We start from the raw sequence: 72,089 nt of genomic DNA on the forward strand, positions 1-72,089 counted from the left end.
GGGAAACATGAGAATATGATATGTGAAAGAAATTTAAATTAAAAATGTTCTAACAAATTATAGGTTATAAGGGGACTACTAGAATCAATGAATTCATCATTAGGTCCTAACTACAAAAAATTGGTTAGCAATTAGAGATGATTGTAGGCTATCTTGAAGCCCCCATCACTGTAATGTTCTTTATTCCGGGGAAGTGGGGTATGGAGGCTACGCAGAAACTGAACCAGAGAAGTGTTATGTCAGTTAGGCTCTTGGTAACTTCACAAGGGAGTGAGTTGTTAATATCAACTAAAGCTCCTTTAGTCCATCAGAGCTGCAACACTGAGAAGAAAGTATCAAAATATGAGGAATCAGACTATTATTTACATCCCACTAGAGAGAAAAATGCTAAGCACTTCATATCAGGAGTCAGATAGGAACAACAGAAGAGAAAAAGAGTATCAGTAACATCATGATTTTGTAAGTGAGACAGACCTCAATATAAGTTCACCTGTACAGTCTCTATACAAAGAAGCATTGCCTAATTATTGATTTGTAGATATTTAATGAGAAAATTTATGTGTTGCTACAGCACAGATAACACATATTCCTCTCCCAATTCCCATAAAAAGTAGCAACATGGGATAAAGGCTGAAAGAAACCTTCCTGAAAAGTTCTGCTTAAACAAAACAAGTACTTTCTTACATGTTTGCACAGTGAACAGAATAGCAAAGGAGATGCTGCTATGGTGGGAAATGAAAGATATGCTGTGGAATTAGATGGGAGTCAGAAGGCACAAGACATTTAGATCATTGTAGAAAATAAGATTATATCTGCTAATAGCAAGTGGGCACCATTAAAATATTTAACTCAGAGGGAAAAACATATGGCATGAGCATATATATGGTAATTCATTGACATGTGGATTATTGCTGAAGATAACTGAGTTTTACCAACTTATTTTACTATAAGAAAGAAAATCATGGGCTGGAGAGATGTTTCTGGGGTTAAGAGAACTTGTTGTTTTTGCAGAGGAGCCAGGGTGGCCACATGACAGCTCATAGCCACCTGCAATTCTAGTTTCTGGCAATCTGATAGCCTCTTCTGACTTCTCTAGGAACTAAGCACATACTTAGTACATACATACAAATGCAGGCAATACACTTATGCATAGATAGATAGATAGATAGATAGATAGATAGATAGATAGATAGATAGATAGATAGAAAGATAGATAGATAGATGGGCAGACAGACAGACAGACAAATAGATAGATAGATAGATAGATAGATAGATAGATAGATAGATAGATAGATAGATAGATAGATAGATAGAACATCTGTAAAAGAAAAAGTAAAAGAAAGTATACTGAGTAATTGCCTTTCAACACCAGAATCCTTCATGGTTGCTTTACTACTGGAATCGTTGACTGAGGTAAAAAACAGTGTCAGAGCAGTCATGAAACTCTCTGGGAGACTAAGCCACATTTCCTGTGCACCAAATTTTCATCTTCTTGTTAGTGATAAAATAAAATAATAAAATGACAGATCTAGGAAACAGATACTGTGTAAACCATCTCTGTATTTTTATGCAATTGAAAAAGCCACAATAACGCAAATGATAATTGACTTGAAACAATAATTTCTTCTTTTTTCAAATATTAGATATTTCCTCCTATTACAGAGAATTTAGATTTTAAAGATTTCAATTGGTCTTTAGTAGAACTCAATACTTAAATACAAACAGCCCTAGCCATATACCATAATAATACCTGATATAATTTTCTAATAAAAATTTATGGGGGTTGGGGATTTAGCTCAGTGGTAGAGCGCTTGCCTAGGAAGCGCAAGGCCCTGGGTTCGATCCCCAGCTCCGAAAAAAAAAAACCAAAAAAAATTTATATACTGTACTGTGAAAACCCTTTAACATTTTCATTCACTCTGAGAATTTTATACACTCATTCAATGCATTTTGATCATATTTCCTTCTTTTACTCCTTCCACAACTAGCTCCACTCCTAATTTCCTCCAAATTTGTGTTCTTTTAAAAAAAATAACCAATGAAAATACTTTTGAACACTCATTTGGTATGTGTGCATACATATTTGTATGTGTGTGAGTGCGTGTACATATTTATTGACGAAGTCAGTTTTCTCCTTCCATCATGAGGTTCTAAAGATCCGATTTAGGCAAGGAAGCTTGGTGGCAAGTAACCTTTTCTACTGAATCATCTTGCCTTCTCTGAGAAACACTGAAAAAGTAGAAATTAATCTTACCTAGAGCTTTAGACTTTGAATACATTTATGTTATAAAAGTACTACATGAAAATTTCTGAACAGTGACAAAATACCAGTTTATTAAGGTTAGTAATGTTATGAACTCAACATTATAAATGGTGTGTTTGACTGGGTATATATTTGCAAGATACAAAGATGAAACCTTTGCCATGCAGTATCACAGGCTTCATCTCCCAAAGCCAAAATCAGGGGCTTTTCCAAATTGAAAGCATATATAGAACTTGCAAATGTCTCAACAGGTAAGACTGATTGTTGCCAAGTCTGATGACCTGAGTTTAATCCCTAGAATCACATAGTGGAAGGAAAAAAACCTGTCCCTAAGACTTGTCCCTGGCTTACACACAAACTCACACACACACACACACACACACACACACACACACACACACACACACACACAGATGGAGACAGACACAGAGAGAAAGAGACAGAGACACAGAGACAGAGAAAGAGTAGAATGAGAGAGAATATTATAGGAAAAGAGACATAAAGTTTTATGTAGGAATCAATATACATATAAATTTAAAATATGCATATAAAATATGAACATATTAGCTACATTAAAGCAAGGTAAAATGTTGAATACAGACTATTTAAAAGTAAAAGAGGAAGTTTGAAGTGTGTTAAGAGAATGCATGGTTATATCAGTCAGCTCAGCATGAGCTCCAAGTCACTTCCCTAATTGATGCAAAAGAAAACTTCCTAAAAATTTCTCTAACTTTCATGTTATTTAAAGTTACATGATAAATAAATCAATGATTCAAATTTTCATATTCTGTTTCATGGTTAATATCCCTGCCCCTTAATCCAGACATACATGAGGACCCACATACATAAAAACACAAACACATACATCAAGTTTTAAAATGTTTTATTTTTATTTTTGATTATGTGTACATGTGATAGTGGATGTGTTGTGCATGTGAATGGAATATTCCTGGTGTCTGTAAAGGACTGTTGAATATCCTAGACCTGGTGGTACCAGGGGTTGTAAGGCATCTTGCATGCTGTGAATTGAACTCCAGACCTCTGCAAGGGACCTTCTGAACCATCTCTCCAGTCCTCTCAAATACAAACTGTATAAAATATTAAGTCAACATAAATTTTGTAAATAATGTAATTTTCTGAAACTGCCTGTGCCAAGTCTAACTTGATCATGTGTAAGGGACAACATGACATGGTTCCTGCCCCTGGAACAGAGTCAGCAGGGTATAGGCCTCCATGAGTCTTGATGGTTGCTGTGGGTGAAAGGCTTGTTTGTATAATAGTGTACATATTTTCATGTCCTTCCTTTCTACAAGGTTAATAACTGCATGATAATCAGAGATAGCATGAGGCCAGAAGATGAGGTCACATCTATGTCTCAGCAAAATGGTAGAATTCTGTGACCTTCAAGACAGGACAAGGCAGGGTCCCACACAGCTATTTTATTGTTTGTGCTTATGCTTGCTGTCTTTTTCTAAGAATCAAGGGGCTGGGGTCATGGGATGCTGATTCATACGATAATCCAAAAGGAACCTAGGGTGAAGACTGAATAGATATGTAAAATATCTAAAGACTGGGCTTTTGATCTGCAAAGGATGAACCATCCAGAGGTTTATAATTGACAAAAGTTGTCTCTTATAGAGAGCTGTCTAGAGATCTCTAGAGAAAGTAGGAAATAGAGCATTCTGGAAAGCTGTCTTGACCAGATCATAGGCCATCAACTTGGACCCATGATTTGACTTCAAGTCATTTGTTTTGCCAGTCCTAGACACCCCTTCTCTCAGAAACCCCTCTCCAAACCAAGGCTGATCTTTGGCATATCTGAGAATGTTCAAGCTACATGAAAGATTTCTAATTGCAAATTCTAGAAAGCTCACTTCATTCTTAAAATAACTGAAGTTATTGAAATGAAAGAAAAATCAAGCATTTATAACATTTATTTATAATTGATGTAAAATTTTCTCCTTTGGCAAGAATCATCAGAGCTTAGTCTACATCTCAAAATTTCCAGCTGATTGCATCCATAACTTCAAAGGTGAAACAGAATAATTTGTTTTGAATTAGTAAGGTGAGTATGTCTTTGAGTTAGTTGACAATTTGGAACACTTAAAGGAGGGAGAAAAGTGAACATTTCCTGTATTGATGGTGGGTGAGGATTTAATATGGATTACTGCTAATTTATGTAGCCACTCTGAAAGTTTATTATTTTCCATAGTTTCCATAGTTCAGAAACTCACCAGAGATCATAGTTAATGAAAGGCAGAACAAGGATCCAAGGCCAAGTGTGTTTAGAAAAGCTGAAGCTCATTCCCTTCTCATCAACAGACTGTCACGATCAAAAGTGGGAAGAAGTCTACAAATCACTACATATCAAAGGAAGAGGACTTCAAGGGGACATCTCCTAGGTAATTGAGATGGTCAGTGTTGTTTTGTGTGACAAAACTCATTAAACATGTGTAGAAACTTCTTCAATCATAGCTATGTGATCACAGTGATCAATTTTCCTTGTTGAAGTACAAGATCTCTCCTACATTTATCTGATTTCTAGTTTGGCACAGATCTCTTGAGATCTTCATTCTTTTACCTTAATTTCTCAACAAGTTTCCTAAGAGCAGCCATAACTTCTTTATTCCTCAAGCTGTAGATCACAGGGTTCAACGTGGGTGCCACAACAGCATAGAACAGAGCAACCATCTTCTCTTTGTCCTCAGATGAGGCAGAATGTGGCCCTATGTAGGTGAAGATTGTGGCCCCAAAGCACATACAAACTACAGTGAGGTGAGAGGCACAAGTTCCAAAGGCTTTGTGACGTCCCTGAGTAGAGCGAATATGCAGAATGGCAATGACTATGCGAGTATAAGAGAATAGAACTAGGCAACAGGGAAGCATGATCACCAGAAATCCTGAGATGGCCACCATGACCTTGTTGAAAGAGATGTCTACACAGGCTAGCCGAAGTACTGCAAGGGTCTCACAAGCAAAGTGATTAATGACATTGTGACACAGAGGAAGACGGAAGGTGATTACTGTCTCCATCAGTGAATTCAAAAAACCAGCTACCAAGCAGGTGACAGCCAGCCCCAGGCACAGTCCTCCATCCATTATGACAGTGTAGTGCAATGGATGGCATACTGCCACATAGCGGTCATAGGACATAGCTCCCAGAAGGAAGAACTCAGAACCACCCAAGGCCAGGGAGACACAGAGCTGGAGCACACAACTGTGGAAAGGAATGAGCTTTTGGGCTGAAACCAAGTGAGCCAACATTTGTGGGGCAATACTGTTCCCATAGCAAAGATCCACTATGGACAGAACACTGAGGAAGAAATACATAGGAGTATGAAGCCTGCTGTCCAGTCTGATAAGGAGAAGAATCAGAGAATTTCCCACAACAGTTATGATGTACATGACCAGGATCAGGGCAAAGAGAAACACTTCAGTGTTCTGATCACTGGAGAGCCCCAAGAGGATAAACTCATTCACCCACGTTTGGTTGACAAATTCCTGGCCCATGAATTTCACGACTGGACAGGTAGTTTTCAAACCATGCTGCAAGCTGACACATCTGAATTTCAAGATCATCCACACTGAAGATCACAGTAAGATGTAACACTGCTTCTGAAATTAAAAAAAAAAAGAAGTGAGATCTTCATGAATTAAATTATTAGAACATCATTCTTCTCCAAAATATCTCACCTTAAATGGCAAGAAAATTAAGTAATTTTAGATTCAAAATCTTATTTAGGGGATTGTGCCACTCTTTGTGCTAAAAAAGGTTTTGTGAACAATAAGTCTCTGATTTCTAGATGATGTCCAGTTTCAGTTAACTTTTTTGTTACTGGATTTCTCCTGCAGAGATCTCATACTAAACTTTATTCAGCATCCACAGTAGAATACATCTATAAAACATGAAATATTTTGAAGGATCTTCATATATAGTCAATCACTAAGCAATTTCAATCTTATTTTGTATAACTTTGGCGTGTGTGTGTGTGTGTGTGTGTGTGTGTGTGTGTGTGTGTAAAAGCCTTTCACAAGTTTATTTGGGGGCTATAATTTCAATTAATTATTAGGTCTTAACTACTATGTTGATAATAATGATAAAGATAGTTTTCCAGTGTCAAATAGAGGGCTTCTATATCACCCACATTATACCACTGGGCCAGGTATCCCACTGCAATTCAAAATGTCAATTTTAAGATTTGGTGTTACATAATAGCAAGAAATAATCACACAAGCCTTCAAGGTGGATTTAATGAAATGTACCATAATGTTATGTTCCTACTGAATAATAATATTTTCCCAGTGATGACAAGTTGCATTTCCACTGGAGATTCATCCTTACAAGTAAAGAGAGAAGAGTACAAGATACAGCATTAACCACAGTCATAGTGATATTGCTTAGCAGGTGTGATGGCTCATGCTTGTAATATAAACACTTTGAAAGCTGAGGCAGAAAGATTTCCATGAATTACATGCCAGCCTGTGCTGTTTGATGAGTTCCTGGCATCCTGGGGTACAGTATGAGTATCCTGTCTAAACATACAACAAGAAAACAAACAAAATACAAAAGGAAGTAGTGTCACTTGTTGGGTGGTTTGATTTAGTAGCTTATTTAGATTCTGTACAGCAAAAGAGAGAACAAGTAAAGTGTGAAATCAATTAGTAGAGCAGAATGGACAAATCCCTTGCAAAGCATCTCCTATAAAGTGCCCATGACCAGAATGTCCTCCAGGAAACATCTACAACTCAAAAACAAAAGGAAACATTAAATAATCCATGCTTGTAATCGAATGATTACTAGACCACCACACTTTTCTCAAGAGAGACAAATGGCCAACAGACTGTGAAAACCAGCACCGTGGCTAATAAAGTGCTACCCAAAATGACAACAAAGCATTACCTCACACCATTAGCAACTTGTGACTCCACAAGGACATTTTTTTTCCGTTTGCTCAGTCACAGAAGGGAGAAAGTAAGCCATTACTCCAGAATGAAGATCATATTCGATGACTTGAAGAGGGTTCTGTAACAGTATACTAGGGTTTACTTTCCCAACAGCCTCTACCACAGTAATTACAAAAGGTAAATACCAACACGGGTGTCTCTGCTGATGGGCTCTCCTATGGGCTTTTGGAATGTTTATTAGATATCACATCATTTATATGTTGTTAGGGTACCTAAGATTAATGCACAGTGTGATGAAAATAGCAATGGTCACTCCTTTATAAATTTGCTTATACTTCCTCTTTCCATTTAAACTTATTTTTATCCTACCACATTTTACACAAGGTAAAAAAAGATAATTTATCTTAGAATCATACTAGCTACAGATTTTCTTCATGTACCTACAAATAAATGCGGGCTGTTGGTGTTTACAATGTTTTGTATGAAGATGATTTGTGATGAAGTCTATTTCTGCCTCTCTAACACTACTGAGAGAGCCATCAATAGCTGAACAAACCATACTACAAAATATAGCTTAATAGAAAACTTATCCATTTTTCCTAGTTCATTACAAAAGGCTCCTTTCTCTTAGGGAACATGTGTTCTGAGGTTACTTTTTAGATTTATTTGATGGTAAAGAGGGTTTTCCAAATAAATAATTATATCTAACCTTTCTGGGGACATTTGTTTATATCCTAAACATTTGAAATGAAAGATTCAAAATGTATTTATTTAGTGGAGGAACGTTTTCCCCCTTTCCCTTTTTGTTATCTTTTTCTCATGAGAGACTGGCTATAGACATCTGCAATTCTACCATTAAATTTTTTCTCACTCTCACTTTAATAGAAATATGTGAGCATATATTGCTAACAACACAGAGTCAAAGTCATACTTATTTTTGGCTTACTGTTTTGCCATAAGGTTGAAACAAAAATTTAAAACACAAATAAAACATAATATATACCAGTATATGATAAATGACTTTAAAAATGTTTGTATTGTGACCTGTACTTTAAAGGAATAGCAATAAATTTTTCTATATTGTGTGTTAGACAAACTCTAATAAACCACCAGTTCTGTCTCCCAAGTCTTCATATGTAACTGGGGCAGCAATGCTCCCATGTTTATGTACACAGCACAGTGTGTGTGGAAACACACACACACATACACACAAACACACACATATGGTTGGATCTGAGGTCCACTCCATGAGAGGGAACTTATGACTGGTACATTAAACCTGGTGGACGACCTATAACTAAGGAAGTCATAGGCCCTAGGAGCCGTAGTAAGTTGATATGGCATCAAAGCACCTTCCAGGATCTGTGTTTCTATGAAAGACAAAGTCTACTCACTGTCTTAATTCGAGAAACCATTTTTTGTAGTGAATGGAGGTGAATTCAGATCCTTAGCCACACAAGATGCTGAGACTAAAATTTCATTGAGGATTCAGCTCTAAAATGACATTTATGCTACCACTTTAAAAGTTTGGAATGTTGCAAAAGACAGCACAGAGAGAAAATAAAAGATGAAAGATAAGAAAAGGGCTACAAGTAAAACATTTTCTTTTTTGGTTCTTTTTTTTTTTTTTTTTTCGGAGCTGGGGACCGAACCCAGGGCCTTTCGCTTCCTAGGCAAGCGCTCTACCACTGAGCTAAATCCCAACCCCAGTAAAACATTTTCTAAGTGAAACATGGGCATAGTAACCAAGAACTCTCAGTAGCTGCACCTAGTGCTACTGGGCTCACAAAGTCAGCCCCATCTTTACTCAGCTATGGAGGCAGAGGAGGCTCAAGAGCCCTACTGCATGCAACGGAATTGCCTGCAACTAACAGCATCTGTGTGCTGAGAACAGCGCCCACTGGTAAGCTCTCAAACTTCAATGAATAATTTCAAACCCGTGGTCACACAGAGAACCCTAATTAAACTGTGTGGGACACAAAATGAACCCAAAGTCATGATCATGGGAATCAGGTCTATCGGGGAAAGAGGGCTGAAGGGTAGGAGGAAGGAAAAAATGGAGAAGAAGCAGTACTCAGAATGTTTTGTACACTTATATGAAATTGTCAAAGGTAAAAATCTATTAAGAAAAACTGTAAAAAGGAATAGTTAGTTGCTCATTTATGTATACTGTTTAGGCTTCCACAGCCTGGAATTAAAATTATTAAAATATAACAACAGCCAAACAAGTGATGTTTCTTTAGCTATCTCAAAAATATTCTTGAAAGAGGAAAAGTTGTGTTTAAAGCTATGTTGTCCCTGCTCAATGGTAAAATAACTGAAGTCTATTTCCCAGTGATTTACTACTGCTATAAGTAATTTTATGTTTGACCAAATTAAAAACATTTTACATTTTGAAAATGAGTATGGAAAGCTAGGAAGACATGTAACTAAAATAGTAGAACTCATTGATAATATACGTACGAGCGGAATCATAAGCCTAACTTTTCTTCAAGAGAATTTTTTCATTTTTTATTGGATTTTTTACATTTACATTTCAAAGGTTATCCTCTGTCCAAGTTTCCTGTCCATAAACTCCCTATCCCATACTCCCACCACCTTCTTCTATGAGGGTGTTTCCCTACCCATCTACCCACCCCTTCTCACCTCCCCACCCTCATATTCCCCTACACTGGGAGGGTTCAGCCGTGGCAGGAGCAAGGGCTTCTCCTCCCATTGGTGCCCAACAATGACATCCTCTACTACATAAGCAGCTGGAGCCAAGGGTCTGTCCATGTGTACTCTTTGGACAGTGGCATTTATGAATGTCATTGTAAAGATAGTGACCAATTTGTTTATTGTTAAATTCTCATTTTATAAACCAGTACTTCTAATTGTTTTAGTTTTGTTATTTAATCTTGCCCACTCGATTTAGTCTTTCATATGAACATTTTCTAGAATCTAACATTATCACATTGAAAATTCTGCTCAAAGTAGTGAGCATGGAGATCCAAGGTCTTCAGCTTTGGACAGAGGTAACTTCAGAGTCAATGTGCACATGGGATTCTTTTCCCCACCATCCTTAGAGAAAACCTACATGGCAGAGCCCATCAGGAGCTGGAAAGATGTCTCAGAGGTCAAAAGCACTCACTGTTCTTATAGGGGGCTGAGTTTGATTCCCACCACCCACATGCTAGCCCTGAATGGCAGATAACTACAGCTCCAACAGAGTATCCCATACCCTCTCTAGCTTCTGAGAGCACTGCACCATGTATGCATATCCTTTCAACCTCGTCCTTTAGGACAGATTTGTAAAAGTCTAAACACAGATCAAAGCAGAAAGACTGAGCAAAACACACAGAGAGCACAAGCCAAAGGACAGAGGGTGTGAGCAGATAATAAGTGACAGTCCTCTGACTCTGTGGGCTTTGCTCCCACCACCCTGTTCTGCACTTGCCTAGTTGTTGCATTGTTATTCTGCTCCAGAGTAATTTTAGGGCAATATTTGGTTGTGTATAAGTCATCAATCCAGTAGAAAGAGTAGTTTCAAATAAAGAGAAAGACACAAAGCCTGCCACGTTGACATTAAAACCATGAACCATGAAGGCTTTATTGTTTGTTCCAGAATACTTAGTGAGCATTGAGAAGAATCCAGTCATAATGGTAGCTAACCAGCACTTCTGTGTAGAAATACATATAGTTCTTATGTGTATGTGGACACGTGTGAATGTTGGTGTGTTTACATGTTTGGGGAAGCCAGAGAGTAGCTTCAATTTTTGGTCCTCCAATGAAGCCCAGCTTGATTTTTCATTTTTTATTGAAACCTGGAGTTCGTCAATTACACTTGGCTGTCTGACCAGTGCACCACCTTGACAGCCGCTTACTCCTGGTTCCCCAGCACCAGGAATACAAGTGTGGAACATGAAACCCAGCTTAAAAATATGTGGGTTTTGGAACTAAAACTCATATCTTTATTCTTCAATGGCAGACCTTTAAGGACCAGTCTCCATAATTTTCATGTTACCATTGCAGTCTTTGTATCTTTCTCCTTACTTAAAACTACTCTTTATATTGGATTGATTACTTATGCAAAACCAGGTATTATTCTAAAATGGCAGATCTGCTTTAACACATATGAAATCAAGATTTTATAAAAAAAAATCTCTCTCCCAGAGTTTGAGCATATGTTATCACAACAACAATCTTATGAAGTGAACTTACAAGTGAAAATACCCTTAAAACTGTAAGAATATTTTAAAACCTGTGCCATCTAAGCCTCCCTTTTTACATACAAGGGTGGACACTGTTCCTAGAGATGTATGGCATTCTGGCCAGCACTAGATGGGACAGCTGTAGGAAACAGTTTCAGAGATGGATGACTTTTGGGAGACTCAAACCCATCACAGTCTGGGATCCTGTAAATCATTAAATCATTTGCAAACTGTGGCTTCCTGACTTCAAGAACTAGAATCCAGCTTCTGAGGACTGAATTGACAGGACAACTATTGTGTCAAGCCACCACACTTTGAGGATTGAATAGAGAGGTATGAGTTTCAGTAATCTAGTTTTGTGAGTTATATTAATAAATGAGTGTTAAAGAAATAAAATTTTCTGACTCACCTTTGGAGAGCTCAGCAGGCCACCCTGTGCCTTTGAAGGATGGCAAAGCTGAAATGTTTGGAGTTTGAAGACAGTGACTTTGGAATAGGTAACTTTCTCAAACTTTACAAAGAAAATCTCTAGGGGCCAATTATGCTTTGCTTATTAGACATCTCTTTCTTTCTCTCCCCACATATCTGGCTACTTCTGCACCAGAACACCCTAAGCATTTTAACTTTGCAAATACAAGTTTGCTCTCCTTGTCCCTGGAGCATGGCAACAAACTTGCCAAAATTTAATTTCTCAAGAGACCAACTTCTGTTCTTGCAGGTTTTCACTTTGGGTGGTTCATAGGTTATCCCAACAGATGAGGACGCAAATGTGAGTAAACTTCTACTTCTCATTCCAGTCCAACCATCTCCACTTTCCTTTGTCCAGCAGGTCCAGTCCAGGGAACTAGATGTTTTCTGTGCATAACCTGATGGTGTGCAAACATCCCATGGATTATCTTTTTCTTAGCCCTATATGCATATTGTTGGTCCATATTTGGGGGTTCTACCACCCCATCTATCAGCTTCCTAAGGAAGCTTGCCTGTTCTTTGAGGAAGGCAGGCCATTTTATAGTTCAAATATTAGAAAGTTTAATTCACTAATTTTTAAATAAAAGTGCAGCAAGCTGTTGCATACTCTAGTGAATATGATAAACCCCATGTACAATAAAACCCACAGAACTAAGAAGTTTTTTGTTTGTCTTCTTCCTTTGAAGAGTGGAGGCTTCTATGTATAAGTACTGTTGATCTCATCCAATGCTCTGCAAACTAGGGCTGTACTAGGCAGTCTGGCATCCGGTTTCTTCTCCTTGAAAGTAAGAACAAGGATATTCACTCTTGGGCAATTTTCAAAAATCATGCTGTAAAGACAAGATGTAATCTGAACAGAGAGAGCATCACACTAGTGCTGGATGTGGAGAAAGAGACACAGCAGAGCCTGTCAGTCAGCCTAGGGTCATGAAAAGAGAAGGAAGGATGGGAACCAAAGAGAAAGAAAAGGGATGTGGGGGTGGGTTACAAAAAGGTCTTTCTACTTCCAAAGTATCATTGACATCTCTCCTAAAGTGCTCTCAGCTTATTTATAATTCTCTTTACTATACGAGTTTATCATCTCATATCTTATTCTTTTTAAATTTATTTTTCTTGGATAATTTATGTACTTACATTTCAAATGTTGTCCCCTTTCCCCCTTCTCCCATACCCCCTCCCTCTCAGATGCTCCCATTGCCACCCACTCACTCCAACCTCAATGCTTGGCATTGCCCTACATTGGGGAAATGAACCTTCACAGGACCAAGGGCTTTTCCTTCTACTGAGGTTGGAAAATGCCATACTCTGCTAGATATGTGGATGGAGTCAACTCTTATTCTTTTACCAACATTTAGTGGTTGCAAAAGGAAATACTTCAGTCACACTGGAGGCCATCAGATGACAAAAGAGGCCCCATGAAATTACAAAGTTTCTATAAAGAAAAGCAAGCCATTAACCACGTAAAGTGAGAGTTTATAAAGTGGAATTAAAAATAATTAATTGCTATATATTGCATGTAAGATTAATAATGAGACTATACAAAGAATAAAAATATTAAGCAAGAACTCAAAAAATATAATCAATAAATGGGCTAATATAATTAAGATAGTCCTCACAAAAATGGGATACCAATAGCCAAGAGTATACAAAAACTAGTCAACCTAACTATCCATGAGAAAAATCAGACCAAAACTATTTTGATACCCTATTTTGATAAATCACCCTAGTTATAGTAACAGTCATTAAAATATATAGCAAATATTGGCTAGGATGTAGACAGAGAAGGAATTGTAACATGCTGATAAAATGAATGTGTAATAAAGCAGATGCTATGAAACTGGAGGTTTCTCAAAAAATTAGCAAGAGATATCCTAATGACATAGATACCTGACTCCTGGGTATTTTCCTAAGAGAATTCAAATCAACATATCACAGAGAATCTTGGACATTAATGTTTATTGCAGTACCATACATGACGACTAAGCTACAGACTTAACCTAGGTGTTCATCAACAGAAATATGGACAAGCAGAGTATGATATGTATGCTGAATGTAATTTTTCACCTATTAAACTTTCAAACCATTTGGAAGAAGTGGATACAACAGGAGAGTACCATATTAGTAAAATAACCTTGAAGGCCAGTATTAAAAAGCAAATATATGTTTTTGATCATGTGTGGTTCCTATACAAATACCCAATATCATGGATGTACATGATGATGTAGATATGAAAGTAAAACTGCCTAAAGGATAAGAGGTACAAAAGGAGAATAAGAATCAGGAAGAGATGAAGAGGAATATAGTCAATATATATATATATATATATTTCATGAATAAAAACTGTTCATGATCCATGTTTAATAGTGGTAATTGAAGCTTCAAAAGAAAAGGCCATACTTGTGTTAGTAATACTATAAGGATGAATGGCTGATTAGAAGCGTGGCAGATGGGAAGGCAGGGTTAACAAGGGAATATGGAATGGGTTAAGTTACACTGAAGTTTTTTTTTTAAAGATTTTTATGAAAAACTACTACTAGAGAAGCTTCCTAAAATATACACGTATACATATAAAAATGAAGTTTAATGGAGTTACTCTATAGAGAGACAATATTCTAACTATACACCTCATACAAGCAAACAAAATGCTCAGTATCAAGAATAGGTAGCCTCATAGGCAAATGGATGGAACTGGAAAATATCATCCTGAGTGAGGTAACCCAATTACAGGAAAACATACATGGTTTGCACTCATTGATAAGTGGATATTAGCCTAAATGCTCGAATTACCCTAGATGCACAGAACACATGAAATTCAAGAGGGATAACCAAAATGCAAATGCTTCACTCCTTCTTTAAAAGGGTAACAAGAATATCCTTGGGAGGGAATAGGGAGGCAAAGTTTAGAACAGAGGCTGAAGGAACGCCCATTCAGAGCCTGCCCCACATGTGGCCCATAAATATACAGCCACCAAACTAGATAAAATGGATGAAGTAAATAAGTACAGGCTGACAGGAACTGGATGTAGATCTCTCCTGAGAGACACAGCCAGAATATGGCAAATACATAGGCGAATGCCAGCAGCAAACCATGGAACTGAGAACGGGACCCCAGTTGCAGGAACCAGGGAAAGGACTGGAAGAGCTTGAAGGGGCTTGAGACCCCATATGAAAAACAATGACAAACAAGCAGAGCTTCCAGGGACTAAGCCACTACCCAAAGACTATACACGGACTGACCCTGGACTCTAACCTCATGGGTAGCAATGAATAGCCGAGTAAGATCACCAGTGGAAGGGAAGCCCTTGTTCATGCCAGGACAGAACCCCCAGTGAACATGTTTGTTGGCAGGAGGGCGGAAGTGGGGGCATGAGGGGAAGGGGAATACCCATATAGAAGGGGAGTGTGAGGGGTTTAGGGGATGTTGGCCTGGAAACCGGGAAAGGGAATAACATTTGAAATGTAAATAAGAAATACCCAATTTAATAAAGATGATAAAAGGGGTTGGGGATTTAGATCAGTGGAAGAGCCCTTGCCTAAAATGGGCAACGCCCTGGGTTCAGTCCCCACCCCCGGAAAAAAAAAAAAAAAAAAAGAAAGAAAGAAAAGAAAGAAAGAAAAGAAAGGAAGGAAGGAAGGAAGGAAGGAAGGAAGGAAGGAAGGAAGGAAGAAAGAAGAAAGAAAAAAAAGAAAGAAAAGGAAAAGAAAGAAAGAAAAAGAAAGAGAGAAAGAGAAAGAAAGAGAGAATAAAAGATGAAAAGAAAAAGAATAGCTAGCCTCATTGTTTGTTGTTATGTGATGGAGTCACATAGAACCTATGTACCATAGACCATTGCATTTCTCTTGACTATCCTTCAGAATTTGATAGTAAGATTCTGTTGCTAAATATTCACCATAATTGAGTCACAGAACATGAAGAAATCAAGTTAGTATGCTTGTAGAAAACTTTATCTCTATTGGCTACCTGTCAGTGCTGGAATGTGCTATAACTGCTTCTAGGGGAGAAAATTAATTCTTTCTCTCACTTATCTATGAACCCTACCAGTTACAATAATCACAGGCCTGCTAAAACAGACACATTGGCACAACAATAGCATAGACATAGTATGAGTAACCAACCATTTTCCTCATTGTATCTAAAGCCCATTCCGTGAGATGCAACCCATACCTGACACTGTTAAAAAACAAAACAAAAGTATGGTTAGACATGTCATAGACCTAAGGGAAAAGCAACCTGCTAATATTATTCTACCAAACTGACATAGCATTTAAATGGCCTGTAATTAATTATTGCTTAACCCATAGATCAGTGACTCTTTCAGTCTTTATCAGAGAATCTCCTTGCCATTGACAGCAGTTATCACAGAAACCCTTAACTGGACAACATACAAAGGAAGAGACTGAAGCATTCAGCCCTGAATGAAGCATGCTTACCATAAACCTCCTCCAAGGCCCTGGGATCTCCATGGAGGAGAGAGTAGAGAGATTATAAGAATCGGGGGTGGTGGCTAATCTCAATAAAACATTTCATTAAGACACACCAGGGTAGTAGCACATATGAGTTCATAGTGCTGTGATAGCATGTACAATACCTGCACATGCTTCAGCATAGAAGGGGAGAAGTGGACATGAGGTCCTGCCATTAGCTGAGTAGCTGTTAATATTTGACAGTTTCTGGGAGAAGGAAACTACATTTTCTTTGCAATATAACCCCTGATAGATTGACCACACATGAGGGCAGGTACCACTCCCAAGACCAGCAAGGAAGCATACACTGGATTTGAAGGGAGGAGAAAAAAAGAAGAAATCTCAAAGTCGAGTGTGAGGAATGGGAGGATGGCAAGGGTAGCTATAGAAAGAGCAGTGGGAAAGAGGCAAATATACTTAAAAGACATTTCATGAGATTCTTAAAGAATTAATAATTTTTTGTTTAGAAAAGTGACACACAATTGTGGAGATCTAGAATATTGCTCACGCAGTTTCAAATTATTTTGGCTTTTTTTAAACTTCCTTAAGAGAGATTCATTGCACACCTCTGGATCTGTTCTATGATCTTTGTGGCTAATAGGTTTTGGGTTTTGATTTTATTATCAGACCACTGACTTTCATCAATTCAAGAGATAATATCATTGGATAGCACAAACCTGTAAGGCAGACTTTGCCAGTTTGTCGTAACCTATGTACCTGATGTTTGCACAAATGTATTTTAAAGTGCTTTGATTTATGACTTCCTTCTTTGTCCATAACTATACAATTTCATGAAATAGTTTCTACATTGGAACTTGTCATTTAGCCTAACCTAAATTTATATTAAATTAATATTAATATTAATATTAAATAATATGGCGTGTGGTCACTCATATTTTGTTGAAGAATAAATTATCTCCTTCCACATCATTTGAGAGCTGTGTTTTGAATTGGCAATAGTTTTCTTTTCTGGACCCCCAGTACAGGGCAATGTTGGGGATGGGCGGTAATGGAGGGTGGATAGGGGGAAACATCCATACAGGTCATGGGGATGGGGGTTTATGGACAGGAAACCAGGAAAGGGAATAACATTTAAAATGTAAATAAAGAAATATATTCAATAAAAAAAAGAAATGGGCAGTACTCCATTGTGCAAATGTGCCACATTTTTTGTATCCATTCTTCTGTTGAGGAACATCTAGGTTGTTTCTAGAGGACTGAAGGAATCGAAGAGGATTGCAACCCAATAGGAAGAAAAACATCAACTAAACCAAACACCAGAGCTCCCAGGGACTAAACCACCAAAGAGTATACATGGAGGTTCCATGGCTTTAGTTACATATGTAGAAGAGGACTGCCTTATCTGCCATCAAGGGGAAGGGAGGGCCTTGTCCTGTGGAGGCTTGATGCCCCAGTGTAGGGTCACGCTAGAGTGGGGAGGTGGGGGTAGGTGAGTGGGTGGAGAAGCACCCTCATAAAGGGAAAGGGTACAGGGCATGGGTTGGGAGTGGTTTGCACAGGGGAAACCCAGAAGGGAAACACCATTTGAAATGTAAACTAATAAAATGCTTTAAAGAAAAATTTAAAATCAGCTAAATTGGTATACCTTTTTAAAATGTGTACAGGGACAAATAAGATCAACCAGAGAACAATGGTTCTTGCCACTCAAGACTAACAACTGGAGCTTGATCCTGGAACCCACACAAAGCAGATGCAGTAGTTTTGCACCTATAACACGCCCTTCTATACAGAGGTGGAAGACAGACAGAGGATCGCTTGGAATCTCATGGACCAGAAAGCCTGAAATATTGAGAGTGATGGATAGAGAACCTGTTGAAATGAGGCGAATGAAGAAAATCAGCTCCACAAAGTTGTTCTCTAGCCTCCACATGCGTGCCCATATGCATACACACACACACACACACACACACACACACACACACACACACACACACACAAAACACACACACACACATTCTCACATACATACATATACACATCATTTCCTTAAATTTAAATAAACATTTGTGGAAATACGACTTTTATAATATTAATTTTTCTTTTTCCAAAACAAATACTTCTCCATTTTGATTTTATCTTATTTGATGCTTTTCTTGAAATTAGTTTTCTCACTATAGTTTCACACCTGTGTCATTAGAATTGTTTCTTGGTTCATGTTATTGTTGTAAATGAGAATTCTTTATTAGTATTTTCAGTTCATTGCTGGTAGAATATGAAAACACTATTGATTTTATTATTCCAGGACACCATTTTCATTATTAACGTTCTTTGTCGATATCTTAGTTAACTTAAAACATGTAGGCATGGAAGTCATGCTATATGTCATAGACTACTTTCAGAGTATAAAAGTAATGTACCCTTTGTTGACTAATAGTGAAAAATACAATAACCTCATGTTTTTTGGAAATATAAAAGTTCAAAACAAAAGGCTGGAAAATGGTTCAGAATATTAGAGCACTTGCTGCTTTTATAGAAGTCTCAGGTTCAGTTTGCAGCTATCCCATGGCTGCTCAACACTACCCCTATCCAAAGTTACAGGAGATGCAATGCCCTCTTCTGGTCTGTGTGGTCATCGAGCATGCACACGGTACACAGACATATATGTAGGCATTCATACTTACACATAAATAAGTAACTATGTTTTGAGTTTTGAATATTTATATTTTAATAATATGATTCATGAGCACTAAATATACATAACTTCCCTTTCTTCTCACCCTCTACTTTATCCCATGCCCAATCTTTTCAAATTCATGATCTCTTCTTAAAGTACTATTATTGCAAGTATGAACATAGATATATGTTCATATAATGTGCATATAATGTGTGAGAGTGAGTGTATATGATCTGCTGATTCCATTTAGTTTTTATGGTATGTACTGGACAACCTACACATGACTTTGTCTGTTGAGGATCCTGACCCTCCCCCTCTCAGCAGGCATTGACCACATGTAGCTCTTTTTCTGGGGAAGAAGTGGGAAACAACCATTGATGTTGTTGGTCAGGGGGAAGAAAGAGACTCCAAAATTATAAAGGCTATTGCTATTGCATTTGGCTGCCTCCAGAACCTGAAGATAAGTGTCTATTGTTGAAGGCACCACATACTCCAGACACAGGATCTAGATCTGACTCACATGTCTCCTCCCTGAGGACAGGCTCTCCTAATGATAGGATTGGAGGTGCTATTCAAACTTCCAAGGGAGAGGAGCAACTAGCAATAATTTTTTAAGTTTTAAATATGCCCAGTATTGTATATGTATAAAGAACATGTGTATGCTGAAGCAAAGGTTATAGACATAACTAGCATAATCCAGGTTCGAGCAACTTGAAAACTATGTGTGTGCCCCAAACAAATTTCATATAAGAACTTAAGTACATAATGTCATAGTGTTAGTTAATTGAGTGATATCACTAAGAATGAGAGCTGAGACATTAGAAAATCTATGGTTTAGTCTAAATAGTTATAGTATTTGACTAGAAACTGTGTATAAATTATAAAATATAAAGCTAAGTGTAGGAAAACTAACATGCAGAATTATATATGTGTGTGTGTGTGTATGTGTGTGTGTGTCCAGACACAACTACTACAATAGACACATTATAATAATTCTCCAAATGGCAAGAGAGAAATGAAAATAAACATTTTGTTAATTCCTAAAAACTAACAAAGGGTTTGTACAAAAGAAAATGTCTCTAGAACTGAGACGTCTTGACTATTTTATGCACCTGAGACTTATTTTTATTAAGGTGTTGATAATTGTTTACAATGTATTTTAATCATATCCACCCTCCCCTAACTCTTCCCAGATCAAGCACCTCTTTACCTTTTTATCACTGAATTAGCCAACCTAGCTTTGTGCTGTCTTTTTTAATCATACTCATCAAGTCCAATTTGTGCTGCCCATTTATTCTCGGATATGTGGTCTTCCACTGGAGCGTGTTTTACTTACCAGAGGCTGGACTGATTCCCTCTCCCCTAGTCTAGCCCAATTTCTATTAACTCCTTTATTAAGGGAGGGACTTCATGCTAACCTTTTCCCTAAGACTTTAATAAGCAACTTATTTTGCAATACTTCAAAACTGAGCAAGATTTCCCTTCATATATGTTCAGAAAATACAACTAGTGAAAAGGTGTTAAATGATGAATTATGTAACCAGCAGGAAGTCAATATCATTTCTAATGTTCAGGAAACACATGCAGTAAAATCTACCTACCCTTTGGCTCAAGATGCTTACACTCTACTTGATGAATAGAGCCAAAATTTAGACCAACTATGAAGGTTTTCAGTTCTTTCTTATTTTGCTTTTGACTTATCAGTGCATGGTTAAAAATATAACTGGTTGCAAAAAATATAACCCATCTTAACAGAACATTTAAGAAGAAAGTGCATGAGCATGAATTCCTATTTATTTAAAATGTTGGTGGGGTTTTTTGTACTGTTAGCAGAAGAAATTTTTCGCATCTATTTGTTTTCCTTAAGTTTCTCCAAAGTTCTTTTCAAAGCCCCAATCACATCATTGTTTCTCAAGCTGTAGATGAGGGGATTGAGCATTGGCGTCACAACAGCGTAGAAGAGAGCAACCATCTTCTCCTGTCCTGCTGAGGATCTGCCCACAGGCCTCATGTATGTAAAGATGGCTGTTCCAAAGCACATAGAAACCACTGTGAGGTGGGAGGCACAAGTCCCGAAGGCTTTGCGTCGTCCCTGGGAAGAGCGAATACGCAGAATGGCAGCAACAATGTGAGCATAGGAAAATAGCACGAGAATACAAGGAAGCATGATCACCAGAAATCCTGAGATGGCTACCATGACCTTGTTGAGGGAGATGTCCACACAACTCAGCCTCAGCACAGCCAGCATCTCACAGGCAAAGTGATTGATGACCGTACGACAGAAGGGTAATTGAAAGATCATGAGTGTCTGCATTAGTGAATTTGAGAGACCAGCAGTCAGACAGGCTGAAGCCAACCTTAGGCACAGCCCTCCATGCATAATGACCATGTAGTGCAGAGGGTGGCACACTGCCACGTAGCGGTCATAAGCCATGGCACCTAGCAAGAAGAACTCTGTGCTACCCATTGCTAGGGAGATATACAGCTGCAGCACACAACTATGAAATGGGATGGACTTCCTGGCTGCCAGGAAATGGACGAGCATCTGGGGGACAGTGCTGTTGGTGTAACAGATGTCCACAAATGACAGGATGCTGAGGAAGAAGTACATGGGCGTATGGAGCTTGCTGTCCAGCTTGATGAGGATGATGATGAGTAGGTTCCCCAGGACAGTCAGCAAGTACATGGCCAGGAACAGTACAAACAAGGAGACCTGAGTCCCCCAGTCAGTTGACAACCCTAGCAACAAGAATTCACTCACCCATGTCTGGTTTTTCTTGCCCATTAGCTTCCTGAGGACCAAGACCAAGTTATACATTAATAAATAAAATAATGGTCAGCACCAAAACTTGGGAGTCTTCCTTAATTGAAGAATTTACTAAAATTCTTGGATAGCTCAACTAAAAAGTGTGACCATTAAGCTCCACTCTACATTGCAGAGTCAGTAAAGTTTTAAAAGTAAAACCTATGTGACCATGTTTCATCTTAAAAATCTTCCCATGATTGTCTCTGTGACTCAGCATACAGGAAGGAACTGATCCCCAGTGTTACAATCTTCTTCCTAAAGAACAGCAAAGAAGGGGCTAATAGTAAGGTGTATCTGTGAAAACACAAGTCAAGTTCAGAGATGCATTAGCTAGATTCTCTGAGTGTAATAATCAATACTTACCACAGATATCATCTACAACCATGAGACCACAAAAATCTGTCAATGATTCTCCCTGACTGAGTTTGTTTTCTCACTAACAGGCATGGTTCAGAGGCTAACCAGGAAGACATGGGCAAACACTCACTTGAATTAGCTTATTGATATAACTTTGATTGTATCTGCTTCTTAACCTTCCTCTCTTCTTTCTCTCTCTCTCTTCACTCCTTCTTTGTTCTCTTTCTCTTCATCTCACTGATAGTTATGTATAACTATCACACAGTAATTGTTAGTCAGAATTTACCCACAGGTACAAGGTTCCTATGCCAAAGCCCATGAACCTTTTGTCTGCTCCCCAAGTTAAATTTCCCAAACTTACTTATCTTCAGTTCACCACATTCACTGTCATGAGTACAGTTGACACATGGTAAGATTCTTATATTTTGTGGAGCTCTTAGGAACCTTGTATTTACACTTCATTAAACACACAAGTGGTTTCCAAAAATCTCGTGAACTGAGCAAAAAAAACCTTTTTGATTTCTCATTTTACTCAACCTTTTCAGAAGGAAATGTGAAACACATACACACTGGTCTCCTGATAGGTTATCTGCTTGCCTAAGTTAGTCCCACCTCCACTTCCTTATGCCCACGTCTGTACTGATATGCTCTGCCACTACAACGATGATCCAAAGGAAGCCCACTCTTCAGAGGAAGTAGCCTCTAGAGAGAATCACTGTAGAACATTGATGTCTCAAACTTGTGCTGGTGTCCTTCACCACAAGTCCTCAGGCACTGTTATAGTCAATCATATTATCCTCCCTCTGTTCTTGGCTAAGGACTTGTTAGGATGAATGAAACCCCACCTTTCCTTCCTCCCAAGCTACTCCTCTTTTTTCCAAATAAAGCAGAACAGGCATGAACCTGAGCTTCCTTTTGGCAGATCCCAACACATCCCAGGACGGCAGAGTCTAATTTCCTGTGTGAGTGATCAAAGTTGTATGCCTGGTGGTCTCAGACACAGTTGAAAGGACTTGTTGCTCAGTTTGGGTACACAAAATGTGTTTTCTTCCTAGAGTAGGACATTGGAACTTGACCTGTGGCTCTTCAATAACCAGTTTCAGTCCACCTGTCAGAGGCTTTCAGCAAGCAAAGAGAAGCTGTGTGGTGTGGAGGCCCTGGCTTCAGCTATGTAGTACAGAGACCCTAGCTTCAGGCTGCTGGTCCCACCTACACTCACTCATCTCTGAGAAGGAGTCTGGCATTGTCCAGGTGCAGAGGAGGCTGTCGGGGATGTGGGATTTGGAAGAAGGGAACTTTCCTCCTTAGAGATAAAAATCTCTATAGGCCAATTATGCTATGCTTGTCAGGCTTCTGTAACTTTTGTTCCTTATATTACTCTGTCTTAAAAAAGAACAAAAAACAAAAAAACAAAAAACAAGCAATTCAACTTTGCCCCTCTACCTGGGAATTTCTTTAAAGCCATTCCGGTCATTGAATTCTCATCTACATTTGAGACTTTCAAATGGCAATTAGACTTCACTAAACTGGAACATGAGAAGAGAATCTAAAGTACAATTTCCCCTTGGAGGCATCCCTCTGATTTTGTTAAAGGTGCACTTTAAGGACTTTGTTTCTTGCCCATCCTTTAAATAATGAGTTAACATCCTTACAACTGGAATGTTTAACCCAGTATGTCTAGTCATGCAAGACACAATCAGGCAATGTGTCCTGTACCATGACAATTCAGTTCTGTAGGACATACTTCCCAATATTTTCTTCATAACCAAGGGAAACATTCTGAGAAACCTTTAACCCTTTGGAGCCACTATTTAAAGTCTCCTTTTTAAACAGATACTATGGAGTTATTGTCCTTTTATAAACCTAGAAGTCTACTTTTGTGTTCTACAAATACTCCAGAAATTTACTACTCACTACAAAGTCAATGCTGAAATAAAGACAGGCACACAGAAGCACACACAGAAGAGAGAGAGAGAGAGAGAGAGAGAGAGAGAGAGAGAGAGAGAGAGAGAGAGAAATATTTTCTCATGAATCTCCACCATTTTAATCATATAGTGTTAAAGTTACTGCATTGGGTACTAGGGAGGTGGCCCAGTAGCCCAGTGTTTAAAAGCACTGACTTCTCTTTCAGAAAATCTGGGTTTAATTTCCAGCAGACACATGGCAGCTGACAGCTATCTATACAACTTCAGTCCCAGGGTTCCTGATTCTCTCTTATGACCTCCATAGGCATTGTATGCACATGGTACATATGAGTAGGTACAAACAAGCAAATACCCATAATTATAAAAATAATTATTTAAAATAAAACAAAACAAACCTTAAATAAAAAAAGAATTAAAATAAGCGTGGCTGCTGTGTCACTTATGCATCAGTAGGTGGCAGAGAGGAGAGGAATATGTCTATGTTCAATGTTCTAACCTGTGAACATCTAAATAATTAGTATCCTAACATTCCTTGAAAACAGCAAGCCTGAGACAACCATCAATTCTACACCAGGGGGCTTGGACAGAGAGCTAGCCTGGTGCTGAGCAGGCCCTGGTGGCTCCCAGGACTAGGAACAAGCCTGAAACTAGAAGAGCCCAGCCAGGGACTAAAGGCCCCAGGTGAACCCAAGACAGATGACTCGCAAATGAGGCCACTTGGGAGGATGAAGTGAAAACCAAATTCTAGATAAACACCAGACTAGTGCCATGGAGTCTGGACAGGGAGCTAGCCTGAGACAACCGTCAGTCAGGTGCTGTGCAGGCCTGGAAGGGAAGACCACGCCCACTACCTGGCAACATAATGCACAAGCTGGACACGGTACTCCAGAGACCACTTCTGAGATTAACCTGACCCCAGCTCAAAGACTCCAGCTGCTCTAGAAGGAGCAAGAAAATGGTAAAGAAATGAAAGAGAAACAGAAATAGAACAAGGATGTGGGTACAATGATGAGAGGCGGAACTGGAGACTCAGGGGTAATGAGGAACAGCCTGATTTGAGTAGACAGTGATGCCATGTAGGGTCCTGGCCTGTGCTCAGTCAGGGACTACAACTGGTTTCAAGGCTCTGAAGCAGCGGTTTGTTACCACTAAGGTCCAGGAAATCATCACTGGCCAAGGTAATTGTCCAGGGACATGTTGAAGTCTGGGGTCTGTGCAAAACTGGCCCCACCCTCATCTGGGCATTGGATCCCTTATGGGCATAAAAGCAGGAGAGTTGATCCTCCCCTTAGACAGCTGCAGTACTGGAGAGAGTCGCCCACACATTGCTGGAGTTATAGGAGTGTCGGCCCCAAGGATATGGGGGAGGGACCTTGCCCTATCACACATCTCCAGTGCAAGGACATGGACAAAGGATAGGTGCCCTCCTCCTTCTACCCAGTCCCCACTTACCACCTAAAGCAGGCAGAAGACCTGGCCCTGGGATCATGAGAGCAGGAGAGCTATCCCTGCCCCTCTCCAGAAGCTGCTCTCAGGAGAGCAGGTCTTGCACCTCACTTTGGCAGAACAGTAGAGCTGACCGTGGTCATAGGTGAGCTTCTGAGGGTGGGAACACACACCTGGCCCCTACATTTGTCTGCCATCAAGTTACACGGTAAAGGAAAATATGACCCTGAGGTCATCAGAGAAGGAGAGCTGACCCTGCTGCTCACCTCCTGCAACACGAGGAAGAGCAAGCCCTGCACCTCACCTCAGTAGCATAGTAGAACTGGCTCTGGATGTGGAGCTTGTGGGTGAGCCTACAGGCATGAGTGTGGAAAAGCTGACCTTGCCTATTGTCTGCTCTGCAGCAACATCTATGAGGGAGAGACTTTCTCCTCTCCCCTTTGCCCTCACCATTTGCAGTTGGAAGGAAAGTTGGCCCAGATTATAGTCATAATAGCCGGAGAGCTGGCCCTGCCCCTCACCAGCTGCAGCACTCAGGAGAGCAGGCCCTGCACCTCATGTGGGCAGCACAAAGAGCTGACTCTGATGGTACGGGCTCAGAAAACTGACGCTGAGAGTATAAGTGTGGAAGAGTTGTCCCCACAACTTGTCTCCTGTGCATTTACATGGGTGAGAGACAGATGCCACCACCCCACATCTGTTCACCCTTTGCCACCAATGGAGGTAGGCTAGCTGGCCCTAAGGTCATAAAAGCAGGAGAGAAGTCCCTGGCTCTCACCTGCTGCAGTAGTTGAATGCAAGCCCTGCACCTCCCATCAGCACTGTAGAGTAGGGCATGGATGTGGGAGCTGCAGGTGAGCAGCCCTGAGGGCATGAGTGTGAGAGAGGTGTGCCTGCCTATTGTTTGCTGGGCAGTAGCATGGACCAGGGAGAGACACCTTCCTCCCCTCCCTCATCCCTCATCATGCTGTCTAGTGTTGTCATGAGAGCTGGCCATGTCTCTCTCTGGCTGCAACACTCAGCAGAATGGGTCCTTCACCTCACCTGGGCAAAAGGGTAAAGTTGACCCTGGTAGTGGAGGCTTCTGCTGAGCTGGGCTGAAGGCATGAGAACAGGAAATTCTATGGTGTGACCAACTCAAATACCTCTTAAGCCCATGTTTAGGGCTTTGAACTGCCCCACCCCAACATCCACTCCATTGATAATTTGCTAGAGTACATAAAAAGGGCCAGTCTTACAGACCCAAAACTATAATATCTCCATGAATTAGGCCAAGAACAGGATATCTGAGAACAATCCCAGTGAGGTTCCAGTATCAATAGAGTAGCCGAAGCCAGAGGCCTCATACCAGACCAATGAGTCACTGCAATGGACAAAACAAAGAAGTAAAACAATCAAAGAAGTGTGGACTAAAGAGCATACTATGGGACATGCTTTGACACACTACAGCTTCCACAATAAGATTTTCTTTTTACTCTGTTGATGGGAAAGTCACAGAGTGGAGGAAGGATATGAGGGGGAGAGGGACATGAATGGAATTGGGGTGCATGATGTGAAATTCACGAAGAACCTGTAAACTGTTAAAAAAAAAAAAAGAATTAAGGGGTTGGGGGATTTAGCTCAGTGGTAGAGCACTTGCCTAGGAAGCACAAGGCCCTGGGTTCAGTCCCCAGCTCTGGAAAAAAAAAAAAAAAAAAGCAAAACAAAACAAAAAAAAAAGAATTGCTACATTGCCTCTTAAGTGCATGTCTAACCTAGGCTACTTGTGCAATTTTTCCAAAACATAATTTTGCTAATGAAATCCACATTAACTATGAATAAGGATTTCTTTCACCTCGGGCTTTCTCTGGTATTGTCATTGTCAATCCTTTACATTTTAGTTACTCTAATGGAGCCACAGTATGGGGAGATTGTGAAATGTCATGTATTTCTCACACACAAATGACTAAATATTTTCTAGTACTTATTTGCTGTTTAGGGATCCCATTCTCTATGTTTGATATTTCACACATTTTATATTGGTTTCTCTCTCTCTTTTAAATGAATTTATTTACTTATATAGCTCAACAAGTGTTGTTGCTTTGCATAGAAAAACATTTTTTCCTACATTCTGACTTTCTTTGCAAATCCTATGTGTGTCTTTGATCAGTTGGTCATTTAACTTTTGTACAGTTCTGTACATTGCTCTTTCCAAGAAGCAACTGTTTTCTTCATCCTCACTTAGATATCTTTATCTACCTCCAGTCATGAAGTTGACCTTCAATGTGACCCTTTTGGAGTTTGACTGTTTTACAGTTCATAATTAGATCTATATCTATTTTTGAAAGTTTGTTTTATTTTTGTCAGTGTGGATAACAATTTTGCCTAATGCTCATCATTGTAATTGAATGTACAGAGTTTGTTTCTCAATTATTTCCCCTAATGTATTTGGTTATTTATTGCTGTAGGAAAACAATGTTGCCTTTATTACTGTAGCTTAAAATAAATCTTCCTTTCTCACAGCATTAATCCTCCAACCTGCGATTGCATGTTTTCAGATTTTTTATTTTACTTTGAATTTAATTTTAAAATGAGATAAGAAATTAAAAGAAAATTTCCCAAAGATTTAAATTGATCTTCATTGAATTAAAAAATAAATTTAAGTATATTAAGATTTAGATGAAAAATATCCCCCCAAATTCATGTGTGAAAATTTGCTTTGTCTCTAGCTAGTGACAGGACTACTAAGAAATGAATGTGTCAAAGTACACTAACCTGTTAGTAGTAAACCTAGTTGGAGACAAATGGAGACTGAAGACTCCTCCCTCCCTCCCCTCCCTCCTCCTCCCTCCCTCCTCCCTCCCCTCCCTCCCCTCTCCTTTCCCCTCCCTTCCTTCCCTTCTCCTTTTCTCCTCGCCCCTCTCCCTCCCTCCTCTCCTCTCCTCCTTCCTCTTCCTCCTCTCCTCCTCTCCTCTCCTCTCCTCCTCCTCTCCTCTCCTCTCCTCTCCTCTTCTCTCCTCTTCTCTTCTCTTCTCCCTGTCTTCATTTCTCCCTTTATCTAGTTGAGAATGCTCCCCAATTAGACACATTCTTCTCTTTGTTTAATATCTGTCAGTATTTAGTTTTGTATATGGATGCACTGTAGTTTATAAGATTTTTAAAATATATCTCAAACTTTTTAAATTTTGCTTTAAATTATACCTTCCAATATATAGGCTATATTTGATCTTTGTATATTAAATAAGTGCACAGAAAATATTTTTATGATGCCTGCTTTCATTTCCTCCTTATATATTTAGTAAAAGTCATGAAAGAATTTACCTGGTCTTAAGTGGTCTATGAGGAAAAATTCTTACATACTGTTTTAGTTTGTTTCTTATTGCTGTGGTACATCCACAACCAAAAGCAACTTGTGGAAAGGATTTATCTTAGTTTACAACTTTTACTCTATCATCCACAAGAGTCAGAAAATCAGTTCAAGGAGATGTCTATAGACCAAAATGATTGAAGCATTTTCTCAAATGGGATTTTCACTTCCAAGATATTCCTAATATGTCTACACACACACACACACACACACACACACACACACACACACACACATATGCAGGAACACAAACAGGCACACATGCAGGCACACACACATGCATGCACGCATGCACACGCACCACTTAAATGCCCTAACATAAAAGATTCTTTCATTTCTTCCTCTTTCCATTTTAATAAATGTCTTAGGGTTTTATTGTGTGTCTCTCTGAAAAGATACCATGACCACAGAAATTCTTATAAATAATATTTAGTTGGGTCTGGTTTACAGTTTTAGATGTTTAATCATTAACGGCACCATGCAGGCAGACATGATGCTTCAAATCTTCATCTATAGGCAGCAGAGGAGACTGTGTATGACGCTGGGCATAGCTTGAGCATAGGAGACCTCAAAGCCTACCTCCACAATTATGCACTTCCTCTAACAAGGCCACACCTCTTCATAGTGCTACTTCCTATGGCCAAACATCGAAACACATGAATCTATGGGGGGGGCAGACCTATACAAACCACCACAATAAATCATGTTTTTCCTGAAAAAGTTGTCTACTTCTAGGGCCATTGAGATAACTGGGAAGGTAATGTACTTAACTATCAAGCCTTGTAACATAAATTTGAGCCCTGCGACCTATATAGTGGAAGGAGAAAAACAAGTTGTCATCTGATCTCCACACATTTGCTGTATCATGTACATATGTGTCTCAATAGTTAAAAAGGTATATAGGGGGTTGGGGATTTGGCTCAGTGGTAGAGCGCTTGCCTAGCAAACGCAAGGCCCTGGGTTTGGTCCCCAGCTCCGAAAAAAAGAAAAGAAAAAAAAAAAGGTATATAAATGTGTCATCCTTGAGAGAATAATTTTATGTTCGAGGACTACTTCATGTTCCCTATCTCCCATTCATTTATTTCATGTTGAAAATTATAATGCTGTCTCTAGTGCTTTGGAGGTCAGTTGTCTACATAAAACTTCCTATGCCTGGAGCTTTCAAGGAGTATGGAGGGGTTATCTACTGTGTGCTCCTCTTTTAGGTCAGACAGACTGTCAAAGTGACTTCTGTCACAGACTTCTTGTGATCCCACACCACTCCTCTATGCTATGGCCAAGGTAGAAGTGAGAATGGGAGTTGTGGAGAGTCTCTCAGCTTCAGATACTCTTATCACACTTCTGCCTTGCTCTCCACCGTTCCTGCTGCTTACGGTTTATTCTGAGACCAGAATGGTTTCCTATACTTGCATTCTTCAGTGCAGTGGTTCTTAACATTTAGGTTTTCTCAGATTTCTTCTATACACGCAGCAATGAGCACTCATGAGAAAGTTTCTGCTTATCGACAGGTTGTTTGTCAATTTATTCTTAGTATCTGCAATCTTGCCAGTGACTCTTGTGAGCACATGTTTAAGCTTCCCTGAAATATCTATGTCCCTGAGTTTTGATTCTTTACTGTGAGCTGCTGTAGCTTTGGTTGCCATGTCTCTGTCTTATGAACCATAGTAAATTATCAACCATACACCGGTATCAACGCATGAAGAATACCTCACTGCTATTTATCACGGTAGCATTCACAATGGTTATATTTCTGTAACAAAATTTTAGGATTATATCAATTTTAATGTAAACTATAAATGACAGTATGAGGAATATATAGTCATGAATTATTTATAGTTTTTTATATATTTTGATTTTCAGACATATTTGTGAAACAGTAGTTTTGCTGGCACGAGTGTATATGGCATGAAGGCTGGAAGAGTACACAAGATACTCTAGAACTGGAAATATAGACAGTTGTAAACTGCTGTGAGGTTTAGGAGAACTGAACTCAGGTTTTCTACAAGTGAAGTAAGTGCTTATAAGAGCTCAACCATCTCTGCAGCCCTCAAAGCCTCCAACTTTAAAGCCAGAGCTTCTGTGACAATGTTAACAAATGCAAGAATCTCAGTCATCCGAGGAGATGAAGGCACGAAGGCAGGGAAGGAAGGACAGTCCTGTGATTTCGTGAAATGACAAGATTCACTTCTATTTTCTCTCCTCCTTCCCCTTCCCTATACCCTGTTCAGTAATTTAATTACTCTGTTTTAGCATACAAGTGTTTACGTCAAAGGCAAGATGTATGTCCAGAATACCCCAGCCCATTAAAGTTATGGAGAATGAATAAGCTTAATTACTTGCTCTTAAGATGAGATTGCAGAAAGTTATTAAGTGGGGCTTTGGCCACTTTTTGTACTACATGACAACTCTTCTGCTTTCTTAAAATCAATATTAAAGTCACTATCTCTATGGTCACTTCCAAAAATATTCTTTATGAGGTCAGGTCTGGCTTTGATGCTTTCTAGTCAGTTGTTCCTCCCTTGTTTATTTGCTTTCCAGTTTTTCAGAACAAAAATTATTTTCTGAAATTAGATTGCTCTAATATTTTTGATGATACTCCACACATGCACAATAATTTTCCTATCTAATTGTTCATATATGGTTCATAAAAATATGTCAGCTTTTTATTGCTTTTAATGCTACTGTGCACAAATAGCTTGTGACTAGATCTCAGGAAAGACTTTAGTTGATGTTTATTTACTGACTTCCCTCAGAATGCACATTATACTAGATCCTATACACAGAAATGCTTAATCTGTTTGGACAGCAATATTCTCATATTATATCAGAATATTGTGCATCAAAAATGTGCTAGAAGAGGTTAAATACATCATGTATCACTGAGAGAAAAGCTTCAAGAATGAAATGTATTTGACTCCTCACAGTACTATTTGATTACCAATGCTGTATCATAATATTTTCCAAAGCACAAATAAATAGTGTTTTTAGTATAAGATTTTAAAATGTTAATTTTAATAAAATTTAATAAGAAATAAAATGTTAATAATAAGAATGTACATAAAAAACAATAAAATGTTCATTTTGTGTCAATTACACATTCTTATCCACTCACTTAGGATTCATCAAAGGTTAGAAATATCATAGGCAATCAATACATCTAATAAATGTAGCAGAGTAGACATCTAAGCTTATCCTTATAGTATATAAGAGATGATCTTGTAAAAGATAACAGTGTTAATCATGTACCTCTACTCCAGAACTCTTAAGAGTATCATACCATTTTCTGTTAGCTCAAGAAGATGTCAAAATTGAAAGTACAAATTCAATTTAATGAGTATAGCTTTTGAAATGTCATGAAGTAATGTTAGGGTTGATAATGTACCAGAGCCTTAAGAGTGTGGTTGAATAATGATGACAGTGACGTTGAATTCTGCTGAACACATTGATGTGACATAAAAACACACCCATGCCATACACCCACCATCCCCACTCAGACTCCTGCATAACACCGTGTACACATATTCTTTCCTCACCTTCCCTGTTGCCATGGAAGTACCGGTTTCAACTGAGCTGGGAGGAGAACAAAGAAGAAAAACTCTCTTCTCATCAATGTTCAGGAGTCATCCACTTGTCAGTTTTGATGTGAACCCAGATAATTTCCCTAATAGTTTCTGCCAGGCTCCTTTTACCTCCTTATTCCTTAGACTATAAATCATAGGGTTCAGCATGGGCATCAATATGGCATAAAAAAGGGAAATCAACTTCTCCTGAAGGACCGAGGGGCTGGAGTGGGGCTGGATGTAGGTAAAAATGGTGGTACCATAGCATAGTGTTACCACAGTGAGGTGGGAGGCACACGTGTGGAAGGCCTTTCTCCTTCCCTCTGTGGACTGGATTTTCAGAATGGTGGAGATGATCTGGATGTAAGACAAGAGAACTAGGAAAAAAGGGGTCATAAGCAAGACAATGCTAGAAACCATGATCACAATTTCATTGGATGAAGTGTCCACACAGGCCAATCTGACCACAGCTAGAATTTCACAGGAAATGTGATCAATATACTTATTTGTGCACATGGGCAGCTGGAAGGTGATAGCAGTGTGCACAAGAGAGTTGAGGGAGCCACTGACCCAAGATGTGATGACGAGCCTTGTGCATAGCCCTGTATGCATGATGACTGAATACCTCAGAGGGTCACACACTGCCACATAGCGGTCATAGGCCATCACTGCCAGGAGAAGGAACTCAATCCCACCCAAGCCCAAGGAAAAAAATAACTGGGCTGCACAACTTAGAAATGGAATTGCTTTGTGTGTGGCAAGGAAATGAGCCAGCAACTGGGGGACTATGCTTGTGGCATAAGACACATCCACCAGGGACAGATTGTTGAGAAAGAAGTACATGGGAGTGTGGAGTCTGCTGTCCAGTCTGATCAGAAGAATGATGAGGAAGTTCCCCAATACTGTCAGCAGGTACATCAGCAAGAACAGGATGAAGAGGGAGACTTGAGTGTTCCAGTCACTGGACAGGCCAAGGAGGATGAATTCATGCACCCATGTCTGGTTGTCCTGTTCCATTAAAAATGTGGTGATTAATAATCTGCACAGAAAGTAGGCAAGAAACACAAGCAGTCAAGTAAGCATTGAGGTTCAAGTAAAATTCCACAGCATATGTGACCTGCCAGCAACTTTATCAGTTTTCAGTTCATTCATGAGACTATGGTAGTAGGCATTTTATGAACTGCTTCAGACAAACAGCCCAGTATCATAAGGACAGTAACCTAGAGGATATAGTTATATCTCTCTATAAGATAGAGTCTGAAAGATAGTGTCTTAAAGGAACAGTTGTAACCTGGATGTGAGACAGTATAGTTTTAAGCACTATATTTTCTTTTACCCATTTACTTTGTTTTGGGGCAAAGAAAATGTAGTAATTGGCTCTGGTATGTAAAACGATAGACGATGTAGAGACCTAAAGTTTTAAAACTACCTAAAATTTGTTACCTAACTTAATCTTAATGAAATTCAAAACTCAATTACAAAATAAATCAATTGTTCTGAAGATTTAACCATTTGTGTCAAGATCTAGAATCAGAAAATATAGTTTTAAATCCATTTCTCCAGCTGGTATCTCATTCACATGTCATGGTAAGCACTCATACATGAAAAGCTCACAGTCTATAATTCCCAAGCGCATTAAGCATGGGAAAGTCCTTCGTGTAACATTGCTGTAATGCTATGACAATACTGCACACTTGTAGCAACCTAATTGCCATACTGTGGCACATAAAAACTAAGTGTGATTTACTTCCTATATATTTCCCACAAGGTAGACAAATACTTTGACAGCCTTTTAGAGAAACCTTTGGTCTTATTGACGGGCTGTAGTGTCTCCTGTTGTCGGTGGTCTGAACAAAGGTGCCATAATGGTACCCTGATCTTGGTGTTTTCTCTTTTTACCTTAGTGTTCCTAGGGACCTCTTCTTTGGGTGTCAGTTGAAAAGAAAGCAACAGGGATATGGAAGCTTAGCCATGTAGATGAAAGTGACAGAAGGAAGGCAGATGGTTAAAGATCTATTATCAGTGTTAAATAGAATAAGGGAATCTTACAAATGTCCACTGGAGTGGAAACTCCCTTCAGATTTTTTTGTGTCCTATAATAGATTTTTTTCAGTAATAGGAGTAAGACACAATGCCAATTGTAAGTATTGAACAGAAGCAGATGTTCTCTTTAAACATCTTCTAGGACAGACGTGTTGTTATTTCTCCTCCACATCTGCTTGGTCACCAAAGCCACAGCTTGAAGAATGCATGAAATAAGGAAAAATCAAATGAAGATCAGATGGAAATATCCAAGGGAAGAGACAGAGGACCTCGATCATTTCTAAAGCCTAAAGGAGGGGAGCTAACGCACCTCAACTCTCTCCTCTGATAAAGAACAAAACTAAGCAAATGGCTCCAGAAATGCCCAGTTTATAAGGTCTGAAAAGGTGCACTTTCTCCTCTCGCACAATTCTACATCTATGTGAGTAGTTGACCATAGTTTGTTGTCTTCAGCTAGCTTTAATATAAAAAGCTGTCACATAGTGTGCAAACCAACACCATTCTACTACTTCTATTTTACTGATTATAGCAAGTATTATCAGTTGTATGTTTTACAACAAAGTACACTAATAATTAATTCTTACATCTACTTTTTAGATGAACTCATTTTTGATATGTTAAATGGCTAATATTAGGACTCTTTTTGTTATTAATGTCTAAAAAATAAAATAATGATAGACAGAATCTTCTTATTGTGGAGGACCCAATAGAAGATGGTACACTACACACATACCTATTACATTGTATCGATGGCATGCAACACATTGGGTCCAAGTAGAAAACGAAGTTTTAGTTAGCAGATAATGAAATTGCAAAAGAGTAGAAGATGAGCTATTTGCAGTAAAGATCAGTTTTCTCAGCTAAAATGATACCAATGCTTCAGCCTGGGAAAAAGCCGTTCCACATGTTTCAAACTTTATTAAGCAATTATTTCCCAAAACAAAACAACAGGACCCTAATGTCTCAATGGCTTTCAAAGTCTCAAATGTCTCAAAGCTCATAACCATTCAAATTCCTCTCTCAGTTTTTTGCATGCTACAGTGTAGCTTAAACACTGGATTTTAGTCTGTTGTTTTAAAAATAAAGTAATTCTGAGTAGAAGATATTGAGCACATACATGATTAAAATTTTGCTATTTCAAGTGTTAGACTACACTTTAATAAATCAAATATTGTTTTACACCTATTCCACCTTGATGACTATCCCCAACATTCTATGAGGTTTTGTCCAGCTTAAACTGTTGTCTTAGAACCCCAATTTTTGAGAACTGTTACCTTAAGAAGACAAAAAGAGAGATTCACACAAGTAGGCTAGTGATGAGATAATTTTTCTCTGGATAAATTTTGCTTTAGATATCCTGCCTCCCTTTTAAGAGTGTCTTCTGCCATTTTATCCAAAAGTCATCTAACTTCATGCCTTCTCTCTGCACCAGAATAACGTTCAGGCAGATATGAGGCCCACTGAACAATTTTCCCTTACCCTATCTACTTTTAAAAACAATACTTTTGGAATTTAAGACATACCTAATCAAATAAATGATTAATGGCAACTTCTCAAACAGTGATTTGGTGATGTTTGCTATTAACATTTCGTATCTAAAACTTTGGAGTTGGGTATCATTTAGCTAGTATATTTTCATTTACTTAAATTTGAACAGTTGGTTGCTCAAGTGAGACTCCCATTCATGTCCATCTTACTCCATCTCTACAGGATGCCTGAGTGGAAAAAACTACATCCAAATAAGTATAGGATTTCTAAAAATAAGACACTCCACTACATTTTCATCTAATGCACCTTATTCATATTTTGAGTGCAATAAAAATGATGCATTAGAGAAAGTGTGGACCTCTGTTTATCAGAATAGACATGAGAAGAATGACCCATAGAAATTTACCCAAATAGAAGAACCACTCACTCTTTTGATGCTACACTGCCACCGTATCTCATGGCAATCTGGATGGGACTTTTCATATGGCTGCTCACAGGACTTTCTGACAAGGTCTTAACTGAGTTTAGTTGTCCTTATTGTTCTGTGAACCAATGCTCCATGACCCTGATTTGATTCTTTCAAGGAAGAGGCAGTCAGGATGTGACACTGAAGAACTATTTCTATTTGCAATTATCACCCTTATATTATCATGTCCCCATAAATTTTTTATACCTTTAAGACCATGGAAAATTATTTCAATTTAATTAGATGGGTGGTCAGTAACTTGCATTCTATCCTCTCAAGAATAGTTGCATTAAAAAAAAACTCATACTAAGTATGCACAGTATAAAAGGATTTCCCAAAATATCATCCTTCAGAAAAATAATTTTGTCCAAATTCATGTCACTATAAATAAGCATAGTTATCAACTTTATATCAACTTTTAAAAGTCCAATATCAATAATATTGATCCTCAGTGGTTATTTCGTCACCTATATTACAGAGATAATCCCCTATAGTTTTCTATTGGTGCTGCCCTAACACTCATGGATAAAATTCAAGAAGTTTTACTCCCAGAAAAAAAAACTTGGGTATTATCATATTTTTGCTCCATTGAGTCCAAATCATATTTGGTCTCCTTCTTGGAATACATTATGGTCTTAGCTGCAATAAATTAGTCCTGAATACAAGCACACAGCCTATGTTCAACAGGAAGTTTTCTCTCATGCTTGCTTAAAAAAGCAGAAACTTACCTTTATACAGTTGATTTGTCAATGGCAATTATTCCTTTCTCCACAGAAATGTTCATGTTCATGTGTGTGGCTACACAGCTGGATTCTGTACATATGCTGCAGTCTTTGTGGGCAGGTGTATTTTTACCATCCTTACATTTGGACACAGAGAATCCCAGGGACAGTGTGGTGGGTGAAATGCCAAAGATGATTTTATTCCTGAGAGCACTGTTGACTTTTCTTATTGGGGTCTCATTTTCCTGATCATCTCCTGGATTGGTCACTGACTTTTTTGGAGTCTAATTATTGACACAGTCTTTAAACAATCACAGTCTTGAGATTCATTTAGTGATCTGTTTTGTTTTGATTATATTATGCAAATCCCAATCTTCTTTATTTCTCTTGTTCCATATGTCTAGGATATTCTTCACAGTATTCTGTTCTTCGTTCTATAATACTTTCCTACTGATGATTCAAGGACTAATCCTGACAAGACAATCAAGAAAGCTCTAATATAAGCCCACTTTATATCCTCAGTTTTTATGACTTTGATAATCAATTTAATCTTCCTACATTTGAAGTGCTTCCTTTGAGAAAAAAGTAAAAAGTTATCATATGTACACAGCCGAAGAAGAAATTGAGACAAGACACTTCAAAGACATTGAAATATTATCTTTTCGACAAATGTAATATTCTACTGCAACTCATGAATGTCCATACCTAAGTACACATTTTATTAACCTAGACTTTGTTCCATGTTCTTACAAAATTGATGCAGGGTTCATTTATTAGGTTTCCAGTTTTAATTAAAACTATTCTTTCCTTAACCTCTCTCTCCAGAACTGAAGTCTTTAATGGCAAGCTCATGTGGTGACCATGTCCCTCAGCCTTGGGCCTCTGGAAAGCTGAATGGTTTCATTCCAATTCCTGTAATCTTGGGTTGAGATGACCCCAGCATCCACACTTCATATATCCCACACAGATAAGATCAGTATTTGTTCTGCCTGTCTTGGAGCTTCTGTTTACATCTACCCTCTACTGACACTTTTATTAAAATTTCCCATACTTGGTGATGTGGACGCATCTCCTTCAATCCAGAAGTGTATTGCATAGGCTGTTCCTTCTATTCAGAGTGATGGACTGTGGAGATGTCCCAGTTGTCCTAGCTCCATGACTCTAAAATTCCCTGAGATTACTTTAGAGAAGCTAATGGGGGGAGCCCACAGGTAATCCCAAGTGAGCTCACATATAACACTAATCAAAGTGAGACAACAGAGGCTGCCCTGGTGACCTGGAGCCTGCTGAGTCCCTCAGGAACTTTTTACATTGGAGCATTAATTGCTGTCACCACTCCCAAATCTCAGGGGCTGGGTCACCATTCTGCCCTTCCTCTCCCTATGGACAGCTGTCCTTCATCACTTTAACTCAAGCTGCATTGAATCCTTAGCTCTCTCTCTCTCTACAAAACAAACAAACAAAAAGACATAAATCAGCTCTGTGACATTTTTATCAAGCTTTCATAAAGTACAAATTACCCCCTCAGTGCTATGTTCCAAGGAGCTTGGATGCTCCTGCATCTAAATCAGGTGAGAAAACCACTGTTTTTCTTTTAGATCCAGGAGGCCTTGCTTTTCTTCTTAGAGACACAAGTGCTGTGCTTCTTATTAGGATACATTCAAAGAGTATAGTGAGCTGCTAGGACTCTACAAGTCACAGTGGATAGATAGTACATGCCTCACAGTAGGATTCAAGTCCCAAAATGACGACATTGCCTGGAAATATTTAAGACTCCAAATAAACAGACAAAATGGTTTTATGGTTTACGGGGCAAATGGCTACACTAAGAATTATTCAAAACAATGTAAAAAAAAAGCTTATTTTGTAGTCCTCTTCAAATGTTTCACATATGTAAAGAGATTCAGTGCAATTTTGAAGTCAGGTTCACACTACTCATGTTTGGCACACTATTTTTCTTCTTAAGGCCCCAAGTGAATCATTTACTTATTTCTCATTTCTAAAAATTCTTCTGCATCATTACCTACATATCTACTGTTACTCAATGGTGATCACTGTTCCAACTGTCACACTTTCATTTTCTTACCTACCTAGTAACCCACCACAAAACTCCATCACTGAACTCTTCCATTTTCTTCTATCTTATAATTCTGACTCTGTTTCCCTACTGCAAATTTATTGTATGGCAAATTATTTATACTCATTGATGCCATTTGAGTGTAAAATTTCCTCAAATTGTCTTATATGTTTGAAAACTTAGCTTCCAGAAGTTTTGAGATGTTGTAAAACCTTTAGAAAGTAAAGCCTTGCTAAAGTAAGTTGGTCACTGGCCCCATCAGTTCCTGTCTATTCTGTATCCTCATTGTATATATACAGGGACCAGTTGTCTTATGTTCCTACTGCTGTGTCTTCATTGCTATGATGGACTTTATCCCTTCTTAAACTATAAACTAAAGCTCTTTCTCCCTGAAGTTACTTCTTGCCAGGTATTTGGTCACAGCAATGAAAAAAGTAAATAATACAGAAAATTAGTATTGAGAAAGGGGACTATTACTGTGATAAACCTGACCATGTGGTTCTTAAATCTTTAGAACTGGTTTCCATTAAGAATGAAGAGGAGTGGGAAGGGTTATGTGGGAGGATTTGGTAGGGTGAAAGGAAAAGGAGAAATAATGTGATTAAAATGCAGTCTCAAAAATAACAACAACAGAAGGTATAAAATGCTATAAGTAGAGACTAATGGGCCATCTGGTTGGGTGTTTAGAAGACCATAATGCCAAGAGAAATATAAATAATGGAGGCCTGGCTCTTGAAATTTCAGAGGAAACCAGAGTTACTTGGGAACTGGGACAAAGGCTCTTTGTTTTATACTCTGACCAATAATCTGGGCACATTTAGTCTGTATCCTGAGAATTTTCTGAGAATGAATTAAAAGATAATTTTTGGGTGGAGGAAATCCTAGGAAAAGTTCCTACCTAGGCTGTGTCCCAGCCTCTGTCACTCCTGTTATCTAGGTCTACAAGGAGACAGCAACAAATAGAGTTATACAAGAGGGAATAGAACATAGCATTAGAGAACTGCCAGATGCAAACAAGGCAGGTGCAAATGTAGATGCTGTTGGGGATTTAGCTCAGCGGTAGAGCACTTGCCTAGCAAGCGCAAGGCCCTGGGTTTGGTCCCCAACTCCAAAAAAAAGAAAAAAAGAAAAGAAAAAAAAAGAACTGCAGGCAAATGAAGATGCTAGTGTTAAAGGAGTACATTCCAATAAGGACAGGAAGGAATATCTGGAAACAGAAACTTATTGGCTAAACCCCAGGACCAGCCCATCTAGATATGTCATTGGCATGGAGAACTCTGTGCCGACTAGTAGTCATGATCTTCATGTGGGGGTCATGGTCATGTGCTCCATGACAGGAATTGGGTCAGGAGCAGATGAAACACCTATTTGTCTCATGGTAAACCTCATGCTCTGCACTGGAAAAGTAGGAAAGGTACATGAGGAAGACTCCACCTGCTCAAGGTCCCATCTTATAATAATCCAAATTTATTTGAAATAAGAGAGAGCCTGAACTGATACTGCCCAAACAGGTATTTTCAAAGAATCACCTGTCAAAAAATGCAGATGCTGCTTAGCTACTAACCATGGATGGTAGCCAGATAAATTTTGAGCTGGCATCCAAACTGGGCAGCATCAACCACATGATGCTGATATCACGTGGTTGAAAGATGCAATGATAAAGGCATCACAGAAGCTTGTAACAAAGTGCCAGAAACCCAGGCAATGTGTGGCAGATTTGGGGTCCCCGAAAAAGGAATTATGTGAAGTTGTGAAGATGAAGTTTAAATAGAAATGGAGAACCCATATGCTGGCGATAACAGGACCATAAAAGGGCATCTACTGAGGAAAAGGACAAGCATAGACTGGAGCTGAAGCAGGCAGCAAACCTATGAGTGTGGTTATCCAAGTCCTCCAGAGCTTTAACGGTCCTGTCGTGTGCCCTAGATGACAGCCATGGAACTACAGGGTTTGGTGTTTAACCTGCTGTATTTTGGTCTGTCTTTGTTATTGCCTCCACTCTGGTCCAACTTCTGCCTTGCCGCAAGTGTGTAAAGGCCCTCTCCAGCAGACAAAACGGAGGCATTAGGCTAACGTAGCCTAAGATGAGGGCCCAAGGCCCATAAGAAATGAAGCAGGCTAAGGTTAAGGAGACATGGGTTCTGCTGGAAACCATGAGGAGTCTGGAACGAGGGGCCTGAAGGCTTGGGACAAGCCTGGAGTAGGGAGGAGGGGAAGGGTCCAAAACCCTGGATACCCAGACCAGCTAGAAACCTCAAGGAGTTGGAAAGAGGAGCCACAAGGTCTGGTGATGAGCCGGGAGCCAGGGGGAGGGAGAATCTCTAGCTTTGCTCAGAAGTGAGCTTCTGGGAGCACAGAGAGGGTCTTCTATGAGAGATGTAGGCAGAGTGGCTCTGTATTTTGAAGGCTCCCCACTCCAGCGGTTCTTGATAAGAGCGACAGTTCTTGCTTGTTCAAATGGTTTATTGATGGTGAAAATGGATGCATATGACTTATTTAGAGTGGACAAGAGATTAAGTACCGCTTGCAGAAAGGGATGTCTGGGAACAGAAACTTACTGGCTAAACACCAGAGCCAGCCCATCTAGATACCCCATCAGCATGGAGAACTCTGCTGACTAGTGGTCACCATCTTCATGTGGGGGGTCGTGGCCACGTGCTCCATGACAGGAACTGGGCTGGGAGGAGATGAAACACCTACCTATCTTAGATATGAGATTACTGCTTCATTGAGAAAAGCACTACAGAGAACTTCTCCTGGCGTTCTGGCTAGTGTTGATGGCTCCTGCTGACTCTTGCAGATCAGGCAGAGGCTAGGCGGTTTCTAGTGGATTGCTGATCTGTGTTTGGTGACACTTCCAAACTGGACTGCTGGTATCCCGACACTACTAAACTGGACTGCTGGTATCCTGACAGCAGAGAATGGAATCGACCTCAAAGAACTACTTCTTAACGGGTCCACATCCCCTTGTTCTATTTATCATCTTTTCTCCCTAGAAGCGTTTGAGCACCTTCAGGTTTTGAAAACTCTAAGCCTGCAGATCACTATAGACTTGGCTGATTTCTAGGTCCTCCAACCGTTTATGCTTTCTGTCTGCGATGAGTGAAGAGCCGCTTGTCTCACATGCTCCTATCGGCATGGTGTTCTATGTTCACTGGTCCAGAATCAATGCAGACAAAGATTATAGACTGAAATGAAACCCAGAACTATATCTTCGCTCTCTTCAGTTGTTTATGTCAAGTGTTTTTCCAAGCAACATAAATTCTGATGAGCAAGATTCAGCATCAGATCTCAACTCAGTGAGTGAGCAGCATCAAAGTCAAACATCATCCAAGTGTCATGCTCTTCTTGCCCTAGGAATCACCACTCATTCTGCAGCTATTTCTATTCTTAGAAAAAGACAAGGACTTTGACTGACACAAAGGTCCCTCTTAGGTATCCAATTAGCAACTGGAACACTTCCCTCCAGAAGTGTTTATAAAAGGCACACTGACGCATTATTAATTCACATACTTATTATTGCAAAGAGTAGCAGAAATATGATAAGTAGTCATTGTATGAGGTTCATGCATCTAATTTCAGTAAGCTGCTTCCAGTGAAGAATTGATTTTTCAGAAGCTTGAAAAAGTGGCAGTGGATAAAAAGTCAACTTATCAACAAGCAAACTCCTAGATCCAGACTTTGAACAAGATGTAAAAATTACCTCAAAATGCATCAGATCTAGAATATAATGGGCCAGAGGCTTAAAAGAACTGAATCACAGATTTAACGCTGATGAAATATAACCTTAGATCAATTATTTCCTCTATAACAGGACACAAAAATCATGTTCTACAATTAATTAATTCATTAAATTAATTTTCTCAAAATTAAGACTTCTACTTCACTAAAGACATCTTTAAGGGAATGAGATGACAAACCACAGACTGAGTGAAAATATTTGTGAATCAAATGAGTTATAAAACATTTATATCCAAAACATCTAACAAACCCTCAGAACTCAACTGAGAGTTTGTTCATAATTGACAAACATTAGTAATAATTGATATGCATTCTATCATATTAATATGCAAAGGTTACATGTTAGTAAAATGGAATGTTGTACACGGATGAAAAGAATAGATGACTATAACATGTAACAACATAATTGTGTCTTAAGTGTATTATGCAGCAGATAGACTTCAGTCCCCACTATTCTATTATAATCGTGTGGTGTTATGCAATAGGAAAATGTGGAGTGATCAGAATCTGACCCGTGGTTGCTAGCAGCTGACTTCCAAAAGGACTAGCAGAGTTCAAAGGTGGACAAGGGTATGTTTGGATCCATAAAGCTTTTCTGTATCTTCAATACAGTTGTGTTCCATGATTTCATGTCTTTTTATTTTTTTTTCTTACCCCAAAAAACTTTTCATTTGTTAATGCTATAATACATGCGAAGTGATAATAATATAAGGTTAAAAGTATTTCCAGATCTAGTCTTGATAGGGATCAGCCCCATTAAAGTATTTGTAAAAGTAATGGTTATTAGAGTCAGATTTATGTGGAAGCAAATTGAACCACAGAAGTTATTTTTTTCAGAGATAAAAAGATATCTAAGGTATCTGGCATAACTTTTTATTCCTCTGTCTTTATTAACTTGGGTATTTCTTATTAATATTTCAATTGTTATTCCCTTTCTCAGTTTCCGGGCCAACATCCCACTAACTCCTCCCCCTCCCCTTCTATATGAGTGTTCCCCACCCCATCCTCCCCCATTACCACCCTCCCCCCAACAATCCCATTCACTGAGGGTTCAGTCTTGGCAGGACCAAGGGCTTCCCCTTCCACTGGTGCCCTTACTAAGCTATTCATTGCTACCTATGTGGTTGGAGCCCAGGGTCAGTCATGGGTAGTGGCTTAGTCCCTGGAAGCTCTGGTTGTTTGGCATTGTTGTTCATATGGGGTCTCAAACCCCTTCAAGCTCTTTCAGTCCTTTCTCTGCATCCTTCAACAGGGGTCCTGTTCTCAGTTCAGTGGTTGCCTGCTGGTATTCTCCTATGTATTTGTCTTATTCTGGCTGTGTCTCTCAGGAGAGATATACATCCGGTTCCTGTCAGCCTGCACTTCTTTGCTTCATCCATCTTATCTAGTTTGGTGGCTGTATATGTATGGGACACATGTGGGGCAGGCTTCGAATGAGTGTTCCTTCAGCCTCTGTTTCATGTGTTTTTAAAACTAAAAGAATTTTGTCGATATTCTGGCCAGGTTTCTTTAAGAAGAGCTTTCTGCATAGGATCTTAGCAGAAGCAATAGAATTAATTCCTGTTACAATATACACATATTAGATTGGCGTACACAGTTAAGCTTGGATAGTCCAACAGTGGCAACTGCAGAGGTTAAGAACCTGATTACTTATGATGGTTTGAATGAGATGGCCCTGATAGTCTTGGGCATTTGAATGCTAGGTCCTCAGATAGTGGCCCATTTAGAGGAAATGTGTCACAGGGTGCAAGCTTCAAGAGTTTAAAGATTCAGATGGCTCCTCCCCTCAAGCTGGCCCTACCTCTCACAGACCCTCAAGTAGGCCTGAGCTCACCAAGTCAGCTGGTACCCAGGCCCAGATTCAGGGCCTTGAGTTGACCCACCCTAACATCTACCCCACTGGGACTAGCCATCTATCCACTGGGTCTCCTAAGGAACCATAGCTACAGGATCTCCATGACTCTCCACAGGATAACCGACAGGAGTCTCAGCAAGGGTCCTGTATTGACAGTGAAACAAAACCCAGAGGCCTTGAACCAGATCAATGATTCACTATGCAAATAAAGCTGTTTGGGCAAAAAAAAAAAGGGGGGGGGTGTATATGCTGTTCGGCATGCTGCCACTTCCACCCCGCTACAATGCACACACATGTCATGGAAAGGCAGGAAAACAAAGGAGCAAAGTGATGGCTGCACAGTGAAACTTGAGATAACATAGCTTGGATGGGTATGAGAGAAGGATGTGACTCATAGAGAAGTAAGCAGGTTGTTGTCCAAGGTGGACAGCGTTTTTCTTTTTCTCTTTCTTCCTCCCTTTTTTCCTTCCTTCTTCTCTCTCTCTGTCTCTCTCTGTCTCTCTCTCTCTCTGTCTCTCTCTCGCTCTCTCCCTCTCTCTCTTCCTTCTTTCTATTCTTTTATTTTTTATTTTGCCTTAATTTTTTCTTTTTCTTATTCATCTTTATTTTCATTATTTTATTTTCTTTTGGGCATGGATGTTACAAGACTAGGGGTGGACATGGAAGAACTGTGAAATAAGTGGAAGTGGGGAACATGATGGCAAATTCTAAGAGAATCAATAAAAATATGTCAAAAAAGCAAGGAAATAAAAATTAAATTAAATTTTAAAATAGTTTAAAGATTTGAACCATTTCAAGCTACCTTTCTCTGTGTCATTTTTCAGCTCACGGTCTGAATCCTCAGCTTCTTGGTCCTGTGGTATTACTCAGCCATCGTGGCCTCTATCAATCTGGAACCATGACACAAATAAACTCTTCTTTCCATAACTTTCTTTGTTTTTTCTCCATCTTTATTAAATTGTGTATTTCTTATTTACATTTCAATTGTTATTTCCTTTCCCGGTTTCCAGGCCAACATCCCCCTAACCCCTCCCCCTCCCCCTCTCTATAGGTGTTCCCTCCCCATCCTCCCTCCTTTATTGCCCACCCCAAAAATCCTGTTCACTGGGGGTTCAGTCTTGGCAGAACCAAGGGCTTCCCCTTCCACTGGTGCTCTTACTAGGCTATTCATTGCCATCTATGAGGTTGGAGCCCAGGGTCAGTCCATGTATAGTCTTTGGGTAGTGGCTTAGTCCCTGGAAGCTCTGGTTGCTTGGCATTGTTGTTCATATGGGGTCTCGAGCCCCTTCAAGCTCTTCCAGTTCTTTCTCTGAATCCTTCAACAGGGGTCACGTTCTCTGGTCCATGATTTGCTGCTGGCATTCCCCTTATTCTGGCTGTGTCTCTCAGGAGAGATCTACATCCGGCTCCTGTCTGCCTGCACTTCTTTGCTTCATCCATCTTATCTACTTTGGTGGCTGTATATGTATGGGCCACATGTGGGGCAGGCTCTGAATGGGTGTTCCTTCTGTCTCTGTTTTAATCTTTGATCTCTATTCCCTGCCAAGAGTATTCTTGTTCCCCTTTTAAAGAAGGAGTGAAGCATTCACATTTTGATCACCCGTCTTGAGTTTCATGTGTTCTAGGCATCTAGGGTAATTCAAGCATTTGGGCTAATAGCCACTTATCAATGAATGCATACCATGTGTGTTTTTCTGTGATTGGGTTACCTCACTCTGGATGATATTTTCCAGGTCCATCCATTTACCTATTAATTTCATAAAGTCATTGTTTTTGATAGCTGAGTAATATTCCATTGTGTAGATGTACCACATTTTCTGCATCCATTCCTCTGTTGAAGGGCATCTGGGTTCATTCCAGCTTCTGGCTATTATAAATAAGGCTGCTATGAACATAGTGGAGCATGTGTCTTTGCTATATGTTGGGGCATCTTTTAGGTATATGCCCAAGAGAAGTATAGCTGGGTCCTCAGGTAGTGCAATGTCCAATTTTCTGAGGAACCTCCAGTCTGATTTCCAGAATGGTTGTACCAATCTGCAATCCCACCAACAATGGAGGAGTGTTCCTCTTTCTCCACATCCTCACCAGCATCTTCTGTTGCTGGAGTTTTAGATCTTAGCCATTCTGACTGGTGTGAGCTGGAATCTCAGGGTTGTTTTGATTTGCATTTCCCTTATGACTAAAGATGTTGAACATTTCTTTAGGTGTTTCTCAGCCATTTAGCATTCCTCAGCTGTGAATTCTTTGTTTAGCTCTGAACCCCATTTTTTTTTTTTTTTTTCTTTTTTTTTTTTTTTTTTTAACTTGAGTATTTCTTATATACATTTCTGAGTGTTATTCCCTTTCCCGGTTTCGGGCAAACATCCCTTCCCTCCCCCCTTCCTTATGGGTGTTTCCTCCCACCCTCCCCCATTGCCGCCCTCCCCCGACAGTCTAGTTCACTGGGGTTCAGTCTTAGCAGGACCCAAGGCTTCCCCTTCCACTGGTGCTCTTACTAGGATATACATTGCTACCTATGAGGTCAGAGTCCAGGGTCAGTCCATGTATAGTCTTTAGGTAGTGGCTTAGTCCTAAGAAGCTCTGGTTGCTTGGCATTGTTGTACATATGGGGTCTCAAGCCCCTTCAAGCTCTTCCAGTTCTTTCTCTGATTCCTTCAACAGGGGGTCCTGTTCTCAGTTCAGTGGTTTGCTGCTGGCATTCGCCTCTGTATTTGCTGTATTCTGGCTGTGTCTCTCAGGAGATCTACATCCGGCTCCTGTCGGTCTGCACTTCTTTGCTTCATCCACACACGGTCTGCACATCTTTGCTTGTCTAATTGGGTGGCTGTATATGTATGGGCCACATGTGGGGCAGGCTCTGAATGGGTGTTCCTTCAGTCTCTGTTTAATCTTTGCCTCTCTCTTCCTGCCAAAGGTATTCTTTTCCCTTTTAAAGAAGGAGTGAAGCATTCACATTTTGATCATCCGTCTTTGAGTTTCATTTTTGAACCCCATTTTTAATAGGGTTATTTGTCTCCCTGAAGTCTAACTTCGTGAGTTCTTTGTATATTTTGGATATGAGCCCTCTATCTGTTGTAGGATTGGTAAAGAACTTTTCTCAATCTGTTGGTTGTCATTTTGTCCTAACCACAGTGTCCTTTGCCTTACAGAAGCTTTGTAGTTTTATGAGATCCCATTTGTTGATTCTTGATCTTAGAGCATAAGCCATTGGTGTTTTGTTCAGGAATTTTCTCCAGTGCCCATGTGTTCGAGATGCTTCCCCACTTTTTCTTCTACTAGGTTGAGTGTATCTGGTTAGATGTGGAGGTCCTTGATCCACTTGGATTTAAGCTTTGTACAGGGTGATAAGCATGGATTGATCTGCATTCTTCTACATGCTGACCTCCAGTTGAACCAGCACCATTTGCTGAAAATGCTATCTTTTTTCCATTGCATTTTGGCTTCTTTGTCAAAAGTCAAGTGACCATAGGTGTGTGGGTTCATTTCTGGGTCTTCAATTCTATTCCACTGGTCTATCTGTCTGTCTCTGTACCAATACCATACAATTTTTATCACTATTGCTCCGTAATACTGCTTGAGTTCAGGGACAGTGATTCCCCTGGAAGTCCTTTTATTGTTAAGGATAGTTTTAGCTATCCTGGGTTTTTTGTTATTCCAGATGAATTTGCAAATTGTTCTGTCTAATTCTATGAAGAATTGGATTGGAATTTTGATGGGCATTGCATTGAATCTGTAGTTGCTTTTTGGTAAATGGCCATTTTACTATATTAATCCTGCCAATCCATGAGCATGGGAGATCTTTTTTCGGTCTTCTGAGTCTTCAATTTCTTTCTTCAGAGGCTTGAGTTCTTATCATACAGATCTTTCACTTGCTAGGTTAAAGTCTCACCGAGGTATTTTATATTATTTGGGACTATTGTGAAGGGTTTCATTTCCCTAATTTCTTTCTCAGCTTGTTTCTCTTTTGTGTAGAGGAAGGCTACTGATTTATTTGAGTTAATTTTATACCCAGCCACTTTGCTGAAGGTGTTTATCAGGTTTAGTAGTTCTCTGGTGGAACTTTTGGGATCACTTAAATATACTATCATATCATCTGCAAATACTGATATTTTGACTTCTTCCTTTCTAATCTGTATCCTTTTGATCTCCTTTTTTTTGTTGACTGATTGCTCTGGCTAGGACTTTGAGAACTATATTGAATAAGTAGGGAGAGAGTGGGCAGCCCTGTCTAGTCCCTAATTTTAGTGGGATTGCTTCAAGTTTCTCTCCATTTAGTTTATTATTAACTACTGGTTTGCTGTATATGACTTTTACTATGTTTAGGTATGGGCCTTGAAGTCCTGTTCTTTCCTGGGCTTTTATCATGGAGGGGTGTTGAATTTTGTCAAACACTTTCTCAGCATCTAATGAAATATACGATCATGTGGCTTATATCTTTCAGTTTGTTTATATAGTGAACTATGTTGATGGTTTTCTCTATATTAAACAATCCCTGCATCCCAGGAATGAAGCCTACTTGATCATGGTGGATGATTGTTTTGATGCCCTCTTGGATTTGGTTTGCCAGAATTTTATTGAGTATTTTTGCATTGATATTCAAAAGGGAAATCGGTCTGAAGTTCTTTTTCTTTGTTGGGTCTTTGTGTGGTTTAGGTATAAGCGTAATTGTGGCTTCATAGAAGGAATTCGGTAGTGCTCCATCTGTTTCAATTTTGTGGAATAGTTTGGATAGTATTGGTATGAGGTCTTCTATGAAGGTCTGATAGAATTCTGCACTGAACCCATCTGGACCTGGGCTCTTTTTGATTGGGAGACCTTTAATGACTGCATCTATTTCTTTAGGAGTTATGGGGTTGTTTAAATGGTTTATCTGTTCCTGATTTAACTTCGGTACCTGGTATCTGTCTAGGAAATTGTCCATTTCCTGCAGATTTTCAAGTTTTGTTGAATATAGGCTTTTGTAGTAGGATTTGATGATTTTTTTAATTTCCTCTGATTGTGTAGCTATGTCTCCCTTTTCACTTCTGATTTTGTTAATTTGGACAGACACATTGCGTCCTCTCGTTAGTCTAGCTAAGAGTTTATCTATCTTGTTGACTTTTTCAAAGAACCAACTTTTGGTTCTGTTGATTCTTTCTATGGTCATTTTTGTTTCTACTTGGTTGATTTCAGCTCTGAGTCTGATTATTTCCTGCCTTCTACTCCTCCTGGGGGTATTTGTTTCTTTTTGTTCTAGAGCTTTTAGGTGTGCTGTGAAGCTGCTGATATATGCTCTCTCCTGTTTCTTTCTGCAGGCACTCAGAGCTATGAGTTTTCCTCTTAGCACACCTTTCATTGTGTCCCAATTGAGGCCTGTTTTATGACCAATAATATGGTCAATTTTCGGGAAAGTACCATGAGGTGCTGAGAAGGTATGTCCTTTTGTTTTAGGATAAAATGTTCTATAAATATCTGTTAAGTCCATTTGGTTCATGATTTCTCTTAGTCTGTCTATACATCTGTTTAATTTCTGTTCCATGATGAGTCCATTGATGAGAGTTGGATGTTGAAATCTCCTATTATTATTGTGTGAGGTACAATGTGTGCTTTGAGGATTTGAGCTTTAGTAATGTTTCTTTTATGTATGTGGGTGCCCTTGTATTTGAAGCATAGTTACTTAGGACTGAGAGTTCGTCTTGGTGGATTTTTCCTTTGATGAATATGAAGTGTCATTCCTTATCTTTTTTGATGACTTTTAGTTGAAAATCTATTTTATTCGATATTAGAATGTCTACTCCAGCTTGCTTCTTCAGACCATTTGCTTGGACAATTGTTTTCTGGCCTTTTATTCTCAGGTAGTCACTGTCTTTGTCTCTGAGGTGTGTTTACTGTAGGCAGTCGAATGCTGGGTCCTTATTGTGTATCCAGTTTGTTAATCTGTGTCTTTTTATTGGGGAATTGAGTCCATTGATGTTGAGAGATATTAAGGAATAGTGATTGTTGCTTCCTGTTATATTCGTTTACGGATGTGAGATTACGTTTTTGTGCTTTTCTTCTCTTTGTTTTTGTTTGCCAAGGCGATTAGTTTCTTTTTTTCTAGGTGTACCTTTGCCTCCTTATGTTTTAGCTTTACCATTATTATCCTTTGTAGTTGGATTTGTAGAAAGTTATTGTGTAAATTTGGTTTTGTCATGGAATATCTTGGTTTCTCCATCTATGTTAATTGAGAGTTTTGCAGGATACAGTAACCTGGGCTGGCATTTGTGTTCTCTTAAGTTCTGTATGACATCTGTCCAGGATCTTCTGGCTTTCATAGTCTCTGGTGAGAAGTCTGTTTTAATTCTGATAGGTCTGCCTTTATATGTTACTTGACTTTTTCCCTTACTGCTTTTAATATTTTTTCTGTGTTTGTGCATTTGGTGTTTTGACTATTATGTGACGGGAGGTGTTTATTTTCTGGTCCAATCTATTTGGAGTTCTGTTTTTTGACTTCTTGTATGTTTATGGGCATCTCTTTCTTTAGGTTAGGAAGTTTTCTTCATGATTTTGTTGAAGATATTTACTGGTCCTTTGAGTTGGGGAGTCTTCTGTCTTCATCCCTATTATCCTTAGGTTTGATCTTCTCATTGTGTCTTTGGATTTCCTGTATGTTTTGGGCAGTAGCTTTTTTCCCTTTTTACATTATCTTTGACAGTTGTGTGGATGATTTCTATGAATCTTCTGTTACTGAAATTCTCTCTTCTATCTCTTATATTCTCTTGGTCATACCTGCATCTGTAGCACCTGATCTTTTTTCTAGGTTTTTCATCTCCAGGCTTGCCTCCTTCTGTGATTTCTTTATTATTTCTAATTCCATTTTTAGATCCTGGACGGTTGTGTTCAACCCCTTTACCTGTTTGATTGTGTTTTTCTGTAATCCTGTCAAGGATTTTTGTGTTTCCCCTCTATAGGCTTCTGCTTGTTTATTTGTGTTTTCCTACATTTCTCTAAGGGAATTCTTTATGTCTTTCTTGAAGTCCTCCATCATCATGATCAAATGTGATTTTAAATCTAGATCTTGCTTTTCTGGTGTTTGGATATTCAATGTTTGCTTTGGTGGGAGAACTGGGCTCCAATGATGCCATGTAGTCTTGGTTTCTGTTGCTTGGGTTCCTGCAATTTGCCTCTCGCCATTAGGGCTGTCTCTGGTGTTACCTGTTCTGGCTATTTTGACATGGTTAGACCATCCTATAGGCCTGTGTGTCAGAATGCTGTAGACCTGTTTTCCTGTTTTTTTGTTTTTTTCAGTCAGTTATGGGAACAGAGTTTTTCTTTCTTTCCGTAGTCGTTCCTATCTACTGGTCTTCAGGTGTTCCTGGGCGTGTGTCCTGAGTCTACCAGGCAGGTCACTTGGAGCAGAAAAAGTTTGTTCTTACCTCTGGTCTCGAGCTGGGTTCAGATGTCTGAGGGGCAGCAACCAGAAGGACCTGTCTGGGCTTCTCTTAAATCCCTGTGCACAGGGGGCCCAGATGGTGCTAGGCCTTTTCCTCTAGAGTCAGAAAAGTGGGCAGAGAGGAGCTCCTCTGGCCAGGCATGTCTGCCCCTCTGAAGGTCTAGCTCTCCTCCCACGGAATTTGGGTGCAGGGAGTTGTTTGACCAAGTCCCTTCAGATCCGGCATAGTCTGGACTGCAGTGTTCCTGCAGTTTGAGTGTCCCTATCTTCCTGTTCCCACAGGCCCTATAGACTTTCCTCTTGGGCCAGGGATGTGGGCAAGGGTGGGCAGTACTATTGGTCTCTCCTGCCCTGCAGTCTCAGGAGTGCCCACCTGTCTGGGCGATGAGCTCTCTCTCCCACAGAGTTTGGGAGCAGGGAGCTGTGGGCCGGGAACAGAGAGGTTCAGGCCCTAGTCAGAAACCAGAAGTGCCTGGTCCCAGAGAAATTTTGCCTTAGTGTGTCCTACGTCTCACCAGACAGGGTCACTTGGAGCAGAAATGTTGGTTTTACCTCTGGTCTCAGGCCTGAAGTTGTCCCTCAGACTGCGTTTCAGCCTCCGTGAGGGGCAGCAAACCAGAAGCTCCATAACTTTCTTTTAATCGTGATGTTTTTTATCACAGCAGCAGACAAGAAATCATTATTCCTCTGTCCATTAGACTGGATGTCCCACCACTTCTAATGTAGTGCTAAGGGCCTGGAGGATTCCGAGAGAGCCTTTTGGTCTTGATTCAATTTGGGCATCTCCACAGTAGGCTAATCATGGACAGACCCACATTGATACGGATATCAGTGAAGAATGGACCACAACAAGGAGGGGCTTCTGCCATGTGAAAGACAAAAGTCATGAACATTGCATAATATCAGGTAAGCCCCAACAACAAAAGAATTATTCAGCCCCAAAGGTCCATAGATATTTGTTTCTGTTAAGAATCCCTGAGTGAGGCAACATAATACCTACAATAATGCCGAGAAAAAATGAAATCCAACACTGTGTGTCTCTTGTGAGAAACATTGTGACCACTGATGAAATCCTACAGAGAAAACCATAAAACAAATCCAATAACCTTTCTAGATACACACAAGATGGGGTCTGAAATCTTCAGTGTGTCAGGAAAAAAATAAAGTAAAAATTGCACAGGGAATCCAGCTGGGAGAAACTCTCAAGTTCTATTGAAAATGCCATTTCAATGCTAACAACAAGTAGAAGTAAAGGGGGTTTTCTGTAATGGCAGTGTGTGTCCTGGTGAATGAAATGTTCACTTGAGCAAATTGCAGTTCACACACACACACACACACACACACACACACACACACACACACACACACACACACACAGAGTGCTCTTTAAGAGATAAACTCTGAGTGATACTTTTGTTGGTTAATAACTGCTGAACAAAAATTGTAGTTTCAAATACTTTTCAGTGCCTAACTTTTAAAAGTTATTTTAATGGTGTTACCATTTAAAACAACATCTTCTCACTGAACCAGCAATTTAGTGCCTTCTTATCTGTAATAAGAATTAGGAACAACCTTTCATCCCAAAAATTTAATTTCCTGTTTTCTGAGTATTCCAATTTAAGACACACATCTAAAGATTCCAATCAATCATGCACATGTGAGGGAGTACATGAAGTTTGTCTTTTTTGAGTCTAGGTTACCACCCTTGGAAAGACATTTTAATTCCATCTGTTTTACCTCACAAGGCATAAGCTCATTTTTTCTTTTCCAGACAAATTCTTCCATTGTATATTTTTCACATTTTCACCAGTTAAGGGCACTTAAGCTTTTTTTTCCATTTTCTGGCTATTGTCAATAAAGCAACAGTGGTCTTGGAGGACCAAGTACCTCTCGGGCAGGATAGGAGTCATTTATATAATGTGCCATGATTATATAGCTGAATCACATAGTAAGTCTATTCCCATATTTTGAAGATACTTCACACTTATTTTCATAGTTCTGCAACAGTTTGCATCCATAACAGTGAATAAGTGTGCCCCCCTCACCACATCGATGCCAGCATTTGTCTAGCTTTTGTTCTTCAGATCTTAGCCGTAGTATCTAGAGTAAGATGAAATCTAAAAGAAGTTATAATTTGCATATTCTTAGGGCCAAAGACCTAAAAATATTTCTAAGACCAGTAGGAAAGCTTCCTAAAGCTCAGCTAAATGAAGGAATCACTCATCAAGTTCCATCCCATGATGAGAAATTGTTGACAACTGATGATTGCTAGATAAGGAGACTGAGTTTTCCTCAGGGTGGACTCCTGCAACTATACTTATGTTGTAGTTGATGGGCCTATTCCAATGCACATAAAGCCAGCCATAAGTGAACTTGGTACAGTCTAGGTGTGTGTGTGTGTGTGTGTGTGTGTGTGTGTGTGTGTGTGTGTGTGTGTGTGAGGGAAAAGTAATAGAGAAATAAAATGGAATTGAGGGTGATTTTCATTTAAACATTATCTATATGTGTGTTAGTCTCAATAAGATGGATTTAATTTATAAAGAATATTTATAAACAAATAGAAGTCCTGAGAAAGGCCAATAAAATGAAAAAGCTAAAAATAGAAATGTAACAACAAAACATCAGTCTCTGACTGGGACTGCTCTTAGGGACCTCTCCTCCTACTGAGTTGCCTCATCAGCCTTAATGCAAGGGTTTTGTACCTAGTCTTCTGTGATGCATCATGCCATGTATGGTTGATATTCCTGGATATCAACTGTTAGATTCTAAAGACAAATGAAGGAACAGTGGATCTGGGAAAAGAAAAGTAGGGGTGCTCAGAGGACTGGAGGAAGGAAAACTGCAGTTGGGATGCTTTTGCATGAAAGAAGAATAAAAAAAAAAAGGAAAATTAACAACATAAAACAAGGCTATACTTTCTATTGCAATAGATGGGTGCTTTACTAAAAGAAAATTGGGAAAGCACTTTAAACAAACAGGAGAGAAAACAGATCATAGAACATTTGATAAAATGAGTTGAAACACTATGGACAAGGTCTGGTTACAATGTGGAAGATACTATATCTTCATATATCTTCCTCCCTAGTAAGTAATATATATTTATATATTTGTATACCTTTGAATGGTTTTCTTCTCTCACATCTCTCCTACACCAGTGTATGAAAGTATGTTCATGGTATTAAAATTTTAATATAGAATTTTCATGCATGATCAGAACAAGTCTATTAGAGTAATGAGGTCCATGACAGAATTCCAGCATGGAATATGGAGTTTTTAACATGAAATATCTTCTGCAGTCCCACTACTACTACTATCATAGTTCAAATCTCTCCTAATATTTAAGCAGTATGACTAAAGTACCCAACTTGTTTGAAGCTTTGGCTCTAGTCTTTTTCTGGTACTATTTTGTCATGTTTGTTCAAGGTGTATTCCTTTCTAATTACCATTTTTTCAAAGCTATGATAATAAAGCTTATGCTTACTTTTTATGCCAGCATGATACAAGCTATCTCAGAGGATGGAACCTCTATTGAGAAAATGCTTCCATAAGACTGGTCTGTAGGGCATTTTCATAATTAGCGATTGATAGAGGTTGGTCCAGCCCTTTTGTGGGTGGGGGCAAACCTGGACTGGTGGTCCTGGGTTGTATAAGAATGAACAGTGAGAAACCATGTGATTCAAGTCATGCAAGCAACACTGCTTCTGCATCAGCATCCTGATCCTCCAGGTTGCCCTGTTTAAGTTCTGTCCTCACTGCTTTTTAATGAAGAATTGTTACATGGAAGTGTGGAATGAAATAAACTTGTTCCTCCTCAAGTTTCTTTTTGGTCACAGTATTTCATGACAATACTAACCTTTAACTAAGACAAATGTTAAAAAGACATTTTGCATCCAGAAGGCCTGCATTAGATCTGGATAGTATTCCTCTATTTACTTCCACCTTCTTTTATCTTCATCACAGCCCAATTGCTTCCAGTACATTAGAATGAATTTTACACTATACATTGGAATTTGAACCACGGTTCCCTATGGAGACTGTCATCCACGATGACTGCTTCTGTACCTCACAACTGAATTCTTAACGCGAAGGACCTTTCTAAAGTGGATCGCCTTTACTGCTGTCACCGCCAATGGCTGCTCACTTTACATGCACATCGTGCACTATAGATGTTCATCATTGTCTATCATATCCTTCTGTGTGTTTCCTGTCAAGACTGTCACAGATGGAGGGCTCTTTAAGGACCAGTTTTCATAATGTGAAAATTTTATGAATGTCATATGACTAGAATCGTATAGAAATTTAAGCTGCCATTTGCATCTTTTGGAAGCCTATCTCTATTTCAAGATTTGAGATTATATTACTATTGCAAAGTTATAATTCAAGCATGAAAATTAGTTCAGGTCATTAGATTGTAATCATACATGTTGGCAAATACTGTAACTGAAAATTTTAGTATAAAAAGTAATTCTAGGAAAATATTAGAATTCTTCAAGGTAGAAGACTTACTGGCAATCCACATTTATTCATTGTTGTTTTAGTATTATTTTCTTTTATTTCATTCACGGACACATTGCCTCACTGCCCAGGATCACTGAGGAACTTATTGTGAGGTATGAGGAGATAATGAAAGAAAAGAGTTAATACACAGACATGAAGGCTATTATTACAGTCCTGATTATATCAATTTATCAAATCCATCTTTGGTAGAAAAGTCAAGCTCTAAAAATTACACTCCTAAAAAGTAGGTAATGTCTTTGATAATTTCTCTTTATCATATCATTTTTCGATTATTTATTGTTTCAATGAGATTGAAGAAAGGAAATAAAAATAATTTTTTAGAGATTAGTGAATTTTGACACATCAACCAGCCTTTGTTTATGTAGACAAATCTTTTTCAAGTTGTTTAGATGCTTCAATAAGTGCCAGGAAACAAGTATTTGGAAAAATAATGCCTTTATATATACTTGGTACATTTCATAGAAACTGTCAGTTGATCTTTTGGTAAGATAGTTGTCTTTTCTTTTTACTTTGTTAGCTCTTACAGTGAGATGTAGCATCTAACGTAGTTAGTCCTGCCTAAAGGCATTTTAATAATATTCAACGAGCTCTCCTCAATTATTTGGCCCTTACAAGCTGTGCTATTTCAAAAGATTTCAGTGAAGTCTCTCCAAGGTGAACACTTAGACTTTCTCTCAAGTGGAATCAAAACAGCCTGTTCTGAAATGTATTAACAAAAGTACTTTCCTTCATGACTGAAACAAAGCAGTGCGTATTTCCAATTTTACCATACTGGAGTGGAAAAAGCTCTATACAACATTAATATAATTCCATTGAACATCGATAAGGGCACAATTCAACATAAAAACTCAGCCTCAGCATGACATCACTAGTACCGTCTGCTGTCTGCCTCCTGGTTGACAAGACATTTACGGATTCTGTTATCTACAGGTTGAATACAAAAGTAGGGAATGTTTTTTCAGTGGTGTTCATAAGTCATCAAGTTGACAGTTTGATGCAAGCGAAATTTCCTAAAGTTTCTGCCATACCCCCTTAACCTCACTATTTCTTAGATTTCTCGTCATAGGGGTTTAGCATGGGTGTCAAGATAGCATAAAACAGAGACATCAACTTCTCCCCTGAAGAACAGAGGGGCGTAAGAGTGGGGTTGGATGCCAGAATTGAAATGGCCGCCACCACTGTAGCATGGGACAACCATGTAATGAAGATGAGGAGGCACAAGTCAGCGAAGGCTTACCTTCCTCTGTGGACTGTATCTTTGGGATGGTGGAGATAGTCTGGAATATAGGATAGAGAACTAGGAAGAAAGGTGTCGCCAAGCAAAGACAATGCTAGAAACCATGATTTCCAATCTTATTAGATGAGGTATCCCACTGGTAAAATCTGACCACAGCAAAGGGTTTCCTGGCTATGTGATCAGCCTTGGCGCTTTGTAAAGCAGGTGAGTGATGACAATGTGCACAAGAGGTTGATAAAACCACTGACCCAAAGTGCAGTGGCCAGCCATGTGCATAGCCCTGTATGCATGATGACTGAATACACTCAGGATCACTGCCACACCAACGGTCATCATGCCTCCTGCCAGCAGAAGAATTCAATCCCACCAAGCAGGGAAAAATAGCAGAACACACAACTTAAATGGAATTGCTTTCGTGTGGCAAGAAAATGAGCCAGCCAGCAGCTGGGACTATGCTTGTGGCATGAACATCTGCCAAGGACAGGTTGGTGAGAAAAGAGTACATGGGGAGTGTATGGAGTCACTGTCAGTCTGATCAGAAGAATGATGAAGTTCCCCAATACAACTGGGTACATCAGCAGGAACAGGATGAAGGGAGGCGTGTTCAGTCACCAGAAAGGCCAGGAGGATGAATTCATGCATCACAATATTCTCGTTGTTGACTTCCACATTAAAACTATGATCTGCAAAGTATCATAAATAAACACAGGTAATCAAATATATAAGGACCTGAGTTCTAAGAATACATAGCACTTTATATTTGACCTGCAACCCTTCAAAAAAATCTGACATCATTTGTGGGTGTTAAACATGCTTGATTCTAATATACTTTTTTGTTGACTGTTTCAACATATAGGCCCAATGCTTTCATAATGACTTGACATGCCTCTGGGGGGCAGCTAAAACCCAGAGATAAACAGTGAGTTCTGTGCTCTCTGTCATTACCTAGTTTCTCTTATTCTCAGGCTTTAGAGAATGAGAGTATTAGATTACTGATGGCAATACTGAGATAGATAGTTAACATGAACCCTGATTAAACTTCTCCTAAATGTTTGAATGCAATCCCTTGAGAAATGCGCTGCGATGGCTCCAAAAACATGACTGTGAATGGACATGCAGGTTTGTGGAAAGATCCAGAATTCCAATAACCTTGTTGTTTATTAAGTCATTTATTTTATTTACCAAGGTATTTGAAGTTTCTGTTTGGTGGTAAGTTTTTGTTATATAAGAAGATCAAAGTAAGCTGAAATATATACACATATAAACCCCAAATTCGGTGATTATATTAACATTTAAATTGATAAACTAGAATAGTGACCAAAAATTATTAGAATGATTTTATATTGGATGTAGATGATTAACTTTTTGATATAAATATCTAAATAATATTTTGTAATATATCCTTTGTTTTTATATTATAGTTTTATATTTGTGTATAAGAAAATATAGAATGTATAAAAAAAAGAAGATCAAGTCTTTCAAGTGTTTTAAAGCCACGAATGTAAGTAGCTCATGGGAAGATACAGCAAATTATTTTCCTCTTGTATGCTACAAGGGTTGGGGTGTAACAAGACTGCTTGGGGCAGATAAAGAACCAAATGCATTCCTGTTTTTAAGTAGACACAAATATAATCAAATCTGTCAAAGCATTAATTTGTTTGAAGGTTTCAGTTTCCTAAACTCTTAGTGCTCTGGAAAGAAAGACCACAATGGAGCCTCTGTTTTCATATTCTCCTCTTTCTCTAATCTGATTCAGTTAGTTCTGCTATCTGAGATTGAGCTGAGCAGCAAATGAGAATGTGGAAGAGGTCAGGATGAAATAGAAGAGGACCCCAGTGTCAGGGGCAGGTATGATAAAGGAACCCTGGCTGCCAGAAACGAACTCTGCTTATTATTTATTAACTCGAGCTTGGAACAACTTTCCAGTAAAAAATAAATAAATAAATACAACACGTATTAAAATCCAGGACAGACAGGTGACATTTTAAAGACTTATTTAGGGCAGCTGAACTCCTGGAACATCTGTCTGTTCTGATGCCTTGATTGTTGGAGTGTGATGCAAGGGAAAAGTAGGAGGTGGGAGAGAAGAAACACAGCACCATAGTCTGGCCTGGGTCTCTATGGGCTGAAAGGAGAAAATTTCTCAACAACTTTCTCTTACTTGCTTTCATACCTAAATAACCCACATACCTAAATAGCATATACTAAGCCATACATATCTAAACCGCATATACCTAAGCCTTTGTACCTAATACTTCTAAGCCGTACATACCTAAGCCATACATATCTAAACCATATATACCTAAGCCATATGCCCTAAGCCATATATACCTAATACTTATACCCTATGACACATTACATACCTAAATATACATATCTAAACCATATATACCTAAACCACCTCCCACAAGCCTTAATATCTAAACCATATATACCTGGCGTACCTTACCTAAGCCATACATGTCGTGACTTCATGCATACCTAAGCCCTTAGGTCCAAACATTTTGCAAACGGTTTCCTCATGAGATCCTACTGTCTCAGATCTCAAGTTTGACTTCCTCCAGAGAATGCACAACTCATAATCTAGCCTTGTTCTCTGCTTTATCTTACTTATTATAAGAAAGTATTATCACTTATTATATTTCTTACAGCATTATTTTACTGAACAGTTTGCATATAGGCAAATATAGTTACAATTGATATATTTCGTTGATTTTAATTATGTTTATCCTATTAAACTCTATTCACTTATCTATGAGCTGTTTCCTGATTTACATTTTTTTTAATTCTTAAATGTTTTCATTTTTAAATAAATTTAGATTTTTGGTGGTTGGCCTCAATTTCACTATTCTTAGATTCCCAAAGGGCTAGCATATGTATTTTTATTAGTCCCAATTCAAGAAGTTATTTTTTGAGACAAGTTGCTTAATACGCTAGCCCTCAAACTTATGCTTCCTGCCTCTGTTATCACAAGTTCCATGGCTGCAGATATGTATAATTATACAGGCGGATTTGCCGGTTTCTGGAAATCAAATCCGGGGATTAATGCAAACTAATGACACTCTAACAACTATGGACTACACCTTCAGACATTCCTACATAATATTCAGTTCGACCATTTTTCTAATATCTAGTGTCCCTCTTGGAAGTCTGTAAAGAATATGGATGTATGACCAAATAGAAAGAGATAAGAAGGGTTCGTTGAATAACATGCTTTAACTTTCAGCAAATACTGCTTCAGCGTACATTTGGAAATACTCTCAAATGTCTTTGTTATTATTCTGGTTTCATGGTGAAGAAGATGCATTGGTTTGTAATATAATCTATATCTAATTTTTCCATAAATGGGATCTTATCTTCAGATTGTGATAATCTGTAGTCTTTCTATATTTTCTTTGTTCATGAATTCAAATAGATGAGACAAGTTCTAGTGCTTTATTCCATTGTATACACAAACAAGAAAAACAAAATGTCTTAGTGCAGGGTTAGAGGTGCTTAGTTGATGCTCCTGACCGGGTGTTTAGCTCAAACTCCTGTGGGGGCATTAGTCCTCCCTTTCCTGTCATTGTCAGGAAGGAACTACATGGCCATTTGCCATAAATCTATGTAAGAGTAACAAATAAAAAATAGCATTTCATTTTGCAGTTACATATCTTCGCCCATAACCCACAAATTTCCAAATCACATCTCTCTTACGTAAGACATCAGAAGAAGGATATAATTTGGTTGCTTAGTCTTCCTTAGATATGCTTTCAGAATGAGGAATTCTTGTTTGTTTGTTTGTTTGTTTGTTCTAAGAACAGTGGTGAAAGTACAGTGCTCAGTGAGCCTTAATAAGAAAAATACAAAGTGTTTGGGAAAGAACAGTTAAAATATATATCTTGAAAGTGACTCCATAGTTGTTTGAATGGTTAAAGTGGATGCTTGTGTGGAGCCATTCTTTTTCATTCTGACATTTATAATTGAAATATTAAATGGGAGGTCTGAGAGCTTCATGAGAGGAAGGTTCAGAAGAAGCCACTGTGCTCAGTCCTCAACTACTATGATCCTCCTTAATACATCGAGTTCAGGAAAAGCTGCGAAGTTTTAATACAGGAGGGAGAGTGTTGCAAAAGGAACAGAATTTCCTCAGTAAGTTGTTATCATTGTTTCATGCTAAGAAAATCATCTCCTCTCTGATTCTTGCTTTATTCAGTAATTATTGGATTTTATTCCGACATCAGAACTCCAATGTTCATCAATGGCCCTTATGCAAAATTATTTGAGAACAATTTTGCATGACTCAATACCTATTTTAAAAATTAACCAAATCTATCAACCTCTTCAATAAATGAAATTATATTTTTTTCTCCCATTGTAACAGTAAAATTCATCATGAGAAATTTGAATCTAGTGATAGCGTGGCTTAGATGTCATTTTAAGTTTGCTTGATAAATTTCCTCCATCCTCCTAAACTTTCTCGGTACTTTTCAATCTACTACCACATTATACCTTCTTTAGATGAAAATACCATCACCCCAAAGGTCATGAGCATGTCAGAATTATTGGTATGCACAACAGCTAATAAACTTTTTCAGTATTTTATCTATTTGGGTACGTGTTTGACTGAACATTTACCTCCATTTCTAGATTTGTTTTGACCTTTGATCTATGAAATCTGAAGACATCTCATTGTATAAGCAGTTTCTAGTAGCTATGGATACGTTGATTTTTCCTCTTTGCCTTCTTATCTTTAAAAATTTAATGGAAATCGGGAGAGTCAGCCTTAGAATTCAGTCAAGGGGTTGGGATTTGGCTCAGTGGTGGGCGGCACTTTAAAATTCAGAGGTCAAGCATAGTTCAGGTGAAACTTGTCCTCAACCAAAGACTTGGTGTTAAATTTGATATTTTAAATCCTTAGAACCAGGTTATAACTTCTTCTGATAACGCTTTAATTATATCTGAATAGGTGGTCACTTATACCAAAGTTTTCATTTGCTACCCCAGCTCTTTAAACCTTTTATATGTAATTCCTAAGAGGAAAGGGCACTTCTTTGACAATTTGGGACTTTCAAACATGAAAAGTCCTTTACCTACACCCCTACCATGTCTAGACTCTAGCCAAATAAGACTTTGGAAGAAGCACAAAACAGTTGAACATCAGGACAAAGATGAGAGATCAGTCTTCATTACACCTGTGAGTTGGTGGAAATGCTCACTCTGTTGACAACACACAGTCTGGGTGAACTCTGAGATGTCTTCTGATGCTGCTGTTTGTGGTCATCCTCCTGCTGGTTCGTATTTGAACTTAGTTTTTCCTCACTTCTGTGGTGGCACAGCCTCAATGCTGTTAAGTAAGGATGCAGCAGCCAGGAGGCTGGGGTCAAGGGAGCTGCTTCCATTTGAAGGCTCAGACACATGACAGGTGCCTACCATGGGCTACATACTATCTCATTATAACATGTATCTAACTACAATCGTCAGTTTTCCTTCTCTTGGCCTTCCACACGGCTTGGGGAGCTTGTGTTCTCCAACCTTCATTCCCACATTGGCTTGAACTGACTAACTCCTGGTTCTGTTTCATACAAATGGTTTTCTTTTCAGTGTCCATCCTTCAGGAATAGAACAGAAAACAATATTTTCCATATACCAAAGAATACATGATCCCTTATAACTTTGAATCATATAAAATATATAGTATGGAAAAGAAATTGAGGCCACACAAATTTTCCCTGCTGTTGACAATGATTCCCTGTACAGTTGTCAGCGGAAGGTTAACACATAAAATAGAAGAAAATACCAAAGTCCCTTTCAGAAGGCAATTGGCTTGTACAATGGCTTTGGTAATGCTCCACTGGTTTTAGTCACGGACTGGCACTCTCTTTGGAGACTTCTACAATTTAGCTGAGCCCTGGATACAAGGCATACAGTGAGGAACTTCCAGATGTTATTCTCATACTGGTCTTGGTAGAATCTTACCTTCCATACAGTTGATCTGTCAGTGGAAATTTACTCTTTGATTACCCATGGCTGCACGCTGTGGTGGTTATGTAGACAGACAGTATCTGTCCCAGGCCAGTTTCTGTCTGTTACGTTTTCAGATACAGAAGCTCAGGGACACTTGGTGGGTGACATGTCAAAATAACTTTATACCCTGAGAGCACTAGCAATTTCTTGTTTTGGTTTTTATTGTGGCTCTCTGACTTTTTATTGCCTAACTTTTGTATATAATGACTCTAAATATTATATGCCTGTGTCTCTCAAATAATGGGTTTTAAGAAATCTGTCATTTACTGACCTATTTATCACTTTGTTAGGTTGTGTACATCTGCACTAGCTTTTTATCTAACATTCCTTTGTCAGAAATTACTGCAGTAAAATACCTTCATCAAAGCTTGGAATGTGTTCCTACAGCTCAGTCAAAAACTAGTGTTGAGATGGAGGCAATGAAATAGAAGTTCAAGATTATTGTTATTTCCTTGGCTAGTTGTGATCTACCCTATATATCATGAGACTCAGTCACAGAGAGGAACAATAAAAGTATCCCTAAAAGCTATGGCTAAAATATTAGGAGTAACCACAAAAGCTAATTTGGTCAAATTCTAAATACTAATATTTTGACAATCATTTTATCCTTTCTGTTTTCTTATTTCTGGAAAAAAGCAAAAACTTGTTATATACAATGTTCAGGAAAATATTTGAGATAAGAAATTTTAATGCAATTGATCACTCATTTTTTCTGAAAATATAACATTCTCCTACACATACTCAAATTGTCTATAACTATTTCTGATTTTATTAACCTATGCCCACAATGTTTCCTCCTGTGTAGTCAAAAGTATTCATTTATGTGCCCATGATTTTAATGAATAATAATTTTTCCCTAACCTACAGTCAGTCATTTTCTTTATCCAGTACTGAGGGTTTTTTAACTGTCAGCCACCTGTGACATAATGCCCCCAACCTCAGTAAGGTGGAATGGGTTTCACTGCATTTCCATAATCCTCACCCAGGATGGGAGAGTTTCAGCATCAGCAGTCCCATGTCTGATCCATGAATTGAATTAATCAGTCACTAATGGTTCTGTCCACCTATCTGCTCTGTTGCCTAGCCCCTCTCTTGATATCTGTTAGTTCTCCGATTGTCAGTGTCTAGCAGTATAGCCCTGTGTTCTAAAGGATGTTTCCTATGTATACACAGTGGTGGACCACACAGTCAGGGCCCAGGTACTCCTGGGTTCCATGACTTGGGAAATCCCCTGGAACTTATTTTACAAAACTACTGGAGGAGCTCAATGATAATCCCAGTGGGCCTCCTCACATATAATAACTTACCAATGGGGGCTTACCTGGTGACCTGCAGTGGAGCCAGAATCCCTCAGGAGGCTTGAGGAATTTAGGATGCTAAATGCTTACTCCCAAATCTCAAGGCAGGCTGCCATGCTGCCCTTTCTCCAAGATGAAGAGGATGTTTCTTTGTCTCTCTCTTCTCAGTTCCCTGAACCTTTAGGTCATTTTAAGTAAATCAGATTTTGTGACATTTTTTATGTGCCTCTAACCTAAATAGATGATTCTAGAACAACGTAATTTCTGTGGAGGGTACTAGGTCTAGTTCAAAACCAGTTGAAAAACACAATACTCTTCCAACTATCTCTAGAGGCCCTACTTCCTTCTGGAAGCTTCAAATCCCTTCCTCTGTTTCTGATGAGGAGCATGCAGCAATATAATGAGGGAAGCATTATTGATGGATGATCAGTAAATGTCTCACAGCACAATTTAAGTCCAAAAACAATAGCATTGCCTGAAAAGTTTAACTCTGAGTAAATACACAAAAAAATAGTATTGTCTGGTTTGCAGAAAACATGGAAGGAAATGAACAAGCTAATAATAAAGAGGCTATTAGAATGGTGCAGAGCAATCCTTAAATTTGGGGCTTGCCTGAAGGAAATTTACATCTATAGAAATCTTTGACTACAATAAGCCTGAGCTGCAATCTAACTCTTTAAAGCTACTTTAAGCAAGCTGCTTCCTACATGTGCTCCTATTGCTACTGATATTCTGCCTCTGCCCTCATAATATATTGAAATTGGTTCAAATAAAGCTACAAATATATAGCTGAAAGGGCATATTCCAGGGATCCTGTGCTTGCTTTTAACAGCAAGCAGTCTGACTAGGACAAGCTCTGATTCCATGTTTCAGGCAGCTAGTAGAACACCAATGTCTTAATCTCATACCACCCTTCTCCTGAGCCTCCCTATGTGCCTCCTTACACACTCACTCCCCCTTTCCTTTTGCTACGTACACCAACACACACATTCACCTCCTGCACACACATACACAGATGCTAAATACACAAATTCACATACTTTCTCACTGCATTTCTCATCAGCTGCTGCATCACACTCCACACCCCTAGACATGCGCACGCCCACTTTTCCTTTATATTCTTATAATTCTCGTCATTTCGCCCTTTAAATAGTCTCTCTTGCAGAAAACGGCCCATTAAATGCCTTTGGAAACAGGGTGTTTCCTTTGATATAAGACAAGCACTCTTGATTCACAATTTGCTGAAGCAAAAAGGGCGATGAGGACAAAATTCTTCTTTTGGTGGTGTGTATGTAATTTGAGGTGAAACTGCTTCCAGTGAAATATGATTTTAGAATAATTATTAAGAGAAAATTTAATGGAGAAAATATTGACTTTTCAGCAATGGTTAACAAACAGAAAAACACATGAAAAGAAGGACCCTAGATTTAGACCCACGAACAAGATGAACAACATAGAATCTCAGAATAAGATAAAATGGATGGAATACTCGATTTAATAGAGGCAGAGAACTACACACAGGTGAAATAAGCCTTTGATTATAAAATTTGTTTTCCCAAATAAGGCATCAAGTTATGATCCTTAGAATTATTACTCGTTTATTTACTCCAAAACTCTGGGATACAGCAAATAGCTGACAGTTAAGAGCACTGGCTCCTCCATAGAGGACTAGATATGATTCCCTACTTGCTTGGTAGTCCATCTGTTCTGTGTTGCATCCAAGAGAGCCAATTGCCTCTTTACTAGTCTTCTGACTTACCAGGCAGATATCTACCAAAAAACAATATATGACCTTTTTAAATAAAAAATATATCTTTAAAATTAGCTTGCTTCTTGAAGTCCTCTTAGAGAGAAAAAATCAAATCTCATAAAAGTAAGTGTCCAAAGTATCAACAAATTCTCCAGAACTCAACAAAATAGCAGTGGAAACTGAATAGAGATTTATGGCGAATGTCAAAGGATTTGCAGGGTTAGAAGCACAGGAAAAAATTACTCCAGCATTAGCATTCTTTAATCTGCAAATAAACCTCAAGAGCTGCCCCTTATTTCAGCCTTTGAGAATAGGAACGCTATTTTCGACAGCTTTGTCCACTTAGATGATCTAGCGGCTGCTTTCGCACCATTAACATACATTCTCAGTTGGTGCAATAACTTTAGGCAAGCAGCACTTTTCCAAGAACTTACGTATTCCTTTGCCATTCTGACTAGTCATCACTTCTTATGTCAGTTTATTTCATCCCACAGAGTAAAACAGTATACTGAAGCTTTACAAAATTCTATCATTCTTCTTAAACGTTAGAGACGTTGTTATGTATCTTAAAATTAAACTGAAAACTGAAGCCAATGGAAATGGTTCTTACTCAGCAATTAAATAAGAACCTCTGTGATTTGCAGTCTCAATATGCTATGTGCAAACGTCACGATTATACTTTAACTTAAAAGCGGATTCACAAATATGATTCAGTCATATTTTTGCAATGAACAATTGCATGAACCTGAACTGTGACTTCTAGTGAGTGTTGTTCAAGAAACAGGTAGCATTAAAATATAATATAGTATGTTTTGGAAGATAAAACATCTATATCTTCATCGCGATGAACATATGATTATTATGCATTTTTCAAAACTTGTGAAAATGTGTAAAACTTAAACGTTACCTTATATGAGTATACTAATAAAACCATCATCTAACAGGGTTGTTTTATTTGTGCCTTATATAAGCCAATGTTTAGTTTACACATTTAAGAAAAAGTTCCCAATGAAAATTTCAAGAACCAGAGACACATTTTTCAACTGAATCAGACAGGTACCTAAAGTTCAGGAGCACAGGCTGATTAGAGGAAGCAGGTTAATAACGTGGTGCAGGAAGTTGGGCGTGAGCAAAATTTTAGAGCTCAACAGAAGGTCCCAGGTGATGTTTGAAGGATGGAGAGTTGTGTGGGCTGAGAATGATAATTAAAATTTTTGTGACATATGACCTTGGGAAGTCAGGAGTAAAGGGGAAGAGATCTTTTGAAAGAGAAGGATTGAACAAAAGTGAAATTTGGGTTTCAAGATGAAAGGTGTGAGGGGGCTGAGACAAACAGGACGTGTCTGATGCGAAACGTGTTGCATGGTTCTGGACCAGTCAGGAAGCACCATCTACCAATGAACTAGCTGCTTTTAATTTTCCTTTTTATTTTTGTTTCATCAAAGCATCCCAGCTTCTCCCTCCAGTGGTACCATGTAACGTGATGCATCGGCACAAACCTGTGGATAATCCCAAGAGCATTTATTACATTGCTTTTTCGCTAAGAGAAGTCTGCCCTCCTCAAAATTCCACACACACACACACACACACACACACACACACACAACACGGACACACACTGGAACCGTGCAAGTTCACTTATGGCTGGCTTTATGTGCATTGGGGCCAGGCCCATCAGCACAGCATAAGTATGAATTTACAGGAGTCACCTTGAGAAACTCAGTCTCCTTGTCTAGCAATCATCCAGTTGTCAACAGAATTTCGTATAGGTTGGAACTTGATGAGTGAGTTCCTTCATTGGCTTGGAGCTTTAGGAAGCTTTCCTGCTAGTCTTAGAAATATTTTTTAGGTCTTTATTTTCAGAATATGCAAATTATAACTTCTTTTACCGTTTCATCTTACTCTAGATACTCGGCTAAGATCTGAAGAACAAAGCTGAATACTGGCATCGTCCTTGGTGAGAGGCACGCCTTCACTGTATGGATACAAACTGTTTATGAACTATGAAAATGATGTAGTATCTTCAAAAATATGGGAATAGACTTACTATAGCAGTTCAACTTCATACTAATCCTTTGAGCGCATATATAAATGGCTATCCTGCCGAGAAATTGCCCTTGTCTCCCATGACCCACTGTTGCTTTATTGACAACATGAAAATGGAAAAAAGCTTGAGTGCCCATAACTTCGGGTGAAAAATGTGAAAAATATATACAATGGAAGAATTTGTCTGGAAAGAAAAATGAGCTTATGCAGCAGCAAGAGTAAACAGATGGATAGAAATGCTCTTTCCAAAGGGTGGTAACCTGAACCAAAAGACAAACTTCATGTGCTCCCCTCATGTGCATGATCAGTGGAATCTTTAGATGTGTCTTTAGAATTGGAATACTCAGAAAACGGAAATTAAATTTCGTTAAAGAAATTTGACCCTGTTCTTATTACAGATAAGAAGCGCAATTGCTGGTTCAGTGAAGTGTATTTTAATGTTGCTTCCATTAAGAAAATAACTTTTAAAGTTAAGTACTGAAAGTGTTGAAACTACAATTTTGTTCAGTTGTGCTACAAGTATCACTCAGTTTATCTCTTAAAAAGGCACTCTATTGTGTGCTTGTACGATAATGTGTGTGTGTGTAATGTGTGTGTGTGTATACAATTGCTCAAGTAGGTATTTCATTCACCAGGACACACACTGCCATTACAGAAAACCCCCTTTACTTCTACTTGTTGTTAGCATTGAAATGGCATTTCAATAGAACTTGAGAGTTTCTCTCCCAGCTGGATTCCTGTGCAATTTTTATTTCTTTTTCTGACACACAGAAGATTTCAGACCCATATCTTGTGTGATATCCCAAGAAGGTTATTAGGTTTAGTTTTATGAGTTTCTCTCAGTAGGTTTATCAGTGGTCTGTCTTTATAAAGAGACACACAGTGTTGGATTTTTCATTTTTTCTCAGCATTGTGTGGGTATTATGTTTGGGATTCACCCAAACCAAGTATCTATGGACCTTTGGGGCTGAATAAATTCTTTTGTTGTTGACTTACCTGATGTTATGCAATATTTGTGACTTTTATCTTTCGCAGCAAGGGAGGCCCTCCTTGTTGTAGTCATTCTTCCACTGATATCCGTATCAATGTGGGTCTGTCCATGATTACTTCTGTGGAGTGCCCAAATTGAATCAAGACCAAAATCTCCCGGAATCCTCAGGCCCTTAGCACCATTGAAGTGGTGAGACATCCCAGTCTAATGGACAAGAGATATAATAGTTCTTGTCTGCTGCTGTATTCACTTATCGTTAAAAGAAGTTGTGGAGCTTCTGGTTGCCCTCACGGAGGCTGGGCTTGATCCTGAGGAACAACTTCAGGCCACAGGACCAGAGTGGTTCTTGTTTTCTGCTCAAGTGACCTGTCTGGTAGACAATGGGACACACTAAGGCAAAATTTCTCTGGGACCAGGCAACTGGTTTCTGACTAGAGGCCCTGAATTATCTCTGTTCCCGGCCCCACAGCTCCCTGTAAAACTCTGTGGGAGAGAGGCTCTCCTCTACATGGTGTGGGCCTCCTGAGACTGCAGGGCAGGGAGAGACCAATAGTACTGCCACCCTTGCCCACATCCCTGGCCCAGAGGAGGAAAGTCTATAGGGCCTGTAGAGACAGGAAAGATGGGACCTCAAACAGGTGCTGCAGTCCAGACTGTCTTGGATGTGAAGGGACTTGGTCAAACAACTCCCTGCACCAAATTCCGTGGGAGGAGGCTGGACCTTCAGAGGCAACACCCTGGAAAACTCCTCTCTGCCACTTGCAGCTCTGGAAGGCCCTGCACCATCTGGGCCTGTGCGGACCCAGAGAAAGCGGGGCAGGTCCTTCTACCTGGTTGCTGCCCTCAGACACCTGAAACAACTTTCGAGACCAGAAGGTAAGACAAACTTTTCTGCTCCAAGTGACCTTACCTGGTAGAGCTCAGGACACCGCCCACCGGAACACCTGAAGACCAGTAGATGAGCGACTACACTGAAAGCAGAAAACTCTGTTCCACAACAATGAAAAAAACAAAAAGCAGAGCTGGGTCTACAGCATTACAACACACAGGCCTATAGGATGGTCCTTACTGTCCAGAAATAACCCAGAACAGAGTAACACTGAGACAGCCTAATAAGCTGAGAGGCAAGTGCAGGAGCAAGCAGCAAGAAACCAAAGACTACATGGCATCATTGGAGCCCAGTTCTCCCCTAGAAAACAAACGAATATCAAGCACAAGAAAAGCAAGATCTAGATTTAGAAATCATTTGATCTGATGGAGACTTTGAAAACTAAAAATTCCTTAGAAATGTAAAGGAAAACACAAATAAACAAGCAGAAACCTATAGAGGAAGCAAAATCCTTGACAGTTACAGAAAAGCAATCAGGTGAAGATTAAGGAGGCGGTGAGAAGCTGGGATGAGCTCACAGGTTGTAGATCAGGGAGGACAGGAGTCGTGGATGCAAGCATCCTGTGGAATATGAGAGATGAAGGAGAATGAGAGAAACTGCCCAAGAATCAAGACACAGAAGGACAGTGAGGATGAGGTCTGCAGAGCAAGTGGTGAAAGAACTGCCAGAGCAGTGAGAAGGATCTGGACAGATGAGATGGATGGAGTGGCGGAGAAGCAGGAGCTGACACGTCAATGGACTCAGTTACAATAAAGACACTGGATAACAGAGCTGGATACGGAACCCAACGTTCGACACTTGCCTCAGAAGGTGAACAGAACACTGCAAAGGCCAGAGCTGATCAGCAGAAGAAACGAAGCTGAGTAGATTTTCAAGAACAGACTCAGAAATGAAAACAAAAATCAACAGAACCAAAATTTAGTTCTTTGAAAAAGTCAACAGATAGACAAGCAAGGAAGGGCACTGTTGAGTCAACAATCAGAGAGTGAAAGAGACATAACTGGAAGAATTAAAAATCAAATCTGAAAAACATGATCAACAAAGCAGTCTGCAGGAATGGACAATTTCAGACCAGGTGCAGTGGGCAGTGAACTGCAGGAAAAGGGACTGGAACAGGCTGCCAGCTGGAGATCAAGAATCAAAATTCCACCCCCCATAATACAGCAAAGTGACCAGATATAAATT

General features: G+C 39.1%; 3 protein-coding genes and 1 non-coding gene across 4 annotated transcripts; 1 reads left to right on the plus strand and 3 right to left on the minus strand.

The window, feature by feature from the left end:
• Positions 1-4,840: 4,840 nt before the first annotated feature.
• On the minus strand, positions 4,841-5,773 carry LOC116902860 (olfactory receptor-like protein OLF3). The gene has a single exon (XM_032905189.1). It carries the CDS (start codon positions 5,771-5,773, stop codon positions 4,841-4,843), a length of 933 nt encoding a protein of 310 aa, XP_032761080.1.
• Positions 5,774-20,774: 15,001 nt separating this feature from the next.
• LOC116902861 (olfactory receptor-like protein OLF3) lies at positions 20,775-21,710 on the minus strand. The gene has a single exon (XM_032905190.1). It carries the CDS (start codon positions 21,708-21,710, stop codon positions 20,775-20,777), a length of 936 nt encoding a protein of 311 aa, XP_032761081.1.
• A 2,702-nt stretch (positions 21,711-24,412) lies between these two features.
• Positions 24,413-24,543, plus strand: LOC116904757. The gene has a single exon (XR_004388433.1). It is a non-coding gene; the product is annotated as a small nucleolar RNA SNORA17 (small nucleolar RNA).
• Positions 24,544-32,425: 7,882 nt separating this feature from the next.
• On the minus strand, positions 32,426-33,382 carry LOC116902862 (olfactory receptor-like protein OLF3). The gene has a single exon (XM_032905191.1). The coding sequence runs from the start codon at positions 33,380-33,382 to the stop codon at positions 32,426-32,428; it is 957 nt and encodes a 318-aa protein (XP_032761082.1).
• Between the last annotated feature and the right edge of the window lie 38,707 nt (positions 33,383-72,089).

This window comes from Rattus rattus, chromosome 6 (genome assembly GCF_011064425.1).
Source record: "Rattus rattus isolate New Zealand chromosome 6, Rrattus_CSIRO_v1, whole genome shotgun sequence".
Taxonomy (NCBI): Eukaryota; Metazoa; Chordata; class Mammalia; order Rodentia; family Muridae; genus Rattus; species Rattus rattus.

Excerpts from the sequence above, each read along its gene's own strand:
- LOC116902860 (XM_032905189.1), bottom strand. The coding sequence starts at position 5,773 with ATGGGCCAGGAATTTGTCAACCAAACGTGGGTGAATGAGTTTATCCTC.
- LOC116902861 (XM_032905190.1), bottom strand. The coding sequence starts at position 21,710 with ATGGGCAAGAAAAACCAGACATGGGTGAGTGAATTCTTGTTGCTAGGG.
- LOC116902862 (XM_032905191.1), bottom strand. The coding sequence starts at position 33,382 with ATGGAACAGGACAACCAGACATGGGTGCATGAATTCATCCTCCTTGGC.